We start from the raw sequence: 72089 nt of genomic DNA on the forward strand, positions 1-72089 counted from the left end.
TCTGGCGGGGCTAAGATCTAGGCATCTTGGCTCCTACTTCTTTGTCACGCCTGCTGATATAGCTGGCGCTGACATTAAAAATCTGATGAATTTCATCAGCAGCATAAAGCGGTTGACGCAAACATAATCATCGTTCGTAATCCGCACGGTCCTAACCATCCCAGCACCACCTCTCCCCGCCCACTCCCTGTATCCCATCGGTCTTTCTTTCCCGCCTCAACCCTCCATAATGGTATCACAAAGGACGAATCCTTCTAGGCTTGAATACAATTTCGATTATTTCAAAAGAAAATATTCAGAATTTCCTACCTCATTGACAACACAAGGTAAAAGGACCTTTTTTCTTAATTCTAAAATACATTTATTTGGATTGTATCTCAGTATAACTATCAAGAAAAATTTGTGTATTAATTAGAATTCGATGTGGGCCTTATGTCTGTTTGTCAACAAGGAGAGAAAAATTTGGGTGCCACAGGCAGGGTTGGGCATAATACACTAAATAATTAATGCGAATAGTTAAAACACTGGAGAACTGAAGACTTAGTGATACATAGCGATAGTGCAATTTAATGGTAGTGCAAAATACCCAACCCTGGTCACAGAATACGTTGGACATAGTCCAATAAAGAAAAGAGAAGAAAAGACAGCTATCGCAAGCCACTTTGTGTGAGGCAGCGCAATATGAACTAAGCACGGAATACAGCCTTTTTGAAAAAAATCCGCAAAAAATATACTATAAAAGATGAATGAGTCTGATGTCCTGAAGAGCCAAAATCCTGTTGAAAAGCCACTTATCTTTTTTTTAACACTCTTACATTGGTGCCACACATACTACAAAAAAATATGTCAAAAAAAAAATTGTTTTTGTACAGTAATTGATGTCAATAATAACATACTATACAATCAAAACGATCGAATTTTTTTTCTTAAAAAAAAATACCAAAAAATTACTATATTATAAAAATGAATATTTGACCAGACTACCTTAAGTGACACGAGGAGTGATCACTCGCTTTCTGTCAAGTAGAAAAATTAACAGCAGAAAACTGTGCAGGAATATGCAAGCAAATGAAAGCGACCATACAGATCACTGGATTACACACTTTAAAAAAGTATCGAATAATCCCACAGATGATAAAATGCCTTTTTTTATATTCCCAAGCTTAAGCCCTCTCCCCAACTGCGGTCTTAAATGGACGATGACAAGGCTACAATGTCACAACACATCGATTATGATGACGATATATGCCTCTTGACATTTCGCCTAACCAAACTTCAGGAAATGGGCTTCGCGCTTTATAGGGAAATTAAGTCTGTCGGCTTTAAATCAATTTTGATAAGATGAATGTGATGAGCCTGGCAAATAAGATGGATGGGTATGTGGAGATTGCAGGTGACCCTATTGAAACAGTTTAGGAATTTACTTAACTCGGGAGCGAAAATGCCTCTGGAGGTGGCACGGATGTAGCCATATGCACCCGAATCGAAAAAGCCAGAGGGACATTCGTGGTGTTGTACCATGTAAGGCGAAATAACAACCTGAATTTCAGTTTAAAGGTTAGGCTCCTCAAGGCGAATGCGCTGTCGATACTGCTGTACAGTAGCTCTATCTGGAAAATCGCCATCGCTTTAACCACTCGCCCACAAGTTTTTGTTAACCGCTCTCTGAGAATTATATTCTGAATTTTCTGTCATTTTTTGGCATTTGTATTCGAAGACAGAAATGGAAGTAGATTGGTCACACTTTACGCAAAGAAGACAGTAGATTAGCGAAGAAGGCAATGGAGTGGAACCCACTCACAGTGAGAGGAAGAGCAGCTGGCAGGCCAAGGGAGAGCTGGAAAAGAACTGTGGATCGTGAGACGGCTTAGCTCGTGCTAAGATAGAAGTAGGTGAAGGCGTTATTCAGTAATCGGACGAGATATTAGTGTTGTGAGTGCCCCATATCCCGCTAGGGATTCAAAGAAACAATGACGAAATGATGATGGCTCAACAATCTCGACGTGATAGACACGTCTTCGCCAACTAGAGCCGAAATTATTGCGGCAGTAAAGGATTTAAAGGAAAACAAATCTCGCGATACAGATAATATCTTTAAAATGACCCAGAGTGTGGGAAAAAGAATATTTACCAGACAATTAGAATGAGGGTATGCTAGTGAAAATACCATTAAAAAGTGACCTAACGAACTGCATTCCCAACAACATCTTAATAAATACTTTTCTCTAAAGTATGCATATCTGCTGCTTTGACTTCAACCTGTGGGAAACTCATTTTGGTATTAAAGCTTCACGGTCATGTGCGGTTCTTATTAATACTGTGAGAAGAATTTTTGAGCAGTACAATGAATTTAGAGCGGCTGCCTACGCTGCTTTATTGACTTCAAAAAGGACTTTTACAGACTTAGACAAAACCAAATTAATGAACAGCGGCTACATATCAGCGCAGAAGCCATCTTTGCCATTATATAACTGTAATATTGAATGAGTAGACTGATTTTGGTAACTGGGTGGTATAGTTACAAATAAGGTAAGTTACACTAAGGTGGAACCCGTCGGTCAGGTGCAAGTGCTAAAACCTGGCGAGGAACTGTCGATAGTGAGCTGAATGACAATGGGTATTCATGTACTACAACATGCAGAGAAGCAAACAAAAGAGTTAGATTTAGGGAGATTTTCAAGGCCCTATGGACCACTGGTACCCTAGGTCCCGCTAGGGATTCACGGAAGCAATGACGTCGATGCTTCACAGGGAGAAGAGGATGACAATAAGTAAGTAAGTAAAAACACGACAGTATTTACAGAAAATACATAAATATACCGAAAGGCAGCTGGCAGAAATTTACATCTGTTGGCCACCCCTTAAAATTTCTGGAGCAAAAGGTTTATGAATTTTTTTTTTCATTTGAGTCTTCGGCTCTACTCCACTGGGTTGACAGATCGCCGAGCATTGAGCATTTTTCAGCATTTTGGTATGTGCTGCAGCATTTTGATTGGCAACTTCAAACACAAACGTAATCTTGAGGTCACGATGTAAGTCAGTGTTCCTCACACACTATGGTGCGGTTACTGTGCTTTTCATAAACTTGAACACATGATCCTTAAAATATGAGCTTGAGGCAAATTTTAGCAGAACATTCAGCATGACAACGTCGGCTCTTTCACTTAGAAGATGCAATTAAAATCAAAGAATAAAAGTCCGAAGGTGATATCACACGATCGTGGTAGGTTTGGTGGCCAATTCACTGGCCGAGATAAGTTTATCTCTCGCTCACCGAAACGACGACGCAGTATCTCCGTTCTTTTGCGGGCTACATGGAAAGTAGTATCATACGTAAAATAGCCCAAGTACTGCCATAAGATAGGCCAAGTTCTTAAGATCGGCTCCGAATCGATCCTTGCGGGTCTTCGGCAAAACTCTCATTTACAGTCACAATATTCTCTTCCCTTCGGGCTGTTCGTGGTCTAATCGGTCGAATATCATCCAATAATGGAAAATTGTTCTCAATTTGGATGATGGTGTGTCGAATAGTGCGTTCGGTAGAACGGCTATGTAGACCATAAGTTGGCCTGAGTGCTCGATACACACTTTTCACAGAGCGTCGATTTTCGCAATACATTTTTACGATTTGTAAACGTTGTAAAGCGTAAGTCTTTTCATGATGAAATGACAATGAATACTGAAAAATGTGTGTATTTAGCTTGACATAGTCACGCGTGATGTGTAAAAAAAAAACCCCTATTGCAAAAAGTACCTTCAGTCTGATCTTCATTTACTTGCGACTGGAGAAAACTTGTGAAGAAAAAATCTAGTGGGGTGACATCGCACAACATTGGTGGTCAATACAGGCTACCTTCAAAATAATCATAACCTCAATGCGTTCGTAATAAATTTCGAGTAATTAAGCATTGGGATTTGGCACCAGCGAATGAACAACGAATTTAACAAATACTGCCACGACAATATCGTATCCAAAGCCTGCTAACATCAACGCATTATTTAATTTTATTATTTATTTATTAAAAAAAGAAAGCAAAAGATTGAAAAAGACTTTAAAATAATTAATAAAAAATTTTGAAAATAGTGAACTCATAAAATTTTAATATAACCTTAACTAAAACACTAATTCCAAGTCATTATAATGTAAAATTTTCATTAACTCACAGGTTTCATATAAATATAAGTGCTTTAGATTTGAGTGATTTACCCTGACAGCTTGGTACTTGGTCGAACATAAAGAAAATAATTTTGAATATTTAAATTTGTTTAAATTGGTTTAATGGCATATTGGTGCTCCGATTTTATAGAAAAATCAATTTATTTTATTATTGCTCCTAAGGTCACTAAGAATCATATTAAAAAAGTACGTTGCTACAACTCCAAATATTCTTGCAGTTCATAACTTTGAATTATCATAAATAGCTCAATTTACAGAAATTAGTTTACAGGAAATCCATAACAATTTAATAAGCTACATAACTTGGTTCAAAAAAAAAAACTTAACTCCACCCCATTACAATTCCCACACCAAAAGCCATAAATATGTATGTAAACGGAAATAACTTGCAGCTAATAATTTACTGCTTAATTACTTTTATTTTACAGCAACATTTTACGTGCATTTAACCACATTCATACTTAGCATAACTGTAGCATAACGCTACATTCTAAAATAATTAAATACAAAGGGCTGTAATAAAGCTGTTCAGTATTCCCCTTCATACAGTAAAAGTGAATTAACAGAGCTGTTGAGCGCTTATATTCTCACATCCACACATACTCGTACATGGCTACTATAGCACAGGTTAGTGCCGAACACATTAAACCTACGGCAAACGAACAGCTGTTGCTGATGCTGCTGTTGTTGCTATTGGTATTATTATTGCCGCGACAGTTGCTGCTGCACGACCTCATGGGTTGCTTGTAGCCGCTTGCTGGGCGCCCAGTATTCCAGACGCTAAAGCTGTTGTAAGCGTTGCTGCGAACGCTGTTGAATGCTATGTACTCCAACTCAACAGTGTACAATGTAAATTATTTCCGTTGTTTTCCGATCTTAAGCAGCTTTTTGTGAATTTGTAGCTTGAACACTCTCACTGGTTGTTGGCCACGTTTCGATTGTATGAAAGTGAAACAATGCGTGCGACTTGAATACACGTAAGCTGCTATAGAATATAAACAGTAGTCGAGATTGCAGAATGTTGCCAAATGTTAGCAACAGTACCCACCGTAGAGGCTGTAAAGCTGTGTGTGGTTTGTATGCGGATATGTATGTGTTTACGACGAAGTTGAATATGTTCTTTTACAAAGCTGCACACGCATACAAAATAACAGTTTGAAGGTGATCTTGCTGCTCACTCACGGACCAAAGTTTCGCTCAATTCTTCTCTGGCCGGCTTATTAGATCTACACAAGTTACCGTTTTGGCTATGGTGAGGCATAAGCTTCTGAGAGTGTTTAATAAGAAGTCTGCGGAATGCTTTTATGCTCTCTAAGCGGAATTTTATGGTGACTATTTGTTTTGAATTTGTGCACCACTTCTCTTCGCTTGAATAGCTAAATGTAATTCTCTTTACTGTTAACTCTAAAATAGGATAACTGAATTCAGTGCTTTTGGTAAAGTTAGTGAAGTGCATGGCATTTGCCCTTGGTAGTTTTGGTTAATTAAAAAATTAAAATTAAATTAAATTAAAAAAAAAAAATCTTTTTTTAATTTTACGTGCATCTATACCAAATTTGCTCGACTTGCGAACAAAAGTCTGGGAAGTGGCTTATGAAACTATTTTGATAGAAAAGAAAAAAAAAACATTTGAACAGTTTCATTAGCAGGCTGAAAAAAGGAAATATGTATAGCGTTGTCATTCGTTATCCATGGAATATATAAAGTACGGTGGTAAGGTAAGGCACAGTCTGTCTAATGTAAGCGTGACAGTTACACAAAAATGTCACGTGTATCTGCAGAATACGTGTCCAATAGAACACTGATGTTTATAAAAGTAAACGAATTCTCCGGATGAGCCTTACTAAACAAACACCTCTCCAAAACGAGACCAGAAGATTTGGAAAAAGGCCGAACTTATCGTTGCGTGAAGTTGAATCAATTTTAAGAAAAAGCGGTGTTAATATATCCAACGGCACGATTCGAGGATGTTTACGTGCAGAAGATATGAAATTTCGGATCACATTTAAAAAACCGCTGCTCTCATTATCACACATTAAGTCTTTCATTTGCGCGAATAGTTACACAGTCCTGGTGTTCTGCTGATAATCGACAACTTCAACGATCCATTCAAGGTTCGTGTTTGGAGCTGCTTCTCCGAAAAAGGATTTGGCCGCTTATTCGTATTTACCACAAATTTAAATGCAGTTCTGATTAATAAAATTTACCAAAAAGCGTCAAAAATGTATCGTCAGCTGCGAAGGTGTTTGAAAGAACTAGTCAACATCGGACTTTACAGAAGACAACGAATTCAAGCATCGAAGTCGAAGGTATGTAGAGTGGAAGCAGTAAAATGAGATTGAAATGTTGGATCTGTCTCCACAGTTACCTCATGCTAACGCTATTCAAAATGTTTGGGCAATAGTTGAGCAAAAACTCAAACAGAAACAAGAAGAAGAAATAACAAGCCCACACAATGCAGATTGTTAGAATCGAATTGGTGAAAAAGATTCCAAGTTATTGCAGCCATGCTTCCATTAGACAGACTGTAAAAGAACATCAAAAGGGGGAACATTCCAACCTAAAATATATTTTATATCACCAATACCCAATGAGGCTTTAGACTTCCTAATGAAGGCTAAAATGAGTTTGGGTCGCACTTTTCGAATCATAACAGCGATAAGGATCATTTTCAACTTAAATATCATACCAGAGTGCCACTTTATATTCAAAGCTGTCTGTGTAATAGGACAATGCTGTTTAATTAAGAAGCAAATCAAACCTTGATGAATTCTTTGAAGAAATATTATTCCGAGAATAAATTTTCAACGCTTATTGGTAGGCCCGACGAGAGGGGAGGGGGATTAGGTACTTTTTCCCCCGGGCCCGGAGTTTTCAGAGGGGCCCGGACTCGAGAGTAATTCGAATTATATGAACTAGACATAATTGGAAAGGGCCCGCATTTGCAGTTTTCCCCTGGGGCCCGGAATTGCTCTCTACGGCCCTGCTTATTGGTCTATATGAGGCTAAATAATTCAAATGAAACGGTTAATGACAATAATAATTATAATAATAAATTGTTCTTAACCCTTAATTGGGTATTTGGCTGAGCTCTCCTTTCTATTTAAGGTGCGCGTCATTTTTATTTGTCCCACAAATGGAGGGACCTACAATTTGAAGCCGTCTCCGAACGGCAGATGATTTATTATGAGGAGCTTTTTCATGGTAGAAATATTCGGCACTCAAAGGTTTGCCATTGCCTGCCTAGGGACGAACGCTATTAGAAGAAAATCTTTTCGATCATTTGGTATTTAATGTCCGTGGTTACAAATCTGCGACCTACCAAATGGTAGAGACTCAACAACCGATTCGGCCACGGCGGTTGCATAATGATGATGTAACTTTCAATAACAGAGACTGACATTTAAATTTAGTTTCTCAAATCGAAGTTGTCCTGCTTCGCATGCCCAATCTTCCAACAAAAAATCCGTATTATAAATGGAGGTATTTTCTGCCCTTAAGAAAAGCTAATACAATCCACTTATCCACTATTCAACTCTAGGCTTTCAGGCTTCTAATAAATACACCAGACGTCAAATAGAAAATACTTATACCAATATTTTATTTGCGTTCTAACAAAGATTATTATTTTACAGAAAGTCATCGTTTCCTCTGAGTTTGCTTAATTTTATAGTCATCACTGCATCTGTTGCTAGGCTTTTGTAAGCTCGCAGCCCGAAGTAAATTTAAGTCACTTCCGCAACTATTGAAATTAATAAAATGTTGCACTATATTTGTTGTAAATTACTGATTTAGAACTGAACAAAAATGGAATTGTTAATAATTCAAAAACTAAACTACAAATGAATGTTAAAGCATGAATATAAGCAGCTAAGATAACGAACTGTTAAAAATTGATGTTAATGTTAAGTGTTAATGTTAAAACTGGTGAATTAACATTTTTGGCATTTTATAAAATATCTGCTACATACATAACATATACTCTTAATATCTACTCCCTTAATTTCTATAAAACTCTCAACACGCTTGTGTTTCCACTCAAAACATCCACTCGCTCGCATATTCCCATTGTAAAGCTAAACAAGAAACAATCAAAAAAACTTCCATCAAACTAAACATTCACTTTGCCTTATGCGAAGTCCATAAGCCAGCGTCATCACGAACAAACAAACATATTTGGAGCAACAAGTGGCTGATAGAGCCGAGACGGAACTACCCAACTTAACTATGTGTATGTGTTATGAGAAAAGCGGCTATTGAGTGCCAATTGTGCTTTTGAACTCAGCTAAGACCATTGCGACGTCAAGGCTGTTGTCGCTGTATTACCGCTGCTATGCCACTGTTAACTTATTAGCAGCCGAAGAAACGAGACGGTGGCGGCCGAAACTTTATGTGAATAATATTTCTGCAAAGCGAACAGCAGCGACCCGACAATCGCACTGTTATTAAGTTCCACTTAAGACGTTCGATCCATTTGAATACAGTCTAAGAAAAGTGCTCGTGTGAACAGCACCGAACGGCGGTGTTGACGGTGTTTTAAGAGACGTTACTTGGTTGGAATAAATTAAAAAAAATTTGTTGGCCAACGCTGGAAAAGTTAGTAGAAAATATTTACTTGCATATGCAGAATTTGATGGATGTTTTATAAAAAAAAAAGAAATAAAAAAATTAGTAGTCGCGTGTTAAAAAACTCAATGGATACTTTTCCGTTAAATGTGCAATAAAAAATTAACAAATAACGGAGAAATGCAGAAACATATAAAACTAAATTATTGTTTCTTATACGGAATATGTGAATTTAGCTGAGACGTGAACTGGCAAAGAACGAAAATATTAACTAATTAAATAAAAATGATTCAAAAAATACCAAATAATCACTATTAAATAAAATAAATAAATTCATTATTTCTTAGTTGGAATGAACATTTTTTAAAAATATTTAAAACTTAAAAAAATCCATAACTAAAATTAACTAAATTTCTTAAAAACATCTAAAAATTAGCTGGTCAAAATGTTTAAATAAATTTGGTTAAATATTACCTATAAAATTTTATTTTTCAAAATACCTGAATCTGGATATTTTTAAATTTAAAATTTTTGAATTAAAATCTTCAAATTTTGAAAACTTTACAAAAAAAATTTGAAATTAAATTGTCTGAGTTCTTTGAGTATTTTCAAAATTAAAACGAAAACTATAAAACTCAGAATATGAAAAAGTTAAAAATATTTATTATTGGCTTCGTATAATTTGTTTTTTAATATTTTTTTCGTATTTTCTTTAAATACCGAGAATTGTAATGGACTATGAATAAGTTCGTGCGGTTTTTTTTCGAAATTTGAAACTTTATTGACGTAAAATGGTTACAAATTTAATATTCAAAATATTGTCCATCGCTTACTACTACTTTTTCCCATCTTTCTGGCAATTCACGGATTCCCTTTGTGAAAAATTCGGTCGGTTTTGCCGCAATCCACGAATCGATCCATTTTTTGACTTCATCGTAATTACGGAAGTGCTGGTCAGCCAGGCCATGTTGCATCGATCGGAAGAGATAGTAATCGGATGGCGCAAGGTCTGGACTATACGGCGGGTGGGGTAGGACATCCCATTTGAGCGTTTCTAAGTATGTTTTGACCACTTGTGCAACATGTGGCCGAGCATTGTCATGTTGCAAAATAACACTGGCACGTTCGCTCAGATAGAGCATGCTCACCATAAACTTCCATCAAGATACGATGACTTTCGGCTGCTTTTTTCTTCATATTAAAATAATGAAGAAGAATTCCCCGCAAAAACACATTATTTGGCACGAAATTCGACATTTTCAAGTGTGGTAAAAATATTGTTGTTTACGCTTCAAATAAAAAACTTATACTGACGTTTGTGCCTTGCGACAGTAGCTCTCCAATGAATGTTTGGAAATGTGGATCGATGGAATAATAATCAAGTTACGCCATCTGTTGTAAAACCGTAACGAACTTATTCATAGTCCTATTATTATTTTAAAGCATTCAGAATGTACTAGAAAACTATTAAAATAAAGAGATAAAAAGCAAGGGCATAAAAAACATAAAAATTTTGGAAACTAAAATTTGTTTGGAAAAAACCGAAAATGCGAAGAAATGCTAAAATGGAAAACAAATTTTAGGAAAAACTTTTGGAAAAACAAAATTAGTTTTTGAAAATAATATGTTTTTTTGGAAAAAACCAAAAATGCGAAAAAATGGTAAAATGGAAAACAAATTTTAGGAAAAACTTTTGAAAAAACCAAATTATTTCTTGAAAATAATTTTTTGTTTTGGAAAATGCCGAAAATGCGAAGAAATGCTAGTGTGAAAAAAAATTTTTTTTGAAAAAAAAGTTAAAAAAAAAATAAAAATAAAAAATTCCAAAAAAATTTTTTTTTGGAAAATGCCAATAATGCGAAAACACGTATTAAATAGTTTTTAATTTTTTCACTTCCCAAAAGCAAACTCGATCAAATTTTCTGTACCGAATTTGAATAGAAATGTTTAATTTTAATAAAATAATGAATATTAATTAATTAAAAATTATTTTCGACTAAATTATCAAAAAGCAAAAAATGATAAATAAAAAAAAAAACAAAAACAAGTTTGAATTGATACAAATTAAGTGAATAAATTTCTATTTTCCCACTTTTCAACAAAAATAACTTTTAATTGACCATCTCTCAGTCCAGCTTAATTCCCAATAGCTCAAATAGCTATTATTTTGTTGTGTTTTATAGTCAACTGTGAATACAATTTTCAATAAAGAAATATATAAACTAGTTTTGTTTTGCATTGAGTTTTAAAATCAAGAAGTTAATAAGATTTGTTTTGAAAAAAATAGGGCAGTAAAGGATTAAAAATATAACGTTATTTGAAAATATTGGAAAATATAAATTTCTCAAATATACATTTGAAAATACAGATATTGATTTTGTTACATAAAAAATTAAATCAATCAATACTTCTCCTAAAATTAAAAGTTAAATCAATCAACTATTTTTCTCTTTCTTCTAAATTAAGAAAAATAAATTAATCAATTCTTCTTCTTCTTCTAAATTAAAACAATTTAAATCAATCAATTCTTCTTCTTCTTCTTCTTCTTCTAAATTCAAAAAACATTAAATCAATTAATTCTTTTTCTCCGTCTTCTAAAGAAAAAAAGATAAATTTACCAATTCTTCTTCTAAATTAAAACAATTTAAATCAATCAATTCTTCTTCTTTTTTTAAAGTGAAAAAATTAAATTAATCGCATCTTCCTCTTCTTCTTCTTCTTCTAAATTAAAAAAATTTAAATCAATCAATTCGTCTTCTAAATACAAAAAATTAATTAATTATTTCTTCTAAATTAAGAAAATGAAATCAATCAATTCGGATCAATATATTTTTCAAATGCATTTGAACAATTTCACACAATTAAAAAAAAAAAATTTTTTTCAAATTAAATTAAATTTTTTCTTAAATTTTTTTTTTTTCAGAAATATGCACATAAATATTTAATTAATACCCAATAACAAAAGAATTAAGGTAATTTTCCTAAATAGTTTAAATAGTGAAACAAAAAATTCGAAATTTTTCGCGCAAACTTATCAAGCGCGCATTCAACTGCAACTTACGCGCGAAAAGAAAGTTTTTTGCTGCATGAATTTGCTGCCGCTTCGTCACCAACAGCTCAACTCGTCTTGCTGCCGCAACGCAGTATTCCTCGTGCCACAGTAATGCAGGCTCGCTGGGCTGCGCTGGCATTTGTTGTTGCTATTTGTTACATTGAGGCAATTTTCACGTTTGTCTGCATTTCATTTTCATTCAGACGCGCAACTAAGCGCGTCAATAACACGAACTGTTGCATGGAAAAATCAACTGCACTTGATTACCAACCGACAACCAAACCAAGCCAACAGCAGCCAACAGCCAGCAACAGCAATAGTGCGCGCAGTCCAAGTTACAATGGAGCCAGTTTGCGACTCCCTGCCCATCTCGACTCCTTCTGCCAGTTTTCCAAACTTCTATTCGCTACTTCCAACTCTCAGTTGGTTAGCTGGCTGCGGTGCGTTACACTTGCCGAGTGTTGTCAACGGCAAAGACCAAAGACTGTTGCAGCAACAATTCGCTGCGCAGATATGCAATCTAAGATTTTCATTTTGATTTTGCGGCCGTTAGCATTCGTTACGATTTTGCGAAAAACAATGAGAGCAAACTGGGTGCAAACGCAAAAAAAAAAAAAATGCAGCAAATTCAATAGCAGCAAAACAACTACAGCCCAGGGTCTGTGAAATCTCGTGCTTGCCGACATTTTTTCCCCCGTTAGATTTTCTTTGTGGTCTATTTTTTTGTATTTCTTATTTTGATCTCCTTTTCATTTGCAGCAGTTGTGTGGCAGCAACAAATTCGCAACAAAAGTGTAAATAAAATCAAAAGTAGAAAAAAAACGCAGTAAATTAAAAAAAGAAAAACTAAAAAATAAAAGGAAAATAAGGCAAAGTGTAAAATTGTGTGTTGTAATCTAATGAAAAACATACAGCGCAAGCAATGAGAGTCAACAAAAATTGCGAGCGGTGAGCTTTTGATATTCGTGAATAAATCACAACACTTTACGTATTTGTGCAACAATAAAGAAATCAGCAACGAAAACAAAAAAAAAGCAAATAAAATTAAAACAAAATATTGCGAAATCCGCATGCCGCTTTGCTTTGGTGGTGAAAATTTGAACTAAGCCAATATCAAAAAACCAAACTAAATTAAATTTTAACGAAAGCAGGCAAATAAGCAACAGAAAGAAAAAACATAAACGAAAAACGAATTAACAAAATTCAGCACAAAAGATAATTGTGTTAGTGTGTATAGTACGAGTGTAAAATACTAAATAAACTAATAATACAACAAAGAAAAAATAATAATACAAAAATTAACACAATCAGCCAACCAAACGACCAATTCGAATTCGCGCTGTCGTTGTATTGCGACATATTTCACTGCTGTGGGGCGTTCACAGCTTGCATTTGATTACTTTTTCGGCAATTACTATTCATTGAGGAAAATTACAAGAAAAATGGGTTTATCGCGTGGATTTGTGATGCCATTGTGGTATTTGGCGTGCGTTTGCTTCATCTTTCAAACAGGTGAGTGGCATTAATCAATTCTTTGAGTGTTTTTTTTTTGTGTTTTGTTTTTGTGCGATTTAGAATGCGAATGTGGCAGTTTTGTTAAATAATACAATACAAAATACAATAAAAGCTGTGTTAATTATAGTACAAAATATACAAAGAGTGTTGGAACACAGAAAAAGCTACTAAAGCAAAAGACTTAAGGCGCGAACTTGCAGGCTGATCCCAAGTAGTAGTTGAGTAATAAAACAAATACATCACAATTAAAAGAAATTAAAGGAATTTCTATTTATTCAATACATGTATGCTTACTTACACATGACTTTAGTAGAATCGTTTTAGGAATTGTAGTAACTCTTGTTTGAAAAAATCGTGGGAAATAATTTCATGTAGATTAAAGATTTTTCACTCACTCGAATTAGGTGAATAGTAAATTTAAAGGCTGTTATGTTTTCAAAAAAATAAAAATAAAACTAAAGTTTGCATATAATTTTGAAACAGAGAAAACAAAAAGTAAAGAAATATGCCTTGCAAGCACATCAGATCGACATTGATAAAGTAGATGACTTTTATTAAGAACTTTGGGAGAATTTCTTGCGTCTCTCACATAAAAATTAGTGTGCGTGAAAGAAAGACATTTTTTTGAAAAAAACATAATTTTCGAGTTATGTTGACATGAAAATTTAGTAGCTTGATAAGTTTGTTGGTGCTTATTGATAAAACTTTCATACCGACGTCGGAATCATTTCTATGATACTTTAACGCTGGGCCAAGAAGGGTAGGACTTGTATAAGCGTTGAGATCCAAAAATTTTCAGCACTTAGAAAGAAAAATCTGAATGAAAAGCTAAAAAGTTAGAGCTGTACCATAATCAATCACTTATTAAGAGAGGATAACGTCGCTTTTTTGATTTCAAAAAGCTGATCCGATATACCAATAACTCATATTTAAGTCAATGAAATCCAAAGGAGTGAATTAAATTGAAGAAAAATGAACAATCGTTGCAATTTTTTTTATACTTTTGGTATTAAAAATAATATTGGCTCCTTCAACTGTTATCTGGAGCATAATTAATTCAATAATAAGGAGTAACAATCCTTTTAATAGCAAAAATTAAAATATTTGTAATATATTTTTTTAAATACATTTTAATAACAGTGATAAAAGTAGCACTGAAAATAGCTGGAAAACTCCACTCTGAGGTCGAAGATTACTTGTTGAGGAACCATTGTTATTAGAACCTCCCGATTACAGGTACACCTTTGCATGAAAAAATTTCATATAAAAAACCACTTATACGCAGTTTGTTGGTTTAGTTAGATTGAACTGGTTGACTTGCAGTCACGTTAAGAGTGAAAGCTAACTTTAGAGTTGGTCCCAGTACTATCACAAGCTGGGTCTGCTGCCTCTAAAATAGTGAAAACCTCAGCTTGGAATACACTGCACTGATTTGGAAGCTTATATGACTTCCTTAGTTCTAACTCTGGGCAGTATATTCCAGCACCTAGTCCACTTGCCGTTTTAGAACCATCCGTATAAAAGTTAAGTGCATTGCGTTTGGAGCTAAATCCCTTACACCATCCTTCTTTTCCGATAGTAATTTTCAAGCCGTATCTTATCTAATCTTAGTCTTCTTGCAGTGGTTCCAAGTTTAAACAAAATATCAGAAAAAAAAATTGACCATTCAGGTCAGTTGTACGCCAAAACCCACACTTCACTACATCCCAAGAGCATGGAGCAGATTTCTAGTTCCAAAAGTTCTTCTTCCTCTTTCTTAGCATGTCAGTCCTGGGAGCACCACTGCTTCCGCATTTCCTTACATTCCATGTTGAAAGTCTGTCTGTTATTGGGCTTTAACTCACGTGTTGGTCTGCATCGTTGGGTTCGATTATCAATCCGAGGCGGTTGTTGCGCTTTCGCGAGAATTAGTTTCGGGTAAAAGGTTGTCGGCCACGAGACACTAGTGCGTCTCCGGACGGTGTTTACCTTGCTTTATTTGTTCTCATACTCTCCGCTGGTATTTTCAATGCAATGATGGCCTATCCAGTCTCGAGTGAAAGGTTAACAGAACCACCAACGTGAAGGAAACGCAAGGAGATTGATAGTGAGAGGATCAGCTAGGGACATTTCGTGGAATCAGTTATCAAGTTGTACATCACTACCCCTTCGTTGTGCCTTAAGTAGTTTTAGAAGTTGTCACCAGGTATTTGCTTTCATCTCGTCAAGGTTAAGTAAAGTGGCTGTTTTGCGACGCACCTAGGCCAAATATATGCCCTTTTGATGGGTTATTTCTCCACATTTTCTCTGCTTAAGAATGGTAAGGTTATGGCGCCTATGCATCGTCGTCAGAGCCTCATTGGTTAGGAGAAAAGGGCGTTCATCGTGAACGTAAGGATGACAATTGGGAGGTATAGGCTATGTCACCTGCCCCCTTTGCTCACTTAAGTTGTAGTGCGTTTTCACTAGACTTACATGCTGCCTAGAAAATAAGCAGGGCCAGGCTTTTTTAATAAAATTACCGAATATTTTATAAAAAATTTTTTTTTGTTTAATATTTTTAAGTTTATTTTTATATGCAAGGTAGGCATGGTTGGTAACCAATTTTGTATATATTCAACAGCAACCTGTCTTAGGTGAAGTGCGACAAGCAACCAAGTTCCATTTAGATATCTAAATTTTCACTCAAGTTATCGTATGTACGGATTGGCAGTTGCTCAAACAAATATAAATAAATCGATTTTCGGGTCATTCTGAATATTTTGCTATACATTTGCCTTCACGTGTTTCCATTCCCACAAGTGAAAAAGTGCGTTCAGTTATCAAACCACCAAAGCAGAGCAAAAATTAGAATAAAATTGCTAGCAAAATAGGCATCTAGTAATTGCCTTACAAGCTCTACAGCTTCACGCACGCTGCGTATTTCTATCATAAAGCCGACAGATCGTCCAATAACAATATTTTAGCATAAACGCTAAGCCACCTAGTTTGTGTGCATAAAACTCTAGCATAGGAAAAATGACGGATAAAAAGCGCTGCAATTTGCAATTATTTCGTAATAAAATTCATTTGGCATTTTTACTGCAAGCGAGTGATTAGCAGAGTCAAAGATAGCGACAGAGTTCGCTGCAGGCTTGCATGCCCCAACCCATTGCCCCAATGAGCCGGCAAGGCAAGCGAGTTAAATAATCAAAATACCTACAGGTTTTTTTCTTCTTTTTTTTTGCCAGTTAATTTGTAATGGTAGAGGACTATCACAGTCTTGTTGGCTCAGTGGGCAGGTGAGACGAGGAGTAATGTGGAATTCCACTACGTACAACAACTTACAACAACTTTTATCGTAACGAAATTGTATACCTACGAGTTTATTTGGATGCCGCCGCCACGAATGCCTGCAAAATGTGTGTTACTGTGTTAACATATGTAAGGGGGGTGGGGGGAAATACAAATACAAAAACAACTGAAAAGTAAAACTAACTGCACTAGTGTTTGTTTATAATATAAAAGAACTCATGGCGGGGAGGCGGTACAACTAAATTGAATGAAAAAAACCCACCACTCTGAATGCATCTGTCGGCATAGGTCTGCTTGAACTGCTGAGTTTATGCTTAGTTGTTCAAAAGCACAAACACTCAACAACACAGCCACAGTTGGCACTCAGCTGACAATCAACAAATGGCTTGACCTACAGCAGCAGCAATTGGACAGCAGACTAACAACAAACAAACAAACAAACAACGAACAGGCAGTCAGAGATGCAGAGTGAGCGGTAAACGGCAAGGGACACACAGCCAGCAAAAGTTGGCACGCCAGAGCCATTGTGGCCAAGTCTGAAAGCAAAAGTGTGTTAATGTCGTTGGAGGTTACCGTTGTTGCTGTTATTATGCTTTCCGTTGCGTGTGCTTTTCTCATTTTTGTTGTTCTATTATGATTTGCTTCTTCAACGGCAGAATTAAACGGTCAAGTGCTACAGGTTTTTATACATCCATTTCGTTTATTTGTAGCGCGCCAAGTATTGTTGTAGGAAAACAATGAAATAAAAGAAAACACAGTTTTACAAATTGCTTACAAAAAAGGCGAAAAAGTCGTATACAATGAAAATAAAATTAAAAAAAAACCTTATACAAATAAATTAAATTTAAATTGCTTAAATCAAGCGTTCATCGTTGTGCTCAAAGTCAGCGGTAGGCAAATTAATAGCTTGGCTTATGGTTGCAACTAAAATGCCTATTGCGAATAAAACAGCAACAAAAATAAAAAAAAATAATATGATAAAAACAAAGAAAATTAATAAAAACAAAGGAGATTAATGAAAACATTGTCTTAAGCACGCGACTCAATGTAATACCTGCTCTTGGCCATTATTTCCATTGGATGTGTCTTTGGTTATTGTTTCTTTGGAAAAAAACACCTCTTTTATTGCGTGATGTTCATGATTTATTTTTGTTTTCAAATTATAATCATAGGTTGTTTCTAATACTCCAATGAGCCTACTACCTGTGTGGTAGTTAGTTTTATTTTGAAGATTATCTCATCGTTTTCGTTTTTTCTCTGTAGCTGAAGTTGCGTTGATTTGCTGAGTGCTAAAAGGAGTTTACTGTTTAGTAGAGAGTAAAATTGCTGACAAAATTTACAATTACAAAAGTTGAAGATGAGAAGTCACTAGATATATATAAATTTGGGCACGGAGATGAACAGACAATGGGGAATGGGCGCAGATATATGGCTAAGGAACTGTTCTTTCCTATTATGATAGAGAAGGAAGCTAATTTAGGAGCGCTAAAACTACATAATATTTCTAACCAAATGATGAGAAATCTCACAGCCGTGGAGGGAATGCCTATATAGAGGTATAACTTCGAAAAACATCTGGAAGATTTATGTGATCAGCAGTTCCATATAATAATATTTAGACTCATGGAAGAATGATGCATATACTACTCTGAATACCCTGAGAGCAATGAACACCGTTTTCTAGGCTAAGTAACAGGACATGAGGGTTATGATGGCGACTACAGCAACAAAAATTAGGTGGTACATTAAACATTTTATTGCCCAGAACCCTTTCGAAAGGTCTAAGTTCTTTGCAAAGTCCATAGAAAGGTATTTATTTAGCAGCGACTGAGAAAACACTGCGTTCATACGACGCTATATGGATAGTTCAGAAAAGAAGCAGGGAAACTAGTTTAGCTTGCCTTCTAGTGGATGAAATGTGAACTAAGATACTATACGCTACATGGTAAACTTCGTTGTTATTTCGACAAATTAAGATTGGCAGAAACAGACGCCTGCCATTTTTGCGAGCTGAACTGTTAAACTATACAATATCTCCTATGCGATTGTGTAGCTGTAGCTCTCGCAAGACGGAGACTCCCACACCTAAGTGGTGCCCATTGGTGATTAAGACTCGACATTTCGGCGTCTTCTTCCAAGCTTCGCTCTATAAATTTTGCGAACAGAAAATGTCAGCTTAGTTTGCCATTCTCAGCCGCCAAACCATAGTTTTCGACATCGATAGTTCTCGTGCAGCGAAAACCCAAAAAAGAAACGATATCATGGTTTTTCTTAAGTTCGTTAGTATGGCCGAGCAAAATTCGTTCTAGCTTATCTGCATAGAAGGGAAACGAAGCACGAACATAACTCCGCGGAATATTAAAATTTATTTTTGCCAAAATAATCGGCAGTCTGAAACTCTTTGGATAATGCAGAAAGTGAAAGTTAAAGATAATTTTGAACTTCTTTTGCATTTTCAAATTGAGCAGGGCTAAACGTGGAATATATGAAGGCATACGATCCGAGAAATCCCCCGAATGCATGTCAAATCTGAAAATTTTGAAAATTTGGAATTTTTTGAAAATTTGTTTTTCTATAAACGTAGAAACCTACAGCTTTAAGTCACCTCCAAACGGCAGATGGTTTTTTTATGACTCTCTTTTTCATAGCAGACATACAATCAGACCATTACCTGCCGAAGGGTGACTGCTATTAGAAAATACTTTTTCATTTATTTGTGAATTTTCCATTTACCTGTGCACCGCTCAATGACATCTCGCACCAACCCATTCGGCTAAAGGGGCCTAAAAAAATTAATTTTTAAACATTAAAAATTTGCTAGATTAGAGAAGAGTTTAAGTTTAAAATATATAAAAATTTAAATATTTAAAATATATAAAAAATATAAAAAAAAATAAAAAATTAAAAAAAGAAAATATATTGTATAAAAATTTTGTAGAAACAAGAAAATTTGCTACAAAAAAAAAAAACATAGTTTGAGTCATGACTATTTTTATTTGCAAAGACATGAAAAGGATGATAAACAAACTTTGTAGAGACACCCATGGGTGGCAAAATCTGCGTAGATTTGTCTGAGTTATCCAAGATTTTTTTAAACTTATCTTAAAAATAATTGTAAATAAGTAATAAATACCATAATTTACTGATAAATATTTTTAAATGAAAATACTTATTTTAAAATGCAAAATATGTAAAAATTAAAATATATAAAAATATTATCAACAGAAAAAAACAAAAAGTTTTTAGTCGTAAATGATTTTATTCGCTAAGAAATGAAAAGGGTGATAAAGTATTTATAAAAAGTACCGGTGATAAGTGCATAAGAGTCGTGATCCGTATCGATGTGTCTGAGATATCCTAGTTTTCCTTAAGCTTATTTTCCAAAAAGTTAAAAATAATTCCATAAAAAATGCCTATTTTTGACTTCGTTAATAAAAGCTTTAAATATTTTTATACAGGCATTTTCAGCTTGAACTCTTCTATTAACTTTAATTTCTTCTCCCTGAAACTCTAAAACTTCTTCTTTAAAACTCTTCTTAACCTTTAACTTCTTCTTTAAAAAAGAAAAACTCGTCTTCTATGAAACTTTTCTATCATCTGAGGAGATTTTACGAAGGAAACCTTTTTAAAATCAATTTTTTTTTTCAACGAAAACAACGATTTTACGATATTTTCAAATCGGTCGAGCTCAAACGTTAGTTCAATATTTTTCCGAAATATTTTGGCGGAAGTCTTAAAACATTATATAATATATTTAATAATCCCCGTGGAAAAGGCGCTACTTTTTTTTGTGAGCCACCCGACTGTGTAGGCAGTCTTTAAAGCCTTAAATAGATTTACGATTAATTCAAAAGTATTTATAGAGTGTAATAATGCACTCAACAAACTGGCGACTGTCAATTATGTTTCCCTGATTTGGGTGCCAGGGCATGAGGAACGCAAAGGAAGGGCCATTTATTGGACCAACCCCATTTTTCGGCTTTAACAAAAACAACCTTGAACAGGAAACCAAAAAATGGACCCAAATAAAAACCAAGACACACTGGAATGGCACAAACGGTCTTAATCACTCCAAAAAGTTCCTGAACTTAAATACCAACAGAGTAAACTCTGCTCGAATGCTAGACAAAAAGGACCTCAGATTACTCTGTGGAGCACTTACAGGTCACATTGCCTGCAATAAATATTTCTTTACAATAGGACTATCCAGCACTAGTTTATGCAGATTTTGCTGTGATGAAGAGGAGTCCATGGAACACTTAATCCACAATTGTAAAGCATTAGGTCACAGGAGACAGAATCCTGGGCTCGTGCCTACTAGATGATGAAGACTTACAATTGCTCCGTCCTAAGGAGCTGATTCGATTTTTTGCAATACTAAATAATTAAAATTAAGCACTTAGGGGCACACAATGGATCAATCTTGTTGCAGTGCATAAAGACCTTAACCTAAGCCATACAACCAGTACCAATGCGATTAGGGATTTCTTAACGTATATAACAATGCACTTTCATAGCTTTGCACGCTTGCGACTAGGATGCAGTCAGCGAGAATACGAACCTCTACTCGAGCAAAGTCTTTGCTATTATAGGAAAGTGCGAAGAATTTATTCTTTATTGTTATTCATATTTTCATATTCAAATAAAAATTCAAAATCAATTCAGAGAAATTTATAGATCACTATGCACTTGTTTGATTGTGTATCGAGTCTTTTATTTATCATTCAACATTAGTGGACATCTACTATTGTATATTGAGAGCCCTAGCTGAGTTGTAAGAGCACCATTTCGATATTTTCGGTATGATGCCGTACACCTAAACATATGTAAATATTAAACATCTTTATATAAAAAATATTTTAGCTTGTTGTGTATTCAAATTCAATTCAGCTTGAGAAAAAAACTGCTTTCAACAAATATGCATATGCACATAACGGATTTATTGTATGACTTTGCATACGCGGCTTAACATTTTCCCATTCAGCGCCGTCGTGCTGATTTTATTTATTATGTGCTCGAGTGGATGGCATATGACTTTGTGCTTTCAACGCTTCTTCTCTGCACACTTTAGCATTAATTATGCATAAATTCATGTTGCTGCTTGAACTATATTCTCACACATCGACTTCCCACTATTGTTGTTCCACCTCTTTCATGCGGCTATCAACTGCAGTTGCATTGCCTTACTTTGCCTGTGAAGTGAAAACTATTTTCAAACATATATAACAATTTGAAGTGATTACAGCGCTTGTTGTAGCCTGAAGTACCCATAAAATTTGGAATTCATCTCTTTAGGTTTTTCTCTTTTTACAGCTGGTGTATTTTGTGTGCTGTTATTGTGGCGTTGGTGGCGTGTAGCGGTTTTGATGGCTATTGCGGCGGTGTAAATGTTTGAAGTCGTTGCACTCCATAGCAATACCGTTAATTAATCGTTAGAAATTAAAGTGCACACAAAAGGCAAAATGCAAGGCAGCAAACGCATACGCATACACACGCAAATTGGAGAATATATGAGCCTGTGGCATTTTTATGTTTATTCATTTGATAAAATGGAGTACAAATTGCCGTGAATCGAATGAGATTTTCAAATAAATGAATTGTGGCTGCAAAATTGAGGTACTGAATAGCCACTTTACCGGCATTTAAGCGTTGCGCTGCATTGCACTGGAAGCTGGCTGTATGCGGTTGCAATGCACTCGGCGTGGCCGGATAAGCATGTGCGGATAAGCGTATGGCGTATGTTTGTTTGTTTTAGAGACAAAAAAACGAAGAAAAAAATCTATAGCTGCGTGTGAGTGCATTCATCTCATAAATACCATTGCTGCCACACAAACTGCAAATAAAAGTCCGCATTTGATTTTGTTTCGTCTTAAACATTTCTACTCTCATTGAAAAATTTAATTTTATTTCGCTTTAAAACGCAACGCATAGCTATATTTAGCCGGTTTTGTATTATAATAAAGACTTGGCATAGCTTCAGCAACTCTTTTGTTGGGGGGCCAACAAATTATATTCGCAAAATGTTGTTATTTGCATATTTTTAGTTGATTAAAAGGCAATAAGCTCATTAAATATATGTGACGAAAGATCCAGTGAATAGCTGCAAGAGGTGAATAATGTGAAAAAGAGAAAAAAAAAAATTAGCAATTAAAAAAATTAGAAATTAAAAAAATAAAAAATTAAAAAAATTTAAAAAAAAATTAAAAATATGCAAACACGAAAAAATTTCAAAAATATAAATTCGTATAAAAATCGCTCATAAAGTGCTTTCCAATTACAATTGTCAATATTTGAGAGGAATGTCAATATTATTTATTGTACTTGTGTCCATTGAGTTAAGAAATATGGGTTTGACGCCCGCCGGAAAGTAAAAGTGCTAATGCATTGACACTATCGTAATTCGTTTTTGTTGTTGCTACTGGCGTCACTTTCGGCAGTTAAAAATGAGTAACAAAAAAAATACACAATTATTTATTATGTCATATGAATGCGCTGCTCTACAGCTGCTAGCAGCGCTTCTTTTGTTTAATGCTAACGCCAATAGCTACTGTCAATTTTCTTTATCGTGAAACAATGGACTAAAGCAACGAACTTGCAGCACTGCAACAACATTCCTTCAGGTAGTAATTTGATAATTATAATTTTTTTGTATTAAAAAATGCCACCTTCATCAGAAAACGCAACCAAGTGATTTAGAGAAATAAAGAAGGCGATGTGTGATAGCTGCTCACAAAATAGCTGACAGATTAGTGAGGGTAGTGAGAGTAATTTTGTATTTAAAAGGACACAAAATTTTGTGTGAGAATAAATGGGTAAAAGTTGAATTTCTCTCCTTTTGACTTTAGTGTTATATTCAGCCAATATTAGTTAGTATTCTGTCTACCAAGAAACAAAAAAAAAAGAGGTTGTCTGTAAAGTCGGTTTACTGACGATAGTTTAACGTGACAACGTCATAAGAAAATATTGATGGAATGGTTGCAATTTTCAAAACAAAATTTTAATTTTATTTGTTTGATAGATATTTTGTATGGATATAGAGACGAAACATTTATCAAATTCATGAAATATATCTTCAATTTCGATTGTGCATCAGACGTTAATAAGTCAACAACACTAAGAGGCACCATCATCGATTTGCCTTTTTCAAGACACTTTACACTCGAAACACTCCCTTTCATTTCCTACTTTTTCTATCATCGTCCTATTCTCAACAGAGAAATGGTTCATTACCATGCACACAGCAAGAAGGCTTATGCAAATACAAGTATGTGAATTTATATACAAATGCGTATATACATACATATACATACATATATATGCTCACTCAAGTAGGACATAGCCAGATGTCAACCGCTGCCGAACGCGGGGGCCGATTGTGCTCTTTGTCGTTCGTTCCGCGCTCTCGCTTGCAGTTCAAGCACATTAGCTTACATTTGCTTGCATACGGAATAGATTCGTATATTTGATATGTCCATTTGATTTGTATGCATCTTTACATATAGATTTGTTCTTTTTTAAAATTGCGCGAAATTGTATATGTATATGCATGTTTATATATGTACATATATTAGTATACAACATATCTTATAAGGTATGTGGTAAATATTACAATACCATACATTTTTTCCTTCATATATAATAAAAAAATTAATAATAATAACATTAAAACAACAGGTATTATTAACAAACTTGGTTTTATTTTAAATTCTTCAAGTAAATCAAATTAATAATAATCAATAAGAAGGCATATGCAAATACAAATACGTGAATTTATATATGTACATATGCGCATATACATACATATATACGCTCACTTAAGTAGGAGAGAGCAAGATATCGAACGTTGCCGTTCGTTTGCTTTGTTCGTTCCGCGCTTTCGCATGCAATTCATTCAAGGTAATGACAAATGAGCAAGGTAACGACAAATGAGCAAGGTAACACTAATGAGCAAGGTAACGACACATTTTTTCGTGCGTGCAGCCGGCTAAGTCGAATTATAAGACGTTATCACGTCAAAAAATCTTCCTGGCTGACGTAGCAATTAAATTCGTTCATTCGACATTCCAAAAGTTCGCAACTACTCTGGCTGATCACTAAGTGAAAAAATTTGAAGCAACAACTCTGTTTACTTTCATATATAGGATCAAATTGGTGTAAGCATTTAAGATACATCAGATATTAATTGATTGAGAGTCATAGATTGCAAATGCGCTGAAAATCATTTGGACTACATTTTTACCCTGACATCATCTTTTAAGAAGGTTTAGTAGTATCCAAATGAGAAATTGGTGACGCATTTTTTTTATTCCTTGATAAATTAAACATTTCGATGGCATCTTCAATACGTATAGGCCAACGATAATCCAGCTGTGAGTCATAAGCTACCAATGCCCACCAAAATTGCAACCAAGTCTAATGCTATAGCAGTCATAGGCTCTTACCTAGGCAAAAAAATTTAAATTATTAGGATTAGGTTTAAAAATTAATGAACTATAAATTCAAAAATAAAAATAAATGAATTCACAAAAATAAATGGTCATGATACTTCATGAGTTCTCTACATTTTTAATTGTGCACTCGAAGTTAATTCAATGGTGAGTGCTAGCGGAAAATTATTCCCTGCTTTTTGATTTCTACATCAGTAATTGTTATTAAAATCGCCCAAGAGCTAAGAGATATCGGCATACGATGCGTGAATCTATGAGTTGATTGGCCCAAACTTTGAAAGCCCGAATAATTTCAAGAAATGGGGCGGCCAGTGGCCTCCTAAATCATATTAAGTTAGTTCTTTGGACTACGTTTTCGTTTTTTTTTTTTTCAAATGTAAATAAAATAATCTGAAGTCAATTCTTTGGGCTACTCATTTAAGTAGGTAACTACAATCAATAGACTGTGCTAATGAACTAACAGCTTTTGATGACTAAGAGTATAAAATTGGTACGGAACTCAGTGAAGTGAGTCAAGTGACAGAAGAAGTTTGTACGACAAAAAATATTAGACAAAAAATATTAGATATTTTTGTGTTTTATTTGATTAAAAAAGGAATCTATACTACAGCTAAGTCAATTGGTGTATATCTACCATATATACAGACTCCTTGGTTTTTTAAAACTGAAGATACAGTCCATGGTGGAAACATTAGGTGAATTACGCACTCCTTTTTGTCGTTCCAAATCTTGTCCAGCAATACTGAAAGCCCAAAGTTATTAGTACGAACTTTTCGTCCACGAATCATCTCAAAACATGGGCATCTCAGTTGATCACCTAAATCATGAGAAATGAATTCTTACTTGTTTCTTGGAGTTAAGTGCAATTAGTCAATTGATGAGTTGAACAAGTGGGGTGTAATGCTAGTAGATTGTCTTTAAAAGATCCAAACTGGATTTTTAAATGTTTTTAGTAATTTTCTTAAAAAAAATTTCTATATCAAATCCGAGTGAACTTGAGCATACCATAGCTTAGGGCTCAATTGCTTCTTATGAACGCAGCCAATATTTTCAATCATAATATATTTGACAATCGAATGAGCTAAATCTAGAAGAGGGTCTGCTTTTTAGCTCATTCGATTGTCAAAAATATTATGATTGAAAGTATTGCCTGCGTTCATAAGAAGCATTTGAGCCCTAAGCTAGTACTCAATTAAAGCTTTTTATAATTTTATATAATTATAATATAAACGCTTGAGTCGCCTTTACACTGATTTAAGGTTTAGACTGTTTAAAAGTAAATAAAAATAAATAATTGGTACGCTCACTTCTGTTAGGTATTTTAACGAGCTCCTCCTTCTATTTGTGGTTTTCCTATATGGCTTATAAAATTTTCTCCGACTGCAGTAAAAATAATTCCCCCAAGCATCATCAGCTACTCAGTTTATTTACAAAAAAATGTGAAAAATATTTCAGTAACATATTTCAATCAATTTCCAATATTAATGAAAGATCTTTATATTTGTGAATAGGTCGGCTTGTGCCGAATACTTCACTTACTAAAATTCCTTTTGATTTTTGATTTGAATTAATTTTTTTGGATGGGCAAATACAGCGGCTGACGTAGCAGAATGGTTGGTGCGTAACCACTTTTCAGTAGTGTCCGGGTTTAAAACCTCGGGCACGAAATACCAATTGATAGACAATGAACAACATTCGAGTGTATTTCTGCCAAGAAAAAAGCTCCTCAATAAAACTATCTACCGTTCGAAGGTCACTCCATTTGTGAAAAACTTCAAGACATCGTAACTACTGATAAGAGGAGAAGTTCGGTCATATAACCAAAAAGGGTATAAGCCCCAAATATATACAGTGTACTCTCACCTAAAGGATACCTCTCTTAAGGGGATATCTCCCTTAGGCAGACACTTTTTTCAGTACATACCACAAATCTTAAAGAATTTTTTTTTTAATTTTTTCCCCTTCAGCGTGCGACCCTCCCATGATACGTAAAACCTCGTATAACATATAATATTATTAACTATTTTTCACTTTTCTCACTTTACTTTAACCGGACACGTTCCATAAGCGGATAAGTTTTTCAGTACCTTAAGTGTCTGCTTAAGAGAGCGCACTCTGTATATATAGGTATGTATAAATATGCTAACATATATTTGAAGAACATAGCAAATATTCTGGTTTTTTTAATTTGCTTATTTTATCTGAATAAAGATACATATCTGTCAAAAAGTATAAAATAGTAGACCATTTTAGCATTAGAAGTGATCTTCACACTGGATGAACCTCTTAGGTGAGGTAAGATTACGGCTGTGGTCGCTTTTCATAAAGGGTTTGAAGGGCTCACTTTGACGAAAATGTCAGAAACAGCATCAAAGGTGCCGTCACACCAGTGGTATGTGGGCCATGCTCCCACTAACCCTATAACATTCCTCCCTTCTCGGCTGATTTCACCCTGGTACTGCTAAAAACCGTGTTTTTGCCTTTTAGACACACCAGGTACCTGCGTCCAAGTTCCTCTCTTAATTGCGCATTGGGGTTATACGCCATCGATAGCATCCATTGGTTTATCACCAATGGAACATCGAAAAATTGCAATATTGTTACTCGATATCGACTTGTCGTCTGTTTAGGTTGAGGTCTTGAGGCTTTACCTCACGCGTTCATGCTTTTCGTTTCTTCATGAATACAGTCATCCCCGCAGGAGATCTGTTTCCAAATGGCTTCTTTGGGCGGCGCATCTAGGCATCCTTCGGTATTCTATATCGGTTGCAATCGATTTGCTTCCGCTTTGCGCTCCCATTCTAAGTTTCGCAGTTTTATTAATATCCTTGCTGCAAATTGTTTTACTGCTTCCCATTTCTCTTTCGAGTTCAGCATTTGCATTACAAGGTTTTCTGGTGTGAGGACGACGCCGAGGACTTTTGCGAGCACGAAGCGCTCTCCATGAAATTTTGCGCAGTGAAAAGTCACGTATTCTGCACCCTCATCTTCGCTGTGGCACTCTGGGCAGGTCGAACTATCTGCTAGATTAAAACGATGGAGGTACGCAAGAAAGCCACCATGTTCGCTGAGGATTTAAGTTAGATAGTAATCCGTTTCACCGTGCTTTCTGCTTATGCATTCATCTAGTTTGAGGATCAACTTATACGTCCATCGTCCTTTAAAGGAGTGATCCCATCTATTTTGCAATTTTGCTTTCGTAAGTTCGCGCTCGGTTATTTTACCTTCGGATGTTGGTTTGTGCCCACGTGAGTGATACAGTCGCTTAAGTTCTTCTGCTCCTATATGTAAATACCTGAAGGCTCTGAAGAATTGAGTTAGGTATGTCGTTATGTTCTACTGGCAAAGCTATGTATGTGCATGTATATAATTGATGCATACATCTGTTTAAGGTACTTAAAGGAGCATCTCCTTCAATTAGTTTATTTTGGCTTTTAAGGCAGAAATTCACACGAAAGTTTATCATTGCCTGCCGAGACGCAATGCTGTTGAAAAAAAACGTTTTTCTATAATTTGATTTTTCCTGTTCGAACCCGAAATCATCGAATGTTAGTCACTTGTAAGACTACTCTACTCTGACAAACGCTAGAAAAAGTATCATTCATTCATCGGGTCATTCAAAGTGGCGCCTAGATGTCGGTAGTGCATAATTTCTAGACGATATCTTTCCCATGTTTAGGTGCGTATTTAGAAAGACCCTTTCTTCACCTGAAGTAGCTGTCTAGATGTTAGTAGGTCTTGGTATGTTATGTCTTTTCAAACATCTGCATCTTATAAATTTTCCATCGAAATTTCAGATGTCGGACAAATTTTCACCTACAAATTAGCTTTAAACTTATGAAAGAGCTAACTAAGTTTCAATGTTAGTTACGAAATATCAATAAACCCAAATAGCCAATGCAAGATATTGCACATTTATATAAATACTCGTATGACATTTCGTGCCTTATAAAAAAATTTTAAAAATGTTTATGAATTTTTTTTTTTTAATTTCTTCTTAACCGGTTTAAACTGCTGGTTAGCCGCGTATTTATCACACTCCGTTCATTTCTTTATTCCACTTTATGACTTTTTTGCTTGTTTATTTGCTGCGTTGCCATTTCATTTAAAAAGCAGCGCCCGGCTTAATAATTTATTCTTAAAACAAAAACAATGAAGCGCACTTCAATATAAATAAACGAAATGAAACATAAAAAATAAACAAATTATTAAAAACAATCCATAAAAGCGAGTTCTTATGTTAGTTGCTTTTTTGCGTAGTCGCTTCAGTGCTTTCGGTCGCGAGTGGACGCCGACTTTGCATTGACAATTGCCAAGCGATCATTGATGTTTTGCCAAAAGTTTGACAACTTCTTTGCTGCCTTTGAGCTTGCAGTGATTTTCGTTGTTTTTGTGTTTTTTTGGCACAAAAATAATAAAAATAAGCGAAGTTTGAACTTTTGACTGTTGCTATTCAGTTGCTTCTTTGTAGAACATCAAATTTTGTTTCTATAGAAAACAAAAAGCCACAAAGCAGCAAAGTTTTTAGCCATTCAAAAACAATTAAAACTGAGGAAGACTTTTACAAATTTAATGCTTAAAGAATTAAAAAAATTAAATTTAGTTAGAATTAGTGCGGTGTGTTAATGAGCGTTGCTACTAGCAAGACATTTGCCGCATCACTACTTTTAATTAAGATATTTTGATTGCCTTTCAGTTTTGCAGCAGAAACAAGCTTGTGATACATGCGAACACACTTGTATATACATACATATCCAAATTTGCATAATTTATTGCATATGCGCGTGTATGTTTATACTCTGTTAAGACTTTGAAGGAAGCGCAATTTTTGTCGTTTGACTAATGTCATATTTTCTGTTTGACAAGTGAAGGCAATTACGTCATTTAAGCTGTGTTGTGCTTTAATGCCTTTTATACCACTTAGTGACCATTTCTAACTAAAATTATTGCATAAGAATGAGATTAAAATTTGACTTATGTATGCACAGGGTCTTTGCAGTTCGAGTTTCGTTTAGAAATGCAAACTAAATACGAATTTGTAAAGCATTGATATTTGGGGTTTAAGTTCCTTCCTAATCTAATACATTTGTTCCGGTGGCATCTCAAGGGGCCTCTAGCTGGTCTAGGTGCGTCGAAGGACAGCCACTTCACCTAACTTTAGCTAACCTACCTCGATATCGCACTCTGTTGACGGCTGGGGCATGTCTAAGAAAGAAATGACTCCACCAGACTGCAATTCACAGCGGAAAGTAACACGAGATGAATTTAAAAGTTTCTCAAAATATTGCCGTGGGTTTTTCCAAGTTTACCCAAATAAGATATTTTGATTCGTGTCCATAGATGAAAATAAGCTTCGTCTGCGAATATGATTTTTTCAGCCAAAACATCCATAGTGAATTCTATTATTGTATTTGTATATGAATCTGTAGCAAACGTAACTCATTTTAGGAGAAAATGATGTGTAGTCAAAATTATTTCATTTTATTGGGTATGGGCATAAGTTTCCGTCCTTTCTTAGCCAAGGTTACCAGTTATTTAAGCAATTAAATAAAAAATGATATTATGTGAAGTATGTGCCATTTGAAGCTACAACTTTACTCCATAATTTAGGCAGCATACGGATTCCTCTGACGAAAAAGTCGAGTTCTTTTGACTATCATTTTGATCCATTTTCCATCGCAAGAAGTGAATCGCTTTCCAATAAGAGCTGACTGCATTGATTGATAAAGGTGGTAATCAGAAGGTGGAATATCTGGGGAATACGGCGGTTCAATTCAGCCCCTCTAAATATTTGGCGGCTGCCGTAGACGAATGGGTTGGTGCGTGACTACCATTCGGAATTCACAGAGAGAACGTCGGTTCGAATCTCGGTGAAAACCCCAAAATTAAGAAAAACATTTTTCTAATAGCGGTCAGCCCTTGGCAGGCAATAGCAAACCTCCGAGTGTATTTCTGCCATGAAAAAGCTCCTCATAAAAATATCTGCCATTCGGAATCGGCTTGAAACTGTAGGTCCCTCCATTTGTGGAACAACATCAAAACGCACACCACAAATAGGAGGAGGAGCTCAGCCAAACACCCAAAACAGGGTGTGTGCGCCAATTATATATACCTATATATAAATATATCTGGACCGATTTAGCAACGTGTGGCCTGACGTTGTCATGCAGCAAAATCAGATTGTCATATCTAGCGTCCCATTCCGCCCGCTTTTCTTTGAGAGATCGATTCAAACGCATTGTCTGCAGTCGGTAACTATCGCCAGTGATGGTTTCAGATGGTCTAAGGAATTCGTAATTGATGACACCCTTCTGATCCCACGAGATGCACAACATAACCTTTGAAGCATGAATATTTTTTTCGCTGAAAAGCATCAAAAGCATCTCACACGTCACCAAACGTCTGTCGAAATTCCTCTCCTTCAATTGATGTGACACCCAGTTGACCGCTTTCTAGACCATTCCCATCGCGTGCAAACGTTAACCGTCGGTTGATCTTTCAACATCCAACTCTTTAGATACCATCAAGGATCAAGGTTCGAGGTGCGTCTTCATCCAATAATTGTTGTAGTAGAGTATCTTTTAATTTTTTACAACATGTTTGAGCTGCACTTTTCTTTAAAAGTTAGACCTTTTTGACATATACACCTTCAAATTACCAGTATATTACTAGAGCGAATACAAAAATACAATCAGCAACGACTCCACTTTACCGGCGCGGAAACTTATTCCCATACCCTGTAGTAGTAAAGGCTTTTCATGTGAAAACTAACTCATTTTAGTTGTTGATTTTCTGCTTAAAATCTGTTAAAGGCCACATCATCAGACTGTAATGGGTCTCAAAAGACTGCTAAAGAAGAAACTTATTATTGCAACTCCCTTTAAGTTAGAGGTTCAAAGAATTAATGCATTCAAGTATTGCGCACATTTTTCCAAATAATCACCCAGGTGAGTAATTTTTCTCACATATTTGTTTCGAACATTTTTACTAACCCGATTTGTTAATATAACTTGTGTTGCAAGCGAATTTTTCTAAACCATTCAAATTGTTTGCAGCCCAAATAACTTTCGTAGAAATCAAACAGCTTATCTGAAGTGAATGACTTTGGTTTTTTTTATTGTTTCCGCAACTCCAAATTATTCATCTGCATTAAATTACGTTTGGTTGAAATCTTATGATTCGGTGAAGTAATTTAAGCAATTTATATAATTTTAATTGGTGGTTTTGGTTTGTGTACTCTTCACATTTTTTACCACCAAGCGATTCACTGATTTTAATTGCAGAATTTGAAGCAGGTTTTTTAGGGTATTTAGAGAGCTAAGGATATGGTTTCAAGTAGCTTTTTAACTTTGGTAGCATATTTTTGATTTTTTGTAGATTAAATCAAACGTATTTATTTGCGGTTAAATTTTCATGAGTTTTAGTAAAAAATGTGCCGGTACTTTTTTATCGAAGCCATTAACATTTCAATGATAAATTTTTTGACAACCACAAGTTTCGATAATTAATTTTTAATAGTTTTTTATCGTTTTATTTTATTGTTATTATTCGTTTCAACTCAGGTTTTTTAATCTTCAAATAATCCAAATACCACAGTAATTTATTGAAATTCCACCATACTTTGGTGCAAAAAGAAGATTTCAAAGTTCATACAAAAATCAAATTGACGTACAAAATTGGTTTATTTGCTTAAAATTAAAAAAATACAAAATCCACATTTTATTATATTGAATAGCTTCGAAAATATTCTTGTAATTACCGAAATTTCGGAATTGAAAATTATAGTCCCGAAAAATTTTGGGAATTTTTCGGAATATTTCAAAATGTAGCATTCGAACCATTAGAGCACTGTAACAGTTTTGGATCTTAAAATTTGAATAAATATCGGGATTTCGGGACCAAGAGTTACAGTTCTGAGTTTTCGGGATTTTTCGGAATGTAGCATTCGAACCATTAGACCATTGTCATAGTTTTAGATCTCAAAATATTCAATCCAAAACTGCTACTGGGATTTCATGATTCAAAATTACAGTCCCGAATTTTCGGAATTTTTCGGAGTATTTCGGAATGTAGCATTCAAACCATTAGAGCACTGTGATAGCTTTGGACCTTAAAATATTTAATAAATACCTGGATTTCGGGACCAAGAGGTTAAGTCCTGAGTCTTCGGGATTTTGCGGAATGTAGCATTCGATGCACTAGAGCACTGTGCTAGTTTTCGATCTTTAAATATTCTATCCAAAACTACTATTGGGTTTTCGGGATTAAAAATTACATGCCCGAATTTAAGGAATTTTTCGGAATATAACATTCGATCCATTAGAGCATTGTGCTAGTTTTAGATCTTAAAATATTCAATCCTAAACTGCTATTGGGATTTCAGGATTGGGATTGGATTACAAAGCTATCCAATAAACAAACAAGCGGCTAGGCTATAAGTGCAGTGGCTTAAATGCTATTGATCAAAATTATCCAATCCAAGCACGTATGGGTTACTTATTTACTTACAAAAAAAAAGATATTCCTTGAATAGGGGATTACAAAGCTGAACCCACATCCAATTTATGCTCCCATGTGTTGCTATTGGTGGATCGTTTTCCTAAGTCCTGAAACGTATAAAATTCGACATATGTTTCATATATTAAGATTATAAGCAAATGCACTTTAATCATGCATAAGTTTCCTCAAAAATCTTAGTCTTGCTCTTTGAAATTATTAATTTGTAGGCGCGTTACAGAAATTTGATACTTCACAAAGTTTTCAAAACTTTTCATTCTTCGTACAAATTAAAATTATATTCAGACCGATAGCTCCAGCTGCTAGTTGCCTTACTCCTGTAATTCAATTTTTTTAAATTATATTTCATATAAATAAGTAAAAAAAAAATATATTTACATCCACGTTGACATCCTTCGTAAGCCAAATGGAAATCACAGCCGCCTGCTTAGTTGAAGGCATAGTTTTTTCAGCTGTTAGTTAACGTCTGTTCAGAGTATCCACTCTGTGTGTCTGTGAGTAACACCATTCATTATCAACTTGATTTATTATGTCTAATTATGTTCAAGCCCTTTTTAGATATCCGACTTTTAGTCTCCAAAAAAGCCAAATCCCTCAGCAAGCTTTCAAACTTTCCATCGAGCGCACACTGCACTTAACACATTTTTAATCAGCAATCGTATAAATTTCAACATTTTTACGTGATCATATCGCACCGCTAATGAAATTCAAAATGAAATTTCTTAATTAGTCATATGTTGCAGCACAAGTACACATGCATATGTGTAAGTATGTGTAAGGTATAAAATACATATTTCAAATTTTGTCACATCGCAATTGAAATGAAATTAGTTTCGAAAAGCTAAGCACGCATTGTGTGGCAAGTGCAGGTGAAAATGAAAGTAGTTTACGATGTGAACTCATGGCATACGACACAGCGTAAGGCCAGTGAAAAAGTCTAGCGCGCGGTTTAGGTTTGGTGAGAAATTGTGTTAGTGTGATGGATTGAAATGGCTGTTTTTATTTTTTTTTGCTCTTGCTACTATTGTTGGTAGGTACTGCATTGAAAGAAATGGTTTTGTCCGTGAAATTATGAGTAGCAAGTTGAAATTACAATAGAAAGAAAGATGTGAGAATCAGAAAATAAATTGAAGAATAAGTAAGAAAAGTGTAAGCGGATTATGATTTTAAAATGTTTATTAATTGTAAGGCTCACAAATATTTTTGTTAGGATAGGATAAGATGAATGGCTGTCTAAGCAAAGAAACCCATTTAGACAGAAGGAAAAGAACCAAACAGGTAGAAAAGGGGAAAAAGGGCTTCGGATTAGAGAACTATTTTATGGTCGATCTTTAGCACCTGGGTGAAGCTACGACTACTAACAACTACCGATCAATTTTTTCTTCAACAAAAAATTTAAAAATGGTTGTTTGGGATTTAGTTCAACTTTAAAAATTTTGATGCCAAAACTACAAACAGACAATTTAATTTATTCTTCAAGGTTTGTAGTGTCAATGTGATACATTTTTTAAATTGAAGTATACAAATCTTTACTATTTGTATTTGATTTAATTCAGAATTTTGGCTCAATGTGAAGGTCTTATACGAGTTGTATTACTAAGTAAGTAGTTTTGCCTGTATTGGCGCTGAGTAAGTCAATACTGTCAATCTTTTATATTAAGAGAATATCCGAAGCCTAATTGGTCAGAATCAATACGCTGCTTGAACGATATTCGTAAAACCAACAGCAATTAGATGAGTCTTAAGAAAAGTTAAGTAGTACTGATACCCACTCGGCATAGCAAAAGTTACCCATATAAAACTTAATACTCTCCAATAAGAATAAGCGATGCTTCAAAAGCATTAATGGTATGCAATATAATATATATCGCCTTATGTTATGTTTAGTGAGTCAATTGCTGAAAGTTGTATTTTTAGTTATGGGATTTTTTTTGGGTTTTTTTGGTAGGTTTTCGACACAACTTCTCGTTTAAGTAAATTATTGACTGATTGGTTCCATCATGGTTTCTTTTGAAACGCTGTAATCATCATCATCATCTTAACAGTTCGGTGTGAATCGTTGCTTTCAGATTTTCGCTTGATATCAAATATTTCCACAGCTCCAAAGTCGCCTTCAATGTCATCTCTCCACTGTTTTCTCGGCCGGTCTCTTTTTTTTGCCGTTAGATGTACCTGATTGCAGATGCTCTATCCGAAGCCTAATTGGTGTTGAATTGGTAGCAATATTTTTTGTGCTGAGATGAGATTCCTAGCCTGAAGTCCAGCTCCCTTTCGGGAATTCTCACTCTAAGATATTTTGCTCCGTTCCTTCCACAGAAGTTTCTCTTTTTCTTTAGAGGCATTCAGTCTTCGGTCAGGGTTAGCAGTATCACCACGCACAGGGGAAACTAGGGAGATTGGGAGTGATAGATGATATATTTCATTTCGGTAGACCTGTCTCCGAGTTATATCCCGCTCACCTTTGTGATGAAACGCAGTTATATTTATAAGAAGAGTGATTCTACTAAGTACCAATGGCTTTATAATGCCAAGCTTCCTTTTTGTATGATATTTTCATATTTATTGTCCCATTGTTGACAATTTCTTTTTTTGAATTTTTTAAAAATTAAAAGCAAACCAGCAACGAATAATTCTTGAACCACTATATACTTAATGAAAAGCCAGTCTAAAATAATTTTTCCATAATTAATTGGAAACTTAAAAGAGCCAAAAAAAGTTCGTCACGGTATTTCACTGAAATACTTACATGTAAATTTAATGCTAAGCGTGACGACTAACTATCTTTCAACAACACCTGTTCCGCAAACTAAAACACTTTCTTTTTCACGCCGTCCATCACTTCCCGGCCCATCAACTGCTCCCACACCCGACCCTGCTCGTCTCCTCAACCAATTGCAAGCAAGACAAACGACGGCGATTATCATTGTCATGGCCGTTATGTGCTACGACTTTTGTGTTACTCTTTAGTATCACAGTTTTATTGACATCATCAAAATACAAAACATATGATTTTGTTTATTTAAGCCCAGAGTGGAGCCATCAAAGAGCGTCAAACAGTCAACAACATATGTTGCCAACCAAAAGGCGGCTAAGTGCTCAGTGTCCACTCGTTCGCGCGCTCTCAGTCAGATGTGCGAGTATTAAGATATTTTTTCCCTCTTTACTGATTACTGAATACACTGGCCATTATAACTCATTCATTGTTATGATTTTGTGTTGGCTTGTGAGCTGCTTGACTTGTTATTATTTTTTATGTTAAAAAAAAAAATTCAAAAAAACGAACCAACTCAGTTGCCAGCACCTGAAGTCTAGTACAATGTAGTGTAAGTGGGAAATGCTTGTCAGCGGCCAGCAATAATTTAAGTTAAACAGATTAGTTTATTCGCCTATACCTCTTTTTTCTGTTGCAGTTGTTTTGAGAAGGGAAATGCATGGAAAATCGAGTACGCGCTTACGCACAAGCAAATGCTTCAGTAATTTCTTCATTTGCCGTGGCTGGCAAATGTGGCAAATAGTTTCGTTAACCAGCTGTTAATGTGCGCGTAAACGCGTTGAAAGCGTTGCAGTTTTTTCAGCAATTTATATCCGTTAAATACCTATTTAAAGTAAATATGGGTTTGAGAAATAATGCACTTTTTAAGCGATATGACATGGCATACACACATAAAGAGTAGAGTTAAGAAATTGGAGTGCAATGGACTTGTGTTTATTTGTACTGGAAACCCTTTCTTTCACAAGATTTGTTTGCTTGATAATTACACATAGCGCAGCGCTTTGGTAGTAGACTCAAATGAAAGACTTAAGGTGCGAACTTCATTAATGGTATTTAATATAATTTCGTCTTACACTAAAGTGTAGTAAGCAAGGTAAAAAATAATAATACAAAAAAAGAAAACGCATAAAAATGAAAGCTAAAGCCAGTAACTCCCAAAAATTGTGTAACTAAATACTAAACAAGTGCACTAAGTTAAATAATTGTAGAAAAATCAGAAATACACAGCACCAAACACTTTTGCTTTCCGTTGTAAGCCACCAGCCACTGGCCGCCAAATAGGCAATATGTATTACAAAATTCTACCGTTATACAAATAATAACACTAGTTGCGCATGCGCGCTACTCCCCTCCACATTCCCTCTTCACATCAGCGAAGAAAGTTTAACTGCGTGCAGCCCATTTTGCATACGGCAACTCCATGGCGTACGCATACATACACGCGCTCAAACACACGCACTTTTCAATCAATTATATATAATTTGCTATTACGCGCACGTTCAAACGGCTTAATACCTTTGCCGTCTGCAACACTTGTGCGCTAGGGAAGAGCAGCAAGGCAAAATTGCTGCAAATTGTTCCACTTTCATTTTTTTCCTCAAAGTGCTGGCCAAAAGCCAAATTACCAATGTGTCGGAAAGAGTTTGTGCGTTTGTGTGTGCGCTATTGCTGGTATCAGCGAAATGTGCGCTTGTGTGTAATGAAGCTTTGAAATCAATTTTTCTATTTACTTTCATTGACTTGCATGCCATTAATTATGTGTTGCCTATTCAAACTGATTGCGCAAAACAAAATGGTTGCGAAAAAATTGGGTATGAAATAATAAGGCCAAAAAAAGTAACAAAAAAAATGAAATAAAAATAAAAAATAAAAAGTACCAACAGGAAGCAGCCAGCGTGAATGTTTGAAAGGGTTTATGAATAGAGACTTAACAAATTTGCGTTTAAATATTATCCTAAATGTGCTTGTTTATGATCAGCCAATGTCTAAATGTCAGTCGAGGCTTAAATTTTCGCATTGGTGAAGTTTGTGTTTGACTACAATTTTTATTTTTATTTCAACTTTCTATTCAGTTTTTAAGGACATTTAAAAATGTATCTCCGCTTATGCTTTCCAGAATTATGTGGCTTATTACAACTGAGTGCTCATATCTCGGCGCTGATATAATATAGTTTGATCGGAAGTACGACTTTCTTTTTTGGATTGTGGTTTTCGTCTAATGACACTTCAAAAAGTGGATGAACTTTATATATAAATTTTACTGAACCGAAATGTTACTACAGTTTGCCATTTTCAGCTGTTAATGATAACGATAGTTCTTATGCAGCTAAAAAAAAACACCCGATACGTAGTTTTCGATATATTTTTGCCTGCGGTTTTATAGTTCACCTGCTGAGTAATTCAAACTAAAGCCACCGTTGGAGTTTCTTGGGCTGGTTTTCTGAGGATGTGTCCAATCCGTGCCCACTTCCATTTACAGATTTTGGTGTAAATTTTAAATTGATATTTAGTTAATTACATTTAATTAAAACCAAGAATTTGATATATTCATTCTATGCTTGGCATTTTATAAAAATTTGAAATTTTCCAGATATTTAAGAAATTAAAATTTTTTTTTCCAAAAATATGGTTTTAGATTTTCGATTGAATTTTTTCGATTTTTTTAAATTATTTAGAAAATTTCGAAAATATCGTTTTAGAGTCGATTAAAATTGAATGTTTTTCAAATATTTACAAAATTAAAAAAAAAAAATTAAAAAATATGATTTCCCATTTGATTAAAATTAAACGTTTTCCAGTTATTTAAAAAATAACAAAAAATGTTTTTTTTTTCAAAATATGATTTTAGATTTGCGATTTGATTAAAATTGAAAAAACGTTTTCCAAATATTTACAAAATTATTGTAAAAGAAAATTTTTGTTTTCAAAAATATGATTTTCGATTTGATTAAAAGTGAACGTTTTCTAGAATTTTTTTTTCCAAAAATATGGTTTTAGATTTTCGACTTGTTTAAAATTTAACGTTTCTAGATATCTACAAAATTGAAAAAAAATTTTTTTTCGGAATATAATTTCAGATTTTCGATTTGAATTTTTCGATTTTTTTAAATTATTTAAAAAATTTCGAAAATATCGTTTTAGAGTCGATTAAAATTGAATGTTTTTCAAATATTTACAAAATAAAAAAAAAAAATTAATAAATATGATTTCCCATTTGATTAAAATTAAACGTTTTCCAGTTATTTAAAAAATAACAAAAAATGTTTTTTTTTTCAAAATATGATTTTAGTTTTTTGATTTGATTAAAATTGAACAAACGTTTTTCAAATATTTACAAAATGAAAAGAAATTTTTTCTTTTTCAAAAATATGATTTTAGATTTGCGATTTCATTGAAATTGAACGTTTTCCAGATATTTACAAAAAAATGTTTGCCTTTCCAGATATTTAAAATATTTAAAAAAATTTTTGTTTTTCGAAAATATGATTTTAGATCTTGGATTTGCTTAAAATTGATCGAACGTTTTCCAAATAGGTATTTATAAAATTAAAAAAAAAATTTTTTGTTTTTTCAAAAAAACTGGTTTCAGATTTTTGATTTGGTTAAAATTCAACGGTTTCCAGATATTTACAAAATTAAAACAAAAAAAAAACTTTTCCCATAAACATGATTTTCGATTTCATTAAAATTGAACTTCTTACAGATATTTAAAAAAATTAAAAACATTTTTTTTTTTCAAAAATATAATTTTAGATTTTTGATTAAAATTGAGCTTTTTCCAGATATTTACAAAATAAAAAAATAAAAAATTTGGGTATTCGATTTACGTTGGAGTGAAGTTTAATTAAAATGTTTTCTTTTTTCAAAAATATTATTTTAGAATTTTGATTCAAACTGAACTTTTGCCAGATATCTACAAAGTAAAAAAACATTTTTTTGTCCAAAAATTTCATTTTTGATTTTCGATTTGATTAAAATTGAACGTTTTCCAGATATTTACAAAATAAAAAAAAATAAAAAAATTGGGTTTTCGATTTGAGTTGGAGTGAAGTTTAAATAAAAAATTTTTTCGGTAAAAATATTACTTTAGATTTTCAAACCGATCTCTGGGTTCTCAGTTTTTCATAGGAATTGGATGGTCTGATTCTTCGAGAGAAAAAAAAAATTATTAATTATTTGTAAACGAGTGTTCTCTTTATGCATTTATCTACGCCATTTTTGTTAGCAATATAGAATTGTATTTGCTCGTATTATACATGTGCACATATGTTGGTATCATTGACGTCACAGCCTGCCTTACTTATGCTTCCTGGCTAAACTACCTTCATTAAAAAAAATTTCTTTCTCTCTATCTACTTATTTTCATACTCGCATTTTGCATTACGAAATGCAGTACTGATATTGCATTATGCTTTTTCTTTCGCTTTAACCAGTTAAATGTATGCATGTATGTGCGTATCTATGCAAATATGTTAATATTCGTTTTCACGGGCTTCCATCAGCCGCGCACTACAGCTATGCACCACTTTCAGTTTCATTGGCGTGAAAGCTGATCTAATGAACTGGTGCATAAATTTATTAAGGCTCAACTTTTTCTATATCAATTCTACACACAAACCAAGGAAGGAAACTGCTCTGCCACAGAGGTGAGGGGTTGGTAGAAGATACAATTTGATGCAATTAACATTGCTTGAATGTGGCATAAATGCATAATAATTTATATGAAAAAGGCGGTTATGCAAATCTGGCGCTGCACCAGCTCTTAATTGCTTTGCTGCATTTGAATGGATAATTTTAATGATAAATATTAATAGTGCATTGCAAGATTTTCATTTCTTTGCGAAAAATAGTTCAACAATTGAATGCTTCCTGCTCTTAATGCATTTTAAAAGGGAAGTGCTTAATTAGCTTTACACAACTTCAGCTAAGCGATTTTTTTCCTCCTATTTTGTTTGCAAAATTTTTCACTTTCTAAACATTTCCAAACGCACGCCCACCAACCCACTGCGTAAAGATATTTGCTGCTATATTTTGCTCTTTTGGCCTGTGGGCGTAAGATGCGTAGCGTCAATTCCAGCAGCGCTTACACGGCCAGCAAACACCTTCTCCAGCAGCACTAGGAGGGCATGTCATCAATCATACACGCACTGATGCCATAATCAGCAACGCGTGCGCATGCGGCTGTTGTGGCGCTGACTGAAATAGCGTAACGAAAGGCAATTAACATTAAAGATTTATGCGGATGATGTTTTGCACCAACAAGGTGGCGGGTGATAATGTCTGAACAGCGGCTGACATGTTTCCAAAACACTTTCTAAACTTAGCGAATAGTTGGGTATGCCAAATCGCAGGCAAATTGTTTTTGAAATGCGTAAATTATGAAGAAAAAAAATGTTTGCACCAAAAATAATTACAAATTTGCTGCAATTCATCAGCATATTTTTATGTAAATATACTCGGATATGCCGCAGTAGATCGCTAATAAGGCTGGAGGGTTGCTAGCACTAGAAAAATTGCATCATGTTTGCTTGACCAAAGCCTAAAGTTTTAAATTTTTTCCCGTTTATAAAATAAAAATATATAATATAATAATTTTAAGTAATACTTAATATAGTCAAGTGAATCACTGATGTAACACAAATTATTTGTAAATAGATATTGTGCTAAATTGTGTCTGTCTGTGAATATTAAAAAAGATTTCTTTTAACATTTTCTAGGAGTCAATAAATTTTTAACACATCCTACACCATTTCTAAAAATGTATTACAAAGTGCAGCAAAGCTTAAGGATTTTGGAGTTTTATTCGATACGAAATTTTCTTTCAGTGTTCACATTAATTTTATGCTTTCAAAATCGTACTCTGTTCTAGCCTTCATTCGTCACAATTCATCCGAGTTTTCTGATCTGTATGCCTGTAAACTACTCTTTACGACTCTTTTTCGTCCTCACTTAGAGTACGCCGCTAATGGAGAGTTTTCGACCAACTTTTGATAAACAGATAAATAAATAAAATATTTCTTAAGCAGGCATTACGTTCCCTACGATTCCATCATATAACTCTCGGCTAAAATTAATTAAGAATCTCTAGAAAAGGAGGAAAAGAAGGACAGTCCTTACACTTCCGTTTATTTTTTGTATTGTTAATGGCATCGTCGAGTGTCCAGTTCCACTTTAGCGGATAAGCTTTAATAATGCCCAAGTTCAGAAGTCTTCGCAATTTTTACTCTTTTTATGGTGAAAACTTTATGACTAAATTTGTACTCATTGCTCTCGCACTTCGAGACTATAATGCATTGCCCAATTCCAGCTTGTTCGATTTCGCTTTATCTAGATAAATTTTTGTAATCTTTAACCTGCTTTGTAATATGGATTATTACAAGTCCACCTACAGTCCCTTCTGCTTAGTGATAGGAGGAACTGCGACAGTCGGTCGGACATGACAGGTAACAGCAGTTTTGTTCATCTGCAGCCTCTCTCAGCCTGCCAAGCTCGCTTGTGGGTTAGAGTAACTCGTTTGCTAACCGTGGCTTTGAGGGCGGCAGAAGCGAGTGGCAGAACGGGCCCAGGGCCAGGGAAATTGGCTAATGCTTACACTTACACTTATCAACATTGATCAGGAAGAAAGGGTGAAATGCGAGGAAAACAATTTTTAAATTAAATGTATTAAAGTACGTAATTGACTTTTCAAAAATTCAAGAAACACCAAAAATGCTGTCTACATAAATTTATAATCGAGCTGAAAACTACTAATCAATAAAACTTTTGTAATTAATTTCCTAGACTAGAAGCATTCGCATGGGCTATGAGCTGATCAGTTTGGTGGCGCTGCCATCGGTATACTTATTTAAAAAACTTGAGTTTATGGTCCCATTTTATTTATATTCAAAATTAACTATTAGCTGCTTGTGAAGAAATATTTAGAAATTTGTTGCAATACTTCAACTTCAATGCCATCTAATTGGTAAATGAGGAAAGCGTAAACAGAAGTTACTTTCGGCGGGTCTACATATCTGTCATTGGTAGTTTTTTTACTTGGTATGTAAATAGCTTTTCATCACCAACCTAATAATTTATATAGGTAATTTAGCTGCCGCTGTAGCTGAATGGGTCACCAACCCTTCATTACCATTCAGCAATCGATGATGATTGTCAATGAATACTGAAAAAAAATATAAAAAAGGTATGTACCTTCTACTCAAATATGAACGAGACGGTATCAATAAAACGGTCCGCGGATGACATATGGCAAAAATAATTTTTTTATTTTTTGGTAGGACTGTTATAAGCTTACATGGCAAATTTCAGCGTGATATGTCACATAGTTTGTTTTCTGTGCTACGGTAAACAAGTCAAGCTCGAGTGTGTTCTTCGAATTCTCTTTTATGACTTCCATTGTCTCAAAATGTTTTCCACGGAGCGGCAACTTGAGCTTGGGAAACAGAAAAAAGTCACATGGAGCCATATCAGGCGAATACGGTGCTTGCGGAACGATATTAACATTATTTTTGTTCAAATAATCGCGAACAAGACGTGATGTGTGAGCTGGTGCATTATCGTGATGCAAGAACCATGACTTGTTGTCCCACAATTCCTTCCTTTTAAGACGAATGTTCTCGCGCAAACGCTTTAAAACGTCTAAATAATATTCAGCGTTAACCGATTTTGCGATTTGTGCGATTTTCAAGCACAATTTCCTTTACTTTTCCGATGTTTTCGTCGTTTACTGATGTTGCTGGACGACGTTCATGAGGCAAGTTTTCAACCGATGTACGACCCTCTTTGAGTGATTTGTGCCACTGGAAAACACGTGCACGCGATAGAGCAGAGTCCCCATAGGTTGTCTGCAACATTTTTAAGGCGTCTGAAGCCGAAATTTGGTTGGAATAACAAAATTTCAAACAAATTTTTTGTTCAACTTGAATTTCCATCGTTAAATTCGAATAACACACTCGAGCTTGACTTGTTCACAGTAGCACAGAAAACAAACTATGTGACATATTACGCTGAAATTTACCATGTAAGCTTATAACAATCCTACCAAAAAATAAAAAAATTATTTTTGCCATATGTCATCCGCGGACCGTTTTATTGATACCGTCTCGTTCATATTTGAGTAGAAGGTATTTAGGTTAATAGTAGTCACGCATGATCTGTCCAAAAAAACCCTATAGGAAAAAGTGCCACGAATCTGCCACCCTTCATTACTTATAACAACCGCACTGGCCCCAGCGACTAAGATTATTTTCCAGCTGTCCGTATATTTTCAATTATCGCGAGGATACTTTTTAGGTGCTAAGCCAAGTCTCTTCTTCTAATTTGTGGTGTGCATCTTGATGCTTTTTTATAAATGAAGTGACCAATAAATTTCTGGTGATTCCAATTTTGTCGCCAAATTTTTAAATCGTGGGATGTTTGACGTACACGAATTTTGTAAGCCTTCTGTGACTGAATTTCTTTGAACCTATTTTATTGTATTATTAATTTTTTCTGCTTTCGTTCTGCTCTGAAAAATGTCGACATTTAACTCTGACGTAAGTAAATGGAGCAACGGTTAATTTCTTTTTATTAATATTTTATTAAAAATCAGAAACTTAATGCAATTACAAAGGAGGGACATAAGAATTCAATTCCTATTAAATTTTCAATAAAAAATCAGAACGTTCAGCTCTATTCACATGTCATTTACTCATGGATATTAATTTCCTACAAAAATTTTTTAATTTTACGGGTCGATTCGTGATAAAAATCACGAAATGTATTTATTGAATTATTTCGATTTTAAGCAAAATATATTAATTTACTTTGATTGCATAAAATCATTTTATGTTCATTCGCTGTTGTAATAGTTTTGAATACGAAATAGTCCTAAAATAGTGTTGTTATGCAGCAATCAAAAAAATCTTTTATCTATTATATTGTACATAAACATAAGTTACGAATAGTAAATTTCGTAAATTATTACTCTTTTATGACCTGTGTGCAGTAAATACGTCAATCGTTGAGCTTAACTATGTGGCGCGTGCGTTGATGTGATGCTCTAAAATTTTTTTTAATGACAGGAAGTACTTCGGTTTGAATTTGCCTGATGCTTATTCTATAAAAAAGCAGAGGAAAGCAAAAAACAAAAAAAAAAAAAACAAAAAAAAAAAAAGAATGCATAAATTATTTTCATTCCCCATACAGAAGTTCACCTTTTCCATTCCCGTGGGGGGTGAGGCTGTACTATACAAACACAAACTAAAAAATTTCAACAATTTCTAAACAAATTTTTAAAAAGCGTTAGTTAAGAATTTATAAATTTCCAAAAAAAAAAAAATTATAATAATTCCCCATTTCCTCCTATATAGTGATGAAATAACGTAAAAATGTAAGCATTAAATTAAATGCACGACATGAAAATTTCAATTAGTTGAATTCTGAATGAAAGGTATCAGATAACTTTATATAATAGCAATTATAATATCATATAATAGCCATAAATTTAATTTATAATTTTTGGTATCATAATATCTAACAATTCGCCCCCCTTACAAGTGCGTTTATTCTAAAATAACTGTGGGCATGAAGCATCAAATGATGGAAGAAGCCGGTTTTATAAAGCGACCAGCCTTCGGCCAATTTTTTGGTGTGTTTCTGCTATGAAAAATATTCTCAAAAAGCCATCGCTCATTTGGAGATGGCATAAAACTGTAGGTTCCTCCATTTATGGAACAATATCAAGACTCACACCACAAATCGGAAGAAGCTTCAGTAGCAGTTACTAATAAAAAGTTGTTTGCCCAAATTAATTTCGTTAAAGCAATTTTTACTTATATTTTTCACAAATAAATTCATATTTTCTGATGAGTGAGAAAATTTTTTATAAGATAATGAGGAGTTGATCCTTTGTAGTACGCTGGCTAATGTTTAGATGATTTTATTTTCATACTGATACTGAACAAAACAAAATTTTTGGTGATGCATTTTTTGACAAAAACCAAAAAAAACTTGTTTTGGTATTTTCTTGAAATAAAAAAAAAAGACATTCTTTGATAAAACTAACATTAGCCAAAAACCAGAGAATTTGATTAATGAAATAAAAAAACATTTATATTTAAACTAACAGGAACCATCAAAGAAAGAATTTTTTTGTGCAATTTTAGTGAAGTAAGAAATAATATTAAACCCATATTCCATCAAGAGAGGAGTGGACCGGGGGCAACACCTGGTGACAGGACCTGGTTAACCTGTTCACGGATGGCTCGAAGTTGGACGGTAGGGTTGAAGGAGGAGTATTCTGCAAAGAGCTTCCCATCGAATTCAAGCTACCGGATCACTGCAGTGTGTTCGAAGCAGACATGGCCGCAAGCAAAGAAGCAGCTGGCTTGCTACTTACTTTCGTAATAACTGTTAAGCATTATCTCCTCCGATAGCTAAGCGGCAATTATGGTACACAACTGGTCAGGGAACGCCTGGTCTCACTTTCGATTGCGTCAGAATTCTTCGACATAAGGATAATCTGGGTACCTGGGAAACTGTGAAGCCGACGAGCTGGTGAGACAAGGGACCTGTGAGGTAGTGTGCCCGTGAAAGGAGAGGATCGGGATCCTCTTGACAACCTGTGCTCTTCTCCTGGAAGGATGGGCTTTTGTACCAACTCAGCGAGCGCTGGGCAAGTACATGAAAGTGTAAGGTCGCGAAATCCTTCTGGCCACGTTTGGATCGAAGGCGTTCGAGACATATTCTGAGGATGGTAAAATCTCATGTCTCAAATTTTGTGGGCATCTTCACAGGGCACTATCCGCGGGGTATACATGCCGTGAGACTCGGAATTGCTCCGAGTCCTTTTTACGTCAGCTGTATGGAGGATGAGGTGGAATCATCTCAGCACCTGCTCCTTAGCTGCCCCGCTCTCGCGGGACTAAGATTTAAACATCGTGGTTCTCACTTTTTTCTGCGCCTGCTGACATTGCATGTCTTGGTATAAAAAATCTGATGAACTTCATCAGCAGCATAAAACGGCTAACATAACCGCAAATTAGTCACGGTTCATAGTCCAAAAATACTCAACCCTCCCCACCCCTCTCTCTTTTATCCTATAATTTTTTCCTTCACCTCTTTTTCCCCCTTGCAATAGTACCACAAAGGATGAACTAACTTCTTTCATCCAAGTGGGCCCACTCTCTGGGCAACCATTACTACCTAACCTAACCTAAAAAATTATAAAAAAAATATTTCATTCATTGATAAAATTAACCATAAAATGCAGCTCTGCATTGAAATATCCCCGTGAATGGGCTATTATTATCCAAAATTAAAAATTTTCACAGACACATTTTAGCTTTTCAGCTATACTAAATGAGAAATTCCTAGTACAAACCACTAATCACTTCGTATGCCCGTCACATCTAAAAGAGACCCGACCCTCGAAGCTACGACAAATAATTTACGTTATCTCCAATGAGAATCATTTACAAAATTACTGGCCTGTAGCTCTAAAACTGAGTGATTAAGTAGTTTGCGCGCCAGCCGATAGCCTGGCAACAGCCCGTTTGCATACATAAACATCTATTGATATGGCGTAATTATCGACTTTCGATGAGTGATGGATGTAGCAAAATATGCAAATCATTAATTACACCTGCACGAGCTCAACATCAGCTAATCAACAGCAACAAGTCGAACAACTACTTCGAACACCAGCGGCGAATGAGCGTAATTTTACATGCCCATGAATTTCATAATTCTTTCTGTCTATGCTCACACACACACATAATAACCTCGTAGGTACTGCAAAGCGCACTAAACTCATACATAAGTTCCCGCATTTGGTAATCGGTAATTGCTTTCGAACTCATATTTTGACTAAGTATTTGACTGCATTTTTGCAATCATTTGCCACTCAATTCTATAGAGTTTTTTTTTTTGTTGCTAGTTTGTGCACTGTTTGGGAAGGTTATTAGCAAACAAGATTGCTTCGGCAGCAATTGTTAATTTCCATGTCAACGACCCAATATGGAAGTGCCATCTACGGCTGTGCATAGAAATGCTGTTGTTGTTGCTGAAGTAGCGTTGCTTGCATTGGCTTTAGCTCGATTAGATCCAAAAGTGGAAGTGCTGCACAGTTGTGGGCGCGCTGCTGAAATTTGTCTCGCTGGCAGGTGATGAGCTATGCGATGCGCTGTTCTTAATATTTAATATTTTTTTTTTCTATTTTTACTTTTTTTATTTGTTGTAATACGGGCATTAGCATTCTGTTAAATATCAGTTTGGCTGTTTCAAGTTTGTTCTCGACTTTTAGTGTTTTTTATTATTTTTATTTCAATTCTTTGTTATTGCACTTAATTTTTATTGTTGCACTCTGTTTTTTGTGCTTCGCTCACCTATACTGGATCCTACTCTCTGCCTCTTCTCAATTGGTAATGACAAATTTCATACATCATTTATATCTGCAAATCGAAAATTAGCAATTCAAATCGCTTATGAGATGTTGCAACAGAATAGCGATATGACGCCAAATTTAGGTTATTGTGGGAGATATATTTTTGTATGTAGCTCTATGTGTTCGATCGATGTCGTTAGAAGGCATATTTTTTAAAGAGTTGATCTAAATGCAATTGAGTATCTACGAAAACAGGCGTTGATGTGCGTTTTGCTGTTGAAGCCAACGGCTTCATTTGCATTTAGAGCACATCAAGCAGTTGAAAGACGTCTCAAGCAGGGGTCTTGGGATTTCATCACTTGAAATTCAGCAATTTTGGCTATATTCGAATTCGTACTCGTAAGCGGACTCTTATTCGCTTTCATATTTATATTCGTATTCGTATTCGCGTTAGTATTCCAAATCTTATTCAAGAAACCTGGGTGTATTCGTAATCGCCCTCGCCCTCGTCGTCGTCTTCGTCGTCACCTGCGTATTCATACTCGAATTCGTTCTTTATCTATATTTGTACTCAACTTCGTTTACTAATCGCATTCATATTTGTATTTGTCCAACCATTCGCATGAGATTCTCATTTGTAATATATTTAAATTCGAATTCATATTGGTATACCTTAGTAGGGACCCTCACAGGACATTGTCTAACCCTTAGGATAGTTCAATATGGAACGAGAAATGTAGCACGGCCCCTGCGGCTCAGAACGGATCCATTTCGTGACCTACATAAGTGCCAATGTTGTCCTGATGGGCGAAGTGGCTGCCAAACCTACCCACCTACCAGCTTTATGATCACAAAACAAATATGCTGAGCCCCCACAGCTAGCAAGAAGAAGAAATAGAAATTTATTCAACATTTATATTATTTGCTTTATGACAAAGTAAAAAAATATATTCCACATGGATTTTGAAATTAATAACGTAATGTGAAGTTGAAGTCATATTTAGCGCTATTTGTAATAAGACGACTCCAATTACATATTCTTCATAATTTTTCATGCAATTCAACTGTGTAAAATATTTGAAAAAATTTGTATATATTTTTTATTTTTATTTATTTTTTTTAAGTTTTACTTATTTTTTATTTTTATTTGTTTATTTTTTGTATATATATATATATATTTTTATTGTTTTTTTTTCTTATTTATTTTTTATTTTTATTTGTTTTTTAGTTTTATTTTTTATTTTCATTTATTTTTTATTTTTATATATATTTTTTTTTATATTAATAATAGATATCCTTGAAAAGTGTTTTGACTGTGCTACTTCTCCAATTTTTGGTATGAAAATTGTTTTTTTTTTTTTACAAAAATTATGTAAAACCATAAGTTTAGTGACGCTATCAAAATAGAAGTTTCTCATGGCACAGGCCTACCAAATACCCACCATTGTTCCTCACTATTAGAAAAAGGATGGTGTTATCATTTTCTGGGATATGTGAATATATATCAGGTTGGACTTGGTTGATCCTGTAGATCGCACATAGACCAGAAGTTAACCCATAGACATACCAAGTGCCCGTACAGGGAGTTTAAGAAATTTATATTTTTTCTTTAATACAAAGTTCAAATAATTTAAGTAGGCTCCTAATTTTTTGATCTGCCACGGTTTATACGTTTCAAAATGTTGCAGAACCTAAGCAGTTTATTGGTGTTTTGTTAAATTTTTAATATTTTTTTGTTAGTAAATTGCCTAATTTTACAAAAATAAGAACATAGCATACATCATGTTTCCACTTGATTTTAGCAAAAATTTCAAAAAAAAAATAATAATTGTAAAAGTTATCGCAGTTTGTGTGGAGCCCGTTTCTCCAGAAGTCCCTTGCGTTGATCATCACAAGTCCTTGCAGATTCATCTAACATCAATCGAACAAGAAAAATTAGTTTTATTAATAGATAATCTTGTGCCTGATCAACGCTTTTTTTCAAAATTAAAAAATGTCGGGCTCAAGAATTATTTCTCAGGTTTTCCAGAAAAAACATCGACAAATAGTTTTTGAAAAAAATTTTAAGTTAAAAAAAAAATCGTTTTTTTAAGCAGTTTTTTAAGTTACAGTGATCATACGGTTTTGAGAAAAACACATTTATAGTTTTACTATCGGCTCCGGAGTGCCCGAGCGCCTTTTGTTAATTGATGAATAACTCGAAAAGTATTTGTCAGATTAATTTAAAATTTTCACACAATGGTTGTAAGACATTATACTTTCAGAAAATGCACACAAATGAATTTGGTTGCAAATTCTGACTACAATTAACCCTCTAAATAATTAAAGTAGGCTGCCAATTTTTTTTGATCTGCCACGTTTCAAAATGTTGCAGAATCTAAGCAGCTTATTGGTGTTTTGTTAAGTGCGGGGCAGTGGCATAGTAGATTTTCCAGAGTTCCTCAAGCGTTGACTTCGATACGTATCGTTCTGCACCAACTGCAGTTTGACCGCATACGATGGAATGAGACCGTATTCCATCAGTCTTTTTTGGGGATAGATAAAATATAGTTTGCAGATCTGACATTTTGTCTGCGTACCATTTTTTTCGCAATTCTGCTTCAGCTGGGTCTTTCCCATCTTTAATTCGCTGCATGAATCGTTGCTACACCTATTTTTAATCGTTTTTTATAGAGATGTGGTTGTATACTGGCCGTTCTGTCTACTGGAGGATTTGTGCCTGCTTCGGCTAGATTATCGACTTTCTCGTTACCTTCAATTTCCTTTTGTCCTGGTGGACACATTCCCAGTAGTTGGTGAATTGCCTCTGTCCTAAGCTCATCCATCCTGTTCCGGCATTATCTTACGCAGTATGAGTTTGTCATTACAGCTGATTTTGCTTTGAAGGCTGCTTTATTGTCAATGTTTTGAGACTAAGTCTGCTGCTTTCGTTGCTGCATATATCTCAGCTTGGAAGGTAATGCAGTAGTCCGGTGATTTGTATGACTCGTTCGCGCTAGCGTTTAAACCTCTGCATATCTGGTAGGAGAGGAAGGTATCTGGCAGGACCGTTAACGGCCGAAAGGTCCCACTACGATAGAAAACGAAAGGCCCCAATACGGGACATGAAAAGAATTCAGTTTTCATTTCATTCATTTCTCTTCGCTGTAATGTTATACGTTTTTTGGGCTCCGCTGGTTTTACGCGGTCTTTCCATGCCCAAATAAAAAAATTACTTTATAATTATGGAGGTACATGCATACCTGTATTTAGGGCCCTAAATAAAGAAGAAGAAGAAATGAAGAAATAAATACTAAATACATGCATATTTCTTTAAACACTAACATTAAGTCGGCAAGTGTACTCGAAAAATTTTAAACATACATACTAGAGGAAGCAAATTTCGACAGATTGCGGTAACGAACTTGAAAACTGTAACAACACCCCAATGCATTAAATATTTGCATATGCATACTGAAGTATTTTTGCACACCACCGACATACTCGTATATGTATTATGCAAAAAATTGTTTTCTTTGATTTTATGAATATTTATAATTAAAATTTTAATTACATGTTGAAAGTAAAGGTGTTGCGTGGACTCTTTATTATTGTACGTGTAACTGTGCTGTTGCAGTCAAACCGTACGACACATGCAATATGAGCCAGCTGACACCGATTCTTCAACAGCTTCCGCCTGTTTGCAGTTCGTTACAGTTGGCAACTCATATCAACATATCGTACGATTACATATGCCTATATTTGCACGGAATGTTGCAACGCCGCTGTAATTCTATACCTACATTCCATCCATTCAAATGTTATCCATTTCATTGTTGTTTAACAGTGCAAGTTGTTGTTGATGGACGAGTATGCAGCCTCGGTGACTGCTCTTGTTAACGAAGTTATCACTCTGTATATGTTCGGGTTGCTGGCTGTTAATTTAGCATAACCTGCTAAGTTGCATATTTTAACATACAAATGTAGCCAAATGTAGACAAATGCAGAGATATGCGCTTCCGACTTCTTCTTATCAATATTTCACCTTGCGCTAATATACCAACACTCTTTCCGACTGCTGTTATTCTGCAGTTTGACTTTTTGGTTTCTCTCACTGGGCACTTTGCGTATGTAGATGCGTTTAGAGGAGGAGAGGGGACAGGAAGTAAATTGTAAATATAAACATAATCAAATATAATATATGCAAGATTTAGCGCTATTACCAGCTTTTCACTTTGGAAATTTACTCTCTTATAATGACTTGTCTTTGAATTTCCAGCTAAAATTCAAGCTAAAAAATTGTGGCGTGTCAAAACCGCTGCGTAATCGATTAAAAACCACCGACATATGCGTATGCTTAAAACAAATATGAATCCAACTCATTTAAACTCGGCGATCCCCATAAATATTGACTAAGCGTCACTCGCATTGTTGAGATAATTCATTTTTTACTTCTGCATCCGCTACCGACGCTGTGGATGCCAATATTTTCGGGTCATCTCAACAGTTAATCGCACACTTCTCTTTTCATGCACAACCTATTGTTGTTTTTGTTTTTTTTTTCTCGCACTCAGCAAGCATTGGAGATATGTAAATTTCCTACAAACTGTGCGTTTTGTATAATATTTTTTCATGTTTTCTCGTCTTCATTATAATTTCACTGCTGGTTTGCAGCAACAAAGCGTGGCTTTTGTGCATCACCACTCGATGCGGTTCATATTCAACGATTTCCAAATATTGAATTAAAGTTGCTGCGCTGGTTTTTTAGATTACATTTATTAATATTCAATATTATTTTATTAGTTATAACAGTGAATGGAGAATGACTAAGGTGATGGCCGTTTGAAGTGATGGTTTTTTTATTTTAATTTTTAATTTTAACTTTACTGCTAGTATGTGATAAATTATGTTAAGATGTGATAAAGGTGTTGGCACTTGGTTAATACATTAACTGTAATCGACATTTTGATGACAAATAACTGATAGATAAATTTGGATGTTAACAGAGGTAACAATAATAGTAATAATAATAGTAATTGACAAGAAGTTAAGCCTCACGTCTGTCTTTGACTAAATTTTTAGGAAAGTAACAGCAAAAGATAATTTTATATCATATATCTATATATTAGGCAGGCAACGTGCAACTCGCGAGCTACATGCGGCTCTTAGAGTGATTATTTGTGGCTCTCGTTAAATGTACCCGAGTTCCCTTTTCATTTTTGTGCCATTATTTTGTTAAGAATTTATTACGTTTTTATTCGAATAAAATGTCTCACAATAATTCCGCTGAGTGTGATTTAAAATTAGTGAAATGAAAAATGAAAAAGTCCATAAAAACAACATTTACTTATTACTTAGACCTTCATTTCTCACCATACCCTAAATGCTCTCTTCAAATTAAACCTTTCCAAGGCATAGGTGCTTATACTATTGCCAATTTTTCTGCAACTATATGTACATTTGTGATCACATAAATAAGTCACTTCATATTCTTGCACTGTTCGCAATATTTTTACACGACAATTTTTTATGAAAGTACGGGTTGCCCATATTCGACGGACCCGACGGATTTCGATGACTCTTTGGGCCCATTCCAATCGACGAGGCTTGTCCGCAGGCAACAATTTTTGCGTCAATTGAATCTTATACGGGAATAAATGCAAATCAATGCGGATAATTCGTTCCGAGCAATGCCCAACAGCTGAGAACGGCGATTTTGGGATGTCTTTGGCGACGCCGTGGTCGGTTTTGATTTGGCCTCTTTGGATTAGAAAGAGCATTACCAGTCGAAAACCTTCACTTTTCACTTTTCACATTATTTAATTTTTTATACGCACGTTGAGTTTTCACAATTGACTTCTTTTGTTGAATGTAAATTTCAACAATTTGGGAGCGCTCGCGTGGCAGGTACTGTTCCATGACGCTTCCAACGCGGTATGTCATTAAGCGATCTGACGTCTCTGTCAAAAGATACAGGGTAGCCAGATGGGTCCGTCGAATATTGGCAACCCTGTATAGTTCATTATATAACAAAGACCTTTTTAATTAAGGCCTCTGAACTTTGCACAATACTTGCAAGCAAGTGATTTATATGGAATAAAAGTTTCAACATAGAATAAAAACAAAGGAGAAGAATTAAAATTTGACTGGGCTTTAAAACTGCAAGCACACAAGTGCTAAAAATTCTGATTAAAAAATCGAGATTATTTTAAATTTCCTATATTTTTTATAAAAAATTCACTAAAAACATTTTCAAGGAAAAATATTGCGAACACACGTTTTTTAAATTGTTTATATATTTTTATTAAAACTGAAGCATAAAATATTTCCTTGAGAAATAGTGCTCATATAAGATTTTTAATTTTCTGTATATTTTGACAAAAAATTAATGCAAAATGCATTAAACAAATTATGCATGAAAAATATTGCGAAAATAAGTTTTGGAAATTTTTATAAAAATTTGACTAAAAAAATTCTGGATAAAAATATTACGAACACAAGTTTTTAAAATTCTTATAATTTTCTATATAGCTTTATAAAAAGATTAAATAAAAAATTTTTCATGAAAAGAATGAGGATATTAATATTTGAAATCTTTTAATTTTCCTTGAAAAATTTTGCGAAAATAAGTTTTTGAAATTATTTCAATTTTCTATTTTTTTATAAAAATGAGATCCCCACAAAATGCTGTATATCAAAATTCTTTTCGTACGAAATACTGTAAATTAACGTAACAAAATTCTGCAGTGAGAAAATTCTGTATTTACAGAATTCTGTATTTGCAAAATTCTGTAAAAACAAAAAAAAAAAATTCTGTATTGAAAAAATTTTGTGTTAACAAAAGTGAACGAAAAAAGGAGTTCTACGCAAAAATACGGTGGATTGCGTAGCCGGAGTCGGACTGATGAGGGTTATTTTTTTTAAGCGCGGCCGAAGGCCACCTACGCGAAAAGGAGTTCTACGCAAAAATACGGTGGATTCTATCAAAACTGAAGAAAAAAAGTGCGCACTTTTTTTCTAAAATTTGTTGAATTTCTTATAATTTACTTACAGCATTTCGTCAATACAGAATTTTGTCAATACAAAATTTCGTCAATACAGAATTTCGTCAATACAGCATTTCGGCAATACAGAATATTTTTTACAGAATTCTGAAATACAGAATTTTGTATACAGCATTTTGTAAACAGAATATTGTATCCTACAGCATTACGTACCCAACCCTATAAAAATTTGTCTAAGAAAACTTTGCACGAAATATATTGCGAATACAAGTTTTGGAAATATTTTCAATTCTCCATATATTTTTATAAAAAAATAGCTAAAACAAATTTGCATGTAAATTAGTGCGAATATACATTTTTGAAATTTGTTAAACTTTAAAAGTATTTAGAGTATGGGAATTTTTACTAACTTTAATTTTAACTAAAAAATTTTCCTTCAAAAATATTTCGAATAAAAGTTTTTGAAATTTTCTCAATTTTCTATATATTTTTGGAAAAAAATTAACGAAAACAATATTGCATAAAATATATTGCGAATATTGTAGAAAGATGAAGTGACACAATTATGTGCCCATAAGTGTGTGTATGCATGTATGTGTGCATGTATTCGTGTATTTAAAAAACTCCCTTCCTTCGAAAGTCCCCAACACTTTGTTTATTGACCACTAAAATTATTTATTATTTGCGAGCAGACAAGCATCCATATTCATTTCCCCACTTTCCTTAATCGCGCCAACATAAACACGCATACATCTACACACGAATATGCATTTACACTACAAACCATCACACACCTTCACCCGAACATGAAATGTATATCCCGCTGATATAAACTTTAACAATCGTCATAAACAAATTCGTCGCACTGTCATAAATGAAATATACATAAAATATAAAGCAACGACACCACCAACAAGCAAAATAATGCGCCACATTTCGCAATGCTTCATAAAAATATTCGATCCCATTTCGGTTGAACAAATTTTTCACTTGCCTGTATTTATATAACACCCACTAACTTTTACTTTCAATTGCTGCTGAATTTATTTTCATTGTTTTTATTTTCGTTTTTTGCCTTTCCTTTTTCATTGCAGGTAAGAATAAGCGAATCTGAGTATCGAGTTTGAGTACGAGCGCCCCTAATCAATTGCCAAATTGAGTTAAAAAGTGGCAACGAGCCATAACCGACCGTTGAAATAAAGGCAAAAAGAAAGAAAATAATAAATAAAAAAAAAAACAAAATAAATAGGTGCAATAAAAATCGCAAGAGGTAAGTTAAACCGAAAGCAGCAACAATTGCAATGATAGAAATGAAATTAGCCAAGTGGCTAGCCAGTGAGCCAGTTACGTGTGTATGAATGGATGGACGTAGCAAGAAAGCAGTGACAGGGCAGCGGGCAATGGAACTGGCTCACATGCTTTTTTGCGCAATTTTTATTTTGTCTGTGTTATTGTTGCAATTGTTGTTTTTTTTGTTTTTTCTTTTTTGGTGTTAGCTCAACTAGACCATCTCCGCAATACATTGTAATTTATTGTCTGTCTGTGTGGCCAACACTTGATGCCTCGTGCTGTCACTTTGTGTGTTGTTGTTGTGCTTTAACTTTCTTGTTAATTTTCCAGTAACAAATTGCAGACTTACAATGGTATGATTGTGCATAAAAAAGAAAAATAGGTAAATGAGTTAACAAAAAAATTAAATTTAAAAAACAGTATAAAAGAGGCGTAGCGAATTTGTTAAGCGGACACGGATGCGAAATAAGCCAAGTTTAATAAGAAAATGCAGCTATTTGGCATACAATTTTTTTTATAATTTATATTTCTAGAGAATCTAAGCGTTTTTATTTATTATATTTTTATTCTCTGTGATTCATTGAACTTTTTGGTTAGATTGATTCATTTTTTTTCCTAAAATTGATTTGGGTTCTAATTTGCTTGCTGACCTACAAACATTTAATATTCGTATTTTTATATTAACTTTTAATATATATATATATATATTAAATACATGCAGCAAACCAGTGAGAAATCAATGCAAAACCCTGCCCTGGCTGGCGAAGCGCTAGCACACGCCATCGTATTCGAGTATTCCGTCCCTTTGTTCGAAGCGTTGCCACGTACATATGTACATTAGTAAGCACATACACGCTGTCTATGGAACCTGCTGGCAGTATTGAGTCTTGCTGCTGTTACTAAGCTTTTAATGCCAAAAATAAGAAAAAATGTGAATGGAGTGTTTTTCACAAACGACAAAAAAAAAAAATCGACAAAAAGGAATATTTTATTCCTCATTTCTTTTTTTTCCAAACAATTTTTATTTTAAAACAAAATTTCATTCTTCATTTCATTTTCCCAAAAAAATTTTCCTTTTTAAGAATATTTTATTTTAAAATTAAAAGAAAATAATTCAATAAAGAAACGAATATAATTAATTTGTGTACAAAAAAAAAAAAAAAAACAAAAAAACAAATATATAAAAAAGTTATTAAAATGATCAAATTTTTAATGTGAACTCAATGATAAAATTTTTTTTTCCAAAAACTGAATTTTTTCCAAAAAATAAATAGATTAAAAATTTATTTAAATTAAAAAAAAATTGTAATTGAATTCAAAGTTTTTTCGAAATTGTTTTTCCAAAAACTGAATTTTTTCCGAAAATCAAAAACAATATAAATATTTATTCAAATTAAAAGAGAAAATTTATTTTTAAATTTTTCCCGAAAAAATTTTATTTAAAAAGAACATATAATTTTTTATTTAATTTTTTCAAAAAAATGTTTTTTTTTAAGAATATTTTGTTATAAAATTACAAGAAAATAATTTTCCAATATTATATTTTTCCAAAAATTGATTTTTTTTCAAAAGAAAAAGATTAAAAACTGTTTTAACTAAAACCAAATAACTTTTAAATTTTTGTTCCAAACAACTTTTATTTTAAAATAGCATTTCATTTAATTTTTTCCAAAAAAGATTATTTTTTAGTAATATTATAACCATCAAAAATAATTGAGAACGGCTCAGAAGAAACGAAGCTAATCTATTTTTGTAAAATATAAAAAATTTATTTAAATAAAAAAAAATAAAAATTAAAAAAAAATCATAAAAAATTTATTTAAATTTAAAAATTACAAATTATTTTTCAAAAAAAAAAACATTTTTTTTCAAAAAAATAAATAGATTAAAAATTTTTTAAAAGTAAAATAAAGAACTAATTAATTATTTGTCTATTTTTTTCATTCTTAAATTAAAAAAACACCTAAATGCGGTTCAAACCGAATATAATTCATTTATGTAAAAAAAGAATTAATTAAAATGTTTTTTTAAATAAAGCTCAAATAAAAATTTTCTTCCAAAAACCTTAATTTGTTTCCAAAATGTTTTTTTTTGGAAGAATATTTCATTCTAAAAATATAAAAACATTAATTAAATACGGTTTAAAACAACCGAAAATAGTCCATTTCAAAAATCGATTCCAAAATTTCCAAAATTCAATAAATCTAAGTAAATAAAACTTGTTTACTTCTTATTAAATTCAAACTAACAAAAAACCAAATTTCAAAAAAGTTTAAGGCCATGTCCAAAATAATTGGATCACCTCACATTAAAAACTCATCATCCAACGCATAAAACCCTATTAAAAGCACTAAGCTCTCCACCCGGCTTTTTCAAGTCCGTTTGCCAATGGGCATAGAATAGAATCGATATACCACTGCTTTGAAAGCTAGGAGATAAGTGGGATATTAACCAGGCACTTGATTAACCAGCAAAGTCATTGAATCTTACCCATTTTATTTATTCTCTGTAACTGAGTGACCAAGCTTTGATTGACATCTAGCGATTTCGGCTTGAGAAGGTGATAACTTTTTGCGAGAAATGTTGCTTATATCCATTTCATAAATATCGCCTCTTGTCAGGCACTGACAAACCTGAAATTGTAAGGCTGGTAAGAAATGCTTTTTCATAGAAAAAAATCCGCTAGTCGAAGGCGACGGTATAGGACAACATCAGTACGCACACCACAAATTGGATGAAAAGTTTTGCGATAAACAACTTTCAAGGGTGTAAAGCATTCGTCAGCTTGTTACTGCAATGAAAACAGTCTTTTCGAAAGTCCTTAAACCTTTCCATGGCGTGACAAAACGTTTCGAGCAAACCTCTTTTTATTTAAATAATACCGCAATTATTGGAAAGCATTTAGTTTCGTAAAAGTTTTCTTAAACAGCCAGTGCGTTTGCTTATATGCCCATTTGCGCTTCCATAATCACTAATTATAATGTCTGCCCGAATTGTGCATATCAGCATAAGTGGAAAATTGTTAACTCCTATTACTCAATAGACACATTGAAGTAGCAGTGCTCCAGAGCGAACAAAAAGCTGGTGTTAATTACGAAGTTTGTAGGCGTAGCGGTTGCCTGTTAAGGCTTAGAAAATAGTTTGTAAAATCAAATTGTAAATGTTACGCATGTAACGATTTCAAGGTGAGACCGCAAACGAAAGCATTTGTAGCAAACCAAAACGTCAAATTGTTAAATAAAGTAAACTGTAATTTGGCTCTCTTGTAAACTGGAACAAATACGAAGCAAATGTGAAGCAGGCATACAAATGTCTATTTGTATTGTAGGAAAGTATTTACCAGCAACTGCCGATAAAAACTCACACAAACCTTAGGAAAAAGAAAGATTACGTTGAGCAAATGAAATACACCAGTACTCTAGGTGGTTACCAAATAACGGTAAATTACAGCAGCTTGGCGGAACATACGCCCACCAAAAAAATAATATATTAAAAAACAATAAAAAGAATTGTACAATATATGAAATTGAAAGAAAACACCCAGCTGTGAGGTGAGTGCAGATAATACAGAAAGTGTTTGCCTACTTGCAGTAAAATTGGAGTAAAGTGTAAAAAAAAAATAATAATTACATAGCAGGTTGGTAAGCAAATAAATGCTTAAGCCCGGTTAGGTAAATGGGGCAGGTGAATGTGTAGCAAATCAATTCTCACGAATGCGTTTATGTAACATAAACATAAATGCAGATAAACACCCTTGATCAAAATAATAGGTACGCGATATTTGGAGCAGCTTTTACTACTTCTATTTCTGATTTTTTTTCTTTCTTTAATTGTTATAAGAATATACTTCATTGAACAAAAAATCGAATAAAAATTAAAGCATCAAGCACAAAAAAAAAAATTCTAAAAATTGCCATCAAAAATTGAAACTTTTTAATCAGAATTGAAAAGACAAATTTTTGTAAGCAGCTTTATACCCATTAAAGTTTAGTATAATATAGTGCAAATGAAAGTGACTTAAAGTTCTCACTAATTTTTGATCATTTTCCTCGGCAGTGTTGCGCTTTTTTCCATCTGACTCGTGTGCGACAATTTATTTTTATAAATTAATGAAATTTAAAAACTTAAAAGAAAGGATGCCAAAATTGGGCATAATAATCGTATGTAATCAATTACATATAAATATATATATAATTTTAATCATAGGCGTATTGAAGTATTTTTTAATATTCAAGTTAAGGATTTTCAATATTCGACACTTAAAAAACTAATGAGCCAGCCGCTCTTAAGAAAACACAAGTTACTTAGGATCCAACTTTAGGATTTAACTTTATTTATAATTCTAATCTTAAACCTAATTCAGCTTCCCGGCAACCCGTTCCGAACTCGACTGCCTGATCCCTGTGGCCGTTGTTTGCTTGCCACCTGCGTTCGCCGGCAGCGGCGCAGTTCTTGCATAACCTGTTTACAACCTGTTTCAACCTGTCTGAGATCGACTTTGGCATTTACTTCCCACAGGTGCATTATAGAATGCAATTGGCAATGTCTCCCATTGCAATATGTAATGAAATTAAATGTTTCCCGTTACACTGTACGATGAGTAAATTAAAACACAATCCATTGGAAAGAAGGATTTTTTTCTTTTGAAAAAATACAAAAAGCTTGTGTATGCCATTTTCTACTCGCAGCAAAGAAGAAAACCTACCATTTTCTAGGCGCGCCAATAATTCTTTACATTTTATGACTTCTACCAAGATATTTTGATTTAACATAGAATTGCTAGGTAGTGCTAAAAATTTATCTACAAATCAAGTTTTAGGCAAAAACTATTATTAGAAATATTTTTCCAGTAAATTTCCACGCGTAATAGCAATCCGTGAGCGAAAATGTAATCTTTGACAACGTTTTTTTAAAACCTGCTGGCATTTCTAAAACAATAAGCATGTGGGTATATATTTCCATTTAACTCAATTCACGATCTTATTGCCCCAGCAAGCATTTATACTGATAAGCAAGCAATCGAAGAGTCTTAGCTCGGGGTGTTTCGCCTTTTATTGAGCTCTTTTAAGAGTCCGTAAACACTCAACAAGGGTGAAAGCGCCTATTACACAATCACAGAGAGGTCGTTGGTTCGAATCTCGGTGAAAGCAAAATTAATAAAAAAAAAACATTTTTCTAATAGCGGTCGCCCCTCGGCAGGCAATGGTAAACCTCCGAGGGTATTTCTGCCATGAAAAAGCTCCTCATAAAAATATCTGCCGTTCGGAGTCGGCTTGAAACTGTAGGTCTCTCCATTTGTGGAACAACATCAAGACGCACACCACAAATAGGAGGAGGAGCTCGGCCAAACACCTAACAGAAGTGTACACGCCAATTATTTATTTTTTTATTTATTTATAAAAAAGATGCCCCTCTTTGCGAAGCATCATTTATATGAGCCTGATTTAATGTACTGAATAAGTCTGCATATGAGTTGCATCTGCTTTTCGTTGCCTTCGTCAGCATGCATTTAAGACTTACATGTGAGGCTATTTTTAAACTCCTGCATTACTTATTGACCTTTCAGCCCCACCAAATAAACAACCAAATCTTCTTGGACCTCAATATGGGCTTGAAGATCATTTGAGTCCACTCATCGCGATATGGTCAAACTGTTCGTTGAACATTGAGCAAGTACACTGACTGTTTACAGGATCACATTTTTTTTTATTTCCTTGAGAATATATTGAGTAAGAAACTTCTGTAACGTTACAACTTAGTGTCGGATAGGATAACATGCACCCGATTAAACTGCTAAGGCTAACAAAGCTTTAACTCTCGATTTTGGTGATGAGTGTTCTAACCGATCATTGTCCATTGCCCATCCATGCGCTGAAACTTCGCATAAAGTGGAATCAGCTCAGCCGCTTCACGTTACCTATATTTCATTTAATGGACTTAGGTCTTAGATCTAAGTATGTACCTTGGCTACTGGATTTTATCTTCGGCACCAAGCGATTATTATATCATTCTCTGATGATTTTTCTCTTACCTGAACCTAAGGCGGGCGCCGTAGCCGAGTGGCTTGGTGCGTGACTACCATTCGGAAATCATAGAGAGCACGTAGGTTCGAATCTCGGTGAAATACCAAAAATGAAGAAAAAACTTTTCTAATAGCGGTCGCACCTCGGCAGGCAATGGCAACCCTCCGAGTGTATTTCTGCCATGAAAAAGCTCCGCATAAAATAAAATATCTGCCGTTCGGAGTCGGTTTGAAACCGTAGGTCCCCCATTTGTGGAACAATATCAAGACGCACACCACAAATAGGAGGAGGAGCTCGGTCAAACACCCAAAAAGGGTACACGTGCCAATTTCTTATCAATTGTATCTTAAAGAGCTAATTCAAGATTCTAGCTCATCAAGATTTTGAGGCAAGCACCCAAACTAATCTAACTTACCATCGTAACTTCGCAGGCGTCAATTCGGTCTAAACTTTTATTTTGCATTAACTCGTATGATGACAGCTACACCGATAAAAGTAATTTTTGACTGTATATGTTAGACTATTTTTATTTAATTGCGTTTTTTGGGATACTTCGAAGCTTAAAATTTCAGAAATGCATGGGCTATAAAACTTCAATGTCAAAAGTTTTTAAAAAGTTCACATTAAATAAGTTGTAAACTTTGATGAATATTTTACGAATTTTCATAAATTTTATGCGAGCTAAGGAGCTTTGATTCTTATGAGTTTTATTAAAGAATTAACTATATTTTTGTTGAAAATTACTTAAAATTTAATTAGCAAAAAGTAAATGTGGAAATTTATATTCACTGATGGGTCGGGCTTTTTTTCGATGGCTGCATTTAAGCACTAAGAAAATCATTTTTTTGCCCTACATATATTTCCATTTGTTTTTTTAAATCTGTGTGTTTTGTGGTTGCAATTAAAAAGTGTACAAGGAATTTAAAAGTTTAAAAATTTCAACATTTCAAATTCAACCTGTTGGCTTGAAATTTTCACGGCTGCACATGACATGCTTTGATTTAGAGATAAACTCAATTGGTAAATCTAAACATTAGCTTTGATTACATAATCCACTTTGCACGCTTCGTTTTATTGTTATAGATAAATTCCACGGTTGCAACATCACACACATTGGACGGTTGCACATCAAAGGGAGCAAATAACTATTGAAAGCGCAGCGAACGTTTAAGTCATTCACAAATCTTCGTGATTGCACAGATTTATGGTACCAACGTTGCTTGCAACAATTACCGATTGCTGCAGTTAATTTAATTGATAACTGCAAAGCGTACAAGTGCATATGTATGCGTGCATGTACTCACACACACATATAAGTAGCTAAGTATGCAACGTTGGGCATGTAATCGGTGCTTTTTAACTTAAAAAATTGCTTTCTATACACACATAAAAATCCACATAAACATTAACAGTCATATATCTTTAAAGCAAAGTTTCTTGTTTCATTTATTTTAAATTTTTTACGTTCCGTATCGCTTGTGTTTTTCTGAAGGTCAGTTACTTGGGTTATTGGCGCGGCGTTGCGGCCGCGCTTGTTTATTATTGCAGAAAATTGCTGTGTGATTGGGAATGCATAAAATTTGCTGCTGCAAGGTCGGTCAGCTCTAAGGCAGTAACAAGGCTTTAGCTATGTGCATGCGAGTGTGTGTGTAGAAAGACCCAGTAACACTTTAGGTTGCAGTAAGCAGATAAAAATCGACAATTCCTACATACAACAAACATTGTTGTAAATTCAATTAACACATTTCCACATGGTTTTATTTGCGCTGCATGCAATTTGGTTAATACTAACGCAGAGCAAGACAACTGATTTACTTTTCGATAATTTTTTAACAGTAATTCCATGTTGGCTTTCGCGATGTCTCAAGCCTTTAATAAATTTTTCAAGTAGATTTTTAACTGAAGCTTTAAAGCTAATGAACTATTCTGAAGAATGTGGAAGTTGGCTTAAAATGTATGGGATTACAAAAGAGTCTCACGATTCGTTTAATTAAAATCTCACTGAGGCGACCGTAGCCCTTGAAAAGTGCACTTAAGTTTTATGGTATAGAAATATTATTGTATTATTAGGACCATAACCAGCATCGCGGTGATTCATGCGTAGCTGGTTGGCAGTTCAACTGGCGCGCTAGTGGCAAAAAGATCGACGCAAAAATTATAGATTTCTGTTTCCCCAAATTAACATGATGCTAGGCACTCATCAGCGAACTTAAATTTAGACTTCCAGATTCAGGTAGTGCACTTCAGATAGTGACAAGCATCTAATTGCTCTCATACATTTACAAATATCAACCGTTATTCTCAAAGCTATCAAAAGTATCAAAACTGTGATCAAGGCTTTAGACAACTTGCATGCTTGGTAGACAGGCAAAGCAGAGCACATACGAGGTAGTGTTATCAAGAAAGATAATATCTGATTTTATTTATCTATCAGTGAGGGAAAAAATCACTTATAATCATCTGGGTTTGAAAGCACGAGGTCGCCTATATGTGTATTGGCTCCAACAAGTCATCATTGACTTTAAAAAGATGACTTAAACAAATGAAGGGAAACAGCCAAAATCGCGACGCCTAGAAGAAAATTGTGAATGAAGCTAAGCTCACCTCGACCTGTAATGCTGCCTGATGTTAATGATAATAGGCACTTACACCCTTTATTGGGTATTCGGCCATGCTTCCCTTCCATTTGTGGTGTGCGTATTGGTGTTGTTCCACAAATGTGGGGATCTACAGTTTTAAGCCGGCAGATATTTTTTATGTGGTACTTTTTCATGGCAGGTATACAATCGGCAGTTTGTCATTGCCTGCTTCACTTCGACTTTTTCTATTACTTGTTGGTTTCAAGCCTCCATTCGGCCACGGTGGCCACTTTAATACAGTTGAGTCTTAAGTGTGCTCTGCCACTGAGTTCTATCCAGAATTGAAGGGAGATTTTCAAGCAGTCATGAGAGATCTAACTAAGCTGCAACTCTAGAAAATGCTGAACGTCTTAACTTGGCACTGCCTGGTTAGAAGGTATACGTATAAGTAGTATCTCAGATCGCTGATATAGTTTCTAATCGGAGAATTCTGATATGTACTAGAATGTCCCATAAACTTTGAGGTTCGATAAGGAAAACATTATTTTATGATTTGAAATAGACTTTATTATTCCGTATAATCTCCCTGAACATCAAAAAACATCTTCCAATAAGATTTCAATTTATAAATTCCATCCCTCAAGAGAAAATAGGGATGCAAAATGAGCTTCCACAAGTGTTATGGCCTCATCATTTGATGAACAACGCTTTTCGTGCATGCTATTTTTAAGGTCTGGAAACAGACGGAAGTCGTTAGGAGCCATATCTGGTGAATTCGGTGGATGCTCCAACAATTCGAATTTTAACTCAAGAATTTTAGCTATTGTCAAAATACTCTTGTGACACGGCGTGTTGTTGCCTGATGAAAAAGAGTTTTCTCTTTTGCAAACTAGGGGTTTTCTCGACCTTTTTCATTCAACTGATGTAAAAAATTACAATGTTATTGAGAATTGGCCGAGCTCCTCCTTCTATTTGTGGCGTGCATCCTGATGTTGTTCCACAAACGGTTTTAAGCCGACTCCAAACGGCAAATGGTTTTGTATACGAAGCTTTCTGCATGTCAGAAATACCCTCGGAGGTTTGTCATTGCATGCTAAGAGGTGACCATGATTAGAAAAAAACTTTGCTTTTACCTATGCACTCCCGAATGGTAGTCACTTACCAGCCCATTCAGATACGTCAGCAGTCATATTAGCCCATGGCACAATTTAATTTCATTAAATACTTTATTGACTTCATTCCTATACATTTACATACACACAAAAGCACACACATACATAAGCCCATACATACGCACACATTTTCAGCCACAATTTGGAATATTTGGCATGCGTTCAAGTAGGGCTTCCGCTTTTGTCTTCACGCAACCACTCCGCTTTGTTGGTGTTGCAACCAGTTACGCACCATAACACAATGTAGCAGTTCCCTACAACAACAACAACTCCAGTTATCATTGCAACTGAATACTCACTACCTAAAGCAAGAGGGCCAGTACTTGCCAGGCTACCGACTACTGCAACTTCAACTGCAACACACAAAAAGCCACAACATCAACACCAGCTACAATCAGCAACACCGAAGATTGCGTGTCGCTGACATCAATGCCACATAGCGTTGCGAACTGCTTCCTTCCCTATTGCGAACACACAAAGAAACAAACAATCATGCGACGTTGAACTTATAAGTATGCAATGATGTTATTGTTGTTGTTGTTTCAGATGTTGGAGGCTGTTGGAGGCTGTTGTCGCAATATAAGAATGAAAGTAAAAGTGCATTTTTTGTTGTAGATTAAAAATTTTATTTCTCATTTTCTGGTTTACTTCTGTTTTGTAGCAGCCAAGTGTTGCATGACATGCCGTGTTGCGGTAACCGGTAACGGTAGTTGCAGCGGTAGCGGTAGTGTAATACAATCCATTGCTTACCTACCTTTTTGTGCACTTTTGCGACATGCAACGTTGCTCCCTTTTGTTTTTAAACTCGCACAAATGACCTTGGCGTGTGTCTGTCTGTAGTAGTTGTTGGTGGCTGGTGGCTTTTATTTTTGCCAGAATTCACTGTAAGCGCAAAAGAGGAGATTGCAAACGGAACTGGCCTCATTTACAGCCAGTTATGATGCGATTGTGCGCATTGAGTATATTTTTCAGCTTAATTTTGGATTCGTGTAAAAAAATGTAACATATCTGAATGGTAAATCGTGACTTTTTTGTGTGTTTTTTGTTTAATAATAATAATTTTCCAACTCTGATTAAAAATACTTAGGTCTTGTTTGCTTATCACTGGTGTATACCTATGAAATCCGAATTCACACATAAATGCATTTTTTAGCTGTATCAAGCGAGTTTTTTATGACTGCGACCTCTGCTGAAAATATCCATTCACAATATTACAATAATCTCTCAAGCAAACCTTTTTTACTTAACTAATTATATCGGGCGTATATATGTATGTAATTGGTGCGTACCCCATTTTTGGGTGTTTGGCCGAGCTCCTCCTCCTATTTGTTGTATGCGTCTTGATGTTGTTCCACAAATGGAGGGACCAACAGTTTCAAGCGGACTCCGAACGACAGATATTTTTATGACGAGCTTTTCCATGGCATAAATACACTCGTTGGTTTGCCATTGCCTGCCGAGGGGCGACCGCTATTAGAAAAATGTTTTTCTTAAATTTGGTGTTTCACCGAGATTCGAGCCTACTTTCTCTCTGTGAATTCTGAATGGTAGTAACGCACCCATTCGGCTACGGCGGCCGCTATACCGAGTGTAGTGCCTTGAAAATACGAAATATAGCAGTTTTAGTTTTTGTGATTTTTTAAACTGCCATGAACTACTAAAATCAGCTGACTTTGTTACTAGGCGACTGTTATGAATTACTTAATCATGTAAATAGTAAAAAAAAAAAATTAATTTTCATTCGAAGTGGTCACCAATGGCCTTTTAGCTATTCCATGGATATTGTCGTTGCTGCTCGAACCAAAAAGTTGTCAAAGAAGTTGATGAACCAGTTTTTAAAGACTTCTTTGTTATCGGTAACGCCCTTCATATGGCTTGACAGAGAGCGCAAAAGATGGTAATCAGTCTATGCAAGTTCTCGAGATGGCGGCGGATGCTGAAGGGCCTCCCATTCGAGTGCGACTTTGACGACTTGTGCAACATGGGGCTTGGCATAATCCTTGTATGGATTGCCTATGACAACTTTTCCATACACGTATCCAATGACCCGGTGTGCTTCGGCAGCTTTTTGACCTCGTTGAAATATGTACAAAGAAGAGCAGTTGTCGAAAGTGTTGATTTTTGCCTGCTGGGTATTCCATTTCTGAGCCTCAGAACTAATAAAATATTAAATAACTCGAAAATACAATTAAAGCAGTTTTACAGAGCAGAAAGTGTTCTACTGAATAAATACTTACCCTTTGCCAAACAGCAAACGAATTGTGGTAAAATAAAAGAAAATATAAAAACGCTATAAACTTATTCCCCAACCCAACAATTTCTGTTAGGTCTTCGACGGGCCATGTTCTGCAATTCTGACCACAAACTGTAGTCCAATGTATTCAGATCTGGACTTTCAAACAGCGAATCTTCCGCGCTGGTTGGTTTTTGACTTATGGGCTGGAGCGGAATCTTACTGGAAGAGATCCAACGCCCTTCATTGAAGAGAGGACTGCTCAACTGCTTCACCACGCCTTCTAAGACATCCTCCTGGTACACTTTTGCCCAGCTCTTAACCACTTTTTCGCAGAAATGAAGACATGTAACGCCTCTCAAGATACTGCCCATCAAATCATTACGGAGGCTGAACGTTGGCCACGCTGAACCCTTGAAACAATATTTTTTGCGTTTTTAGATGTTCTAGCACAGATTTCGTCGTTTTGCTTATAAAAAACTTCTTTAACAGTGAACATTTTACCGCCTATGAAAACCGCCTGAAGAAGAATCTGCTTGCATCTGTCGAGTCTAATTTTCAAGTGCATTGCCAAAAGATGCCGTCCCTCAACTAAGAGCTTTCATGTGGGGTTCATCTGTAATTAGTCTTGATATGGATCTTGCCGATACATTCATTTCCCTGGGCTTGATTTTGTGCTTTCTATGGGGATTTCTACGAATTCTTTCTCGAACAGCTTTTATGTCTGCACTAGTTCGAACCACGCGAGAACGACCAATTTTGTTCTGTCACTTCAGATGTTTGGGAAAACGATTGATCGTACGGTGAATAAACATTCTCGACATACTAAGTATTTTCAGCAATTCGTAAATCTCACTTGCACTTTTGCCACTTTTTCGGTAATGCAATCACTGCCATGCGGTTTTCTTTAGCTGCCCACTCCACTGTTAAAAAGCGAAACGGAGTATAACACAGGCCTGCGAAATTTAACTTTTTTCAGTTTCTAGAATGGCTGTACTTGTTTCTTGTAGTTTTTTATGCGCTGAAAACGAATCTGACCTTCAAAATGCTCCATCACGTCAGGATTTTTGGTAAATGAAGCCTAAAAGGTCAAAAAATGGCCATTTTAGCCATTTTTGATAATTTTTTTTGGGATAGAAATTTTTTTTTTTCAATTTTCGACGAAAAGGTTGCATAGTACAACTCTTTAGCTTTAAAACCCATTTTTTTAAATTATTGTACGATTTTTACAAAAAAAAGTTATGACATTTTGAAATTAACAGTTTCAGTTACGCCAATAGACATTATACCCAACGTATACGTAACTGAAAAAAATGGGTTTTAAAGCTAAAGAGTTGTACTATGCAACCTTTTCGTCGAAAATTGAAAAAAAAAATTTTCTATCCCAAAAAAAATTATCAAAAATGGCTAAAATGGCCATTTTTTGACCTTTTAGGCTTCATTTACCAAAAATCCTGACGTGATGGAGCATTTTCAAGGTCAGATTCGTTTTCAGCGCATAAAAAACTACAAGAAACAAGTACAGCCATTCTAGAAACTCACCCTCGCAGGACTGTGTAATTAATGAGTAAACAATGCATGCGAACAAAAGCAAGAATAGCGGAACTTTTTTCTGCGAATTTGTTCTCGCCGCATGCATTGTAAAATTTGTCTCAGAATTTAAGGTAAGACTAAGTACATATGAATGGAATGCATTTAGTTACACTATGAAACAAATATTTTTCAGGTTTTATAAAATAAAGTCCATTTTACCCACCCGTAAGAAATGTCAGGCGGAAATGTTAAACAAAAATATGCACATTTAAATCATATTTAGACTTTTAAAAGAAAACATTAATAGTAAATGCAATTTTGAAAAGCAATTCAGTTAAAAAAGAATTGCTTTCTCCCAAAAAATAAAATAAAAAACGTTCTTGTACTAAACATGATAATTTTCCTAAAACATTTCCAAAAAAATTATCTTTTCCTAATAAAATTTTTTGGAAAAAAATATATAATAAAAAAGCTTCTTTCGTAGTTATATTTTATCTTAAAGAATACAAAAATTATAAAAAATAAATTAAAATTAAAATTTTTCGAAAAAAAAACTTAATATTTCAAAAAAAATTATATTTTTTCCAAACATAATTTTTTCCAAAAAAAAACAAAACTTAAATTTTTGAAAAAAACAGAAATTACTTAATCCAAAAAACATAAAATAAAATAAAAAACTTTTTTGTACTAAATATATTAATTTTTCTAAAACATGAAAAAAAATTTTTTTCCAAAAAATGTAAAAAATAAGCTGTTTTTTGTGTAATTACATTTTATCGTAAAAATTAAAAAAAAGGTATAAAAATTAAAAACTTTTCCCAAAAGCAAAATTTTTTTCCAAACAAAATTGTTTGCACAAAAATATATTATAATAGAAAAGCTTTTCCTGTAATTACAATTATCATTTAAAATAATAAAAGTATAACAATTAAATTAAAATAGGAAACTAAAAATTTTCGAAACTTTTTATTAAAAATTAAATTTTTTTCAAAAAATTTTAAATTTTTTTCAAAAATTAAATTTTTTGATAAAAAAAATATTTTTGTGATTGCGTCCTGACGTTGTTCCACAAATGGAGGGACCTACATTTTTATGCCGACTCCAAACGGCAGATATTTATTTATGAGAAAACTTTTTTTGTACTAAAACATATTTTTTCTGAAACATTTTCAAAAACAAAAATTATTTTTTCCAAAACAAAAAAATATGTATTAAAAATATTTTTTTTGTAATTACATTTTACCTTAAAACATTAAAAGAGAGTATACAAATTAAATTTAAAAAAAATTAAAACTTTTCAAAAAAGAAAAAAATTTAGTTTTTCAACAAAATTAAAAAAAAAAAATTAAATTTTCTCCCATTATAATTTTTTTTTTTTTTAAACAAAAATTCAATTCTTTGAAGAAAAAACCAAAATTATTTCTCTAAAAAAATTAAAAAAAAACTCTTTTTGTACTGATATATATTTATCATATACCTATATATATTTATATATAAATAATTAATTTAAAAAGTAAAATTAATATGACACAAACAACTCAGTATTATTACTATAATGAATAACTACACAGATCTGTTAATCACCCACTGTGAAT

At 34.3% G+C, this 72089-nt stretch overlaps 1 long non-coding RNA gene across 1 annotated transcript; it reads left to right on the top strand.

Moving 5' to 3' along the window:
- Positions 1-8632: 8632 nt before the first annotated feature.
- On the top strand, positions 8633-57930 carry LOC128862770 (uncharacterized). The gene is made up of 3 exons (XR_008454546.1): positions 8633-8773; positions 12555-13307; positions 56759-57930. It is a non-coding gene; the product is annotated as an uncharacterized LOC128862770 (long non-coding RNA).
- The last annotated feature ends 14159 nt before the right edge of the window (positions 57931-72089 follow it).

The sequence above is a fragment of the Anastrepha ludens genome, chromosome 5, assembly GCF_028408465.1.
Source record: "Anastrepha ludens isolate Willacy chromosome 5, idAnaLude1.1, whole genome shotgun sequence".
Classification (NCBI taxonomy): Eukaryota; Metazoa; Arthropoda; class Insecta; order Diptera; family Tephritidae; genus Anastrepha; species Anastrepha ludens.